Source organism: Pistacia vera, unplaced genomic scaffold (genome assembly GCF_008641045.1).
Source record: "Pistacia vera cultivar Batoury unplaced genomic scaffold, PisVer_v2 Contig100, whole genome shotgun sequence".
Taxonomy (NCBI): domain Eukaryota; kingdom Viridiplantae; phylum Streptophyta; class Magnoliopsida; order Sapindales; family Anacardiaceae; genus Pistacia; species Pistacia vera.
Genome location: NW_022195028.1, coordinates 1967776 through 2039864, shown reverse-complemented (window position 1 = coordinate 2039864; position 72089 = coordinate 1967776). Strand labels below are relative to the sequence as shown.

General features: G+C 35.3%; 3 protein-coding genes, 1 long non-coding RNA gene and 1 other non-coding gene across 8 annotated transcripts; all 5 read right to left on the bottom strand.

Annotated features, from left to right (window-relative positions):
- Positions 1-22861: 22861 nt before the first annotated feature.
- On the bottom strand, positions 22862-23986 carry LOC116129280. Its single transcript, XM_031415059.1, has 2 exons — positions 23970-23986; positions 22862-23281 (listed from the first exon to the last, which is right to left on the bottom strand). Exon 2 carries the CDS (start codon positions 23273-23275, stop codon positions 22862-22864), a length of 414 nt encoding a protein of 137 aa, XP_031270919.1. The 5' UTR covers positions 23276-23281; positions 23970-23986.
- A 19425-nt stretch (positions 23987-43411) lies between these two features.
- On the bottom strand, positions 43412-44096 carry LOC116130122. The gene is made up of 2 exons (XM_031415909.1): positions 43887-44096; positions 43412-43804 (listed from the first exon to the last, which is right to left on the bottom strand). The coding sequence occupies exons 1-2, from the start codon at positions 43977-43979 to the stop codon at positions 43496-43498; spliced, it is 402 nt and encodes a 133-aa protein (XP_031271769.1). The 5' UTR covers positions 43980-44096; the 3' UTR covers positions 43412-43495.
- A 1-nt stretch (position 44097) lies between these two features.
- Positions 44098-44969, bottom strand: LOC116129188 (F-box/LRR-repeat protein At4g14096-like). The gene has a single exon (XM_031414965.1). It carries the CDS (start codon positions 44902-44904, stop codon positions 44098-44100), a length of 807 nt encoding a protein of 268 aa, XP_031270825.1. The 5' UTR covers positions 44905-44969.
- A 17326-nt stretch (positions 44970-62295) lies between these two features.
- LOC116131124 lies at positions 62296-64584 on the bottom strand. Of its 4 annotated transcripts, none has more exons than XR_004128231.1 (5): positions 64561-64584; positions 63739-63840; positions 63518-63661; positions 62481-62646; positions 62296-62332 (listed from the first exon to the last, which is right to left on the bottom strand). It is a non-coding gene; the product is annotated as an uncharacterized LOC116131124 (long non-coding RNA). The 4 variants fall into 4 exon arrangements; XR_004128230.1 differs by lacking the exon at positions 64561-64584 and adding an exon at positions 64116-64172; XR_004128218.1 differs by lacking the exon at positions 64561-64584 and adding an exon at positions 63140-63417 and having other exon boundaries at positions 63739-63910.
- Positions 64585-66753: 2169 nt separating this feature from the next.
- Positions 66754-66855, bottom strand: LOC116132201. The gene has a single exon (XR_004128380.1). It is a non-coding gene; the product is annotated as a small nucleolar RNA R71 (small nucleolar RNA).
- Positions 66856-72089: the final 5234 nt, after the last annotated feature.

Genomic DNA, 72089 nt, shown 5'->3' with positions numbered 1-72089 from the left:
GTGCCTGTTGTCAATTCTGATAGTTGTAGTTGATGAACCCGCTTCCACTTCAGATGAAGTTGGACAAGGACGACGATTACAAGAACGACCTCTAGAACCACTGGAAGCTGTAGCAACATGGGGAGGAAGGGGAGAAATATTCTGAGGTGTATCAGATTCAAAGAATGGAAAAGCAGGACTGTTTGAATCTACTGCGTTTATGTTTGTAAATTCAGGGGGATTAGGATAATTTTCTTCATCATAGAAATTGATGGTGGGATGGAAATATCTATATCCATTCTAGTTAAAAAAAAAAAAAAATATTGGATATAAAATAATTAAAGGAGAATTGGAGTTTGGAAATATGAATTGAAAATTGCAAAAAGTAATAAAAATTAAAATGAGAGGCAAATTGACAACTGAGATTTGAGAGATTTTTAGAGCAAGAACAAATAAAGCAATTGAAGAAAATGAGATAATTTTGGATGTGAGGAAATATGAGAAGTTTAGGCCCTATTTATAGAGAAAAAGGGAAAAGAAAATGACTAAAAAGACCTCCCCAACCACGATATAACGACTATATTTGAAGGGTAAAATGGGTTTTTGAAAAAAAAAAATTAAGTTTTTTTTTTTTTTTTTTTTTGCCCAGCTTGTCTGGGTGCCAAATGCCAAACCCGCGGGTGGGTGGTTTTTTTTTTTTTTTTTTTTTTTTAAAAAAAAGGCCTATCAGGCCGCCAAGTTGGCCTATGCAGGCCCAACCTTTCGGGCTGGGGATAGCCGGGTTGGGTTGAACTCGACCCACCTTTAAGTTGGGTTAGGTTGAGCCCGAGTTTAGTCAGGTCAGGTTAGGGTTGACCCGCCTAAACTGACCCATTTTTTCCACCTCCAGCTACAACCTCAGTTATCACAAAAACTGAAGAAATTAAACAAGTTGGTTATGAAATGAAATGTACCTTAGATCATAGAAGAAGTGGGTTCATGTGTTGATGTAGTATTCTCTTTACTCTTTAGCTTCATGGGAATCACTTTTAGCTTTATTGAGTAGAGTTTATAAAAGAATGATTTAAGTAGAATTTATATGAGCAAAGCTTTTGTGAAAAAACCCAAATCAATCCAAAATAAATCCTGTCATTAGAGAATTTTTTATGAAAATCCGAAACCCTAAATTTGTGGAGGAAGGGTTAACCCTTCTTTAATATTTAATAACAAAATTACCCTTTTCCTCTCCAGCAATGTATGAAGTGGAGAACATAATGACAATTCTGTTATTAAATATTAAATATTTAAGAATACCAAGAAAATAAATAGACTTGAAACGTCATTTTTCTCTGTTCATATGAATGTAACTACTCAAGTAACTATTTAATTAAACTGAGGGAAAATTAAGAATAAATTAAATTGCTTTTAAATTTTAATTAATTGAATTGATATTTGATTGCGTTTAATTTATAAAACTTCATTGGCTTGGAATAAAACTAAACGCTGATTGATAAATATTAATGAACAATTACTCATGGAATAGCCTGTTTGAGAACTGGAAGTCATAGTCAGTCCATCCGAATGGCAAAGACAAAGTCCAAAATCATTTGCTACCAAAACCACAGAAGAGGCTGAAGAACATTTTATAGTTGATTTTAATGGAAAGAGAAAGGCTAACGATAACCAGTGCAACACTTGTTGATCTTCTTCACACCATGTGTATATTTTTAATAAAATAAAATATGTTATAATTATTTTGGACAAGTAAAATGAGAAGTCTGGCGATGCGACTCTGGTTAACACTTCTCTCACTGTAAATATGCAAATCTGAATCACTGTACAGGTATGGCAAATACAGCGTCTTGTTAAAACCACTTTTTTTCTTCAGGATGTAGCATTGCAAAGGTCTCAATTGGGTAAATTATAAATCAACGAGGCTGCTGGCTTTGTTGTTCATCATATAATTCTCGATAATGTTACATTATCGTATGATTGTCCATTATCAAAGAAACCCCATCGTGAAGCAAACTGTATGCTTTTAAGTAGAAAGAGTTATCAAGAAGGAATGGCAGTATATACCTAAATTGCCAATGAAAATCTTTGCAAAACACAAACAAAAACAAGCCATGCTTTGAGAAAATCATACTTAAAGATCTTTGCTAGTGAACGATCGAATTCTGAAAGCAACTGAAATACACGAAATGTAGTGCCTATGTGTCCTGTGTATTATAATTTTACATATAACACAAAATATTTGAGCTTTCTAGCACACTATAATCAGCAGAAATGTCAACTTCTCTAGAGCATTGCTTATGAAACTCAATTTCACAATTCCTTGGTACTCCGCAAAGTGCTTGCAACCGATTCGTAATCATCTTTTGCTTCTCGGAATCCGGTAGAGAAGGTATCTAAACAGATTATTGTTATCTTTTCTAGCACCATTGCTCTTTGCAGAAAACATATTAGCAAAAATTCTTCCATCACATTATCGTCAAAATCCGAGAAGATCAGAGTTTTCAAGCAAGTTGAAATGCACAAGGGTGCAACATAAAATAACCATCTATTGGTTTTGTCGAAACCCTATATGACAATAAAAACATTAAAATCAGCACAATATCATTTATAAACAGGGAGAATCGAAGTAAAGTTTAAAAACTTTGTTGACTATGAATATTTTAAAATGGTTCACATATTTTAAAATTAAATGGTGATGGTTTATAAATTAATGGTGCCTGTCATCGTGAACCGCAAAACGACGGCTATGGAAATCTATTAATTGACTTCTAGCTGATCGTAAAAGCAAAAAGCGAAGTGGTTTCTGCTTTAGTTTTGTTGGTGGCATCAGAGGAGCAGCTGAAGAAAATTGAACAACGGCCTTACTCGTTCTTCTTTTTTCACTAAGGTTCGGTTCATTTTTAATCTAACTTGGTTTCTTTTTTCAATTTTGTTAATATTTGATTTTCTTTCCCTGGTAAATATTTGTTTTTCTCGGTAAAATAATTATTGTTTAACATGTTTCAGTCATCAACAAATTTAGGGTTTCTGATTTAGATAGGACATTTGGATATTTTATATAGTGATAAATTTATGAAATAATATGTGCTAATTTATACCCAGTTAACGGTTAGTTTTTGAAGAACTCTAGTTAGAACCTTCTTCTTAATACAAAAAGTCTTTTTCAACTAGGCAGAGAGAATTGTGAACATGGACGCTCTAAATCCACTCAAAATCTCAAAAACCCAGAAAGTTTGATTGGAAAGGTGCAGTTAAGAGAGAAGATATATTCAGCAACTTACCTGACAATATCCTTCTTCACATTATTTCTTCTCTGCCAATTAAAGATGTTTTAAGAACTTCTGTGTTGTCAACAAGGGCTAGCTTCTTAAATTCTGTAGAAACACTACTCTGCTTTCATGAGCGTTCGGATATCCAAAAATTCCGTCTTGTGTTTTGTAGGAGTATTGGTCCATCGCCGGTTGGTTTATGGGTAGCAGCTGCAGTACATCGTAAGGTTCAAGAGCTTGATCTTTACCTGAGAGCTGAAACACACTTCCGTTGCCAGACAGCCTTTACACTTCTAAATAACTCAGCATATGGAAATTACTTCTGTTCTCACCTTTCAAAAGCAAGTTTATTGTATTGTGGTACATTATGTTGATACATATAATTTGTGTTGACATTTAGATGATGATATGCACAATCAGCGTCCAGATTATGTGGAGGATTTGCTGTGATCAAGATCGGAACATAAATAGCAACATTATATTGTTTCCTTCTGTATATTGATTAAGTAATTATTTCACTTATTTGTTTCCTTACTAGTTATATTCTACTTGTATAAATTAGGACAAATGATACATGAAATATATAACAAACACTTTACAGAAATTCTTCTTTACATTGCTTTATTTTTAATTTCTCTTGGGCATTCTCTACAACTTGTTGCTTCTCTTGCCTCGCCAACATCTTCCTGGCATTCTTCGGCAGTACAACTGCCTTTATTGCCACTTCCTTTCCAGATTGTTACATGGTATCAGAGCAGGCCTTTTGGCAAAACCTTTCCTTGCCGCTCAATCTCACTGATCCATTCCTGCCCAATCTCACTGATCCATTCCTGCCCTCTGTTATTGCTTCACCTGCAAAAAAGAAACGCAGATCAGTTTTCCTTCTCTGCCAACACACAAAACATGGGCCTTGACTCAACCAACCCAACAAACACTCAATCCAGCCCAAACACCCAAATAAACCCAAACACTGACTTAGGTCCAAACACACAAATGGATCCAAACACCCAACCAGAGCCTAACATCCAACTCAGCCCAAACACTCAATGCAATCAAAACAGCCGAACAAGCCCTCAAACCAAACTCATCAATCCAACCAAATAGGCCCACAAACACAAACTGGTCCACAAACCCAAATCGGCCCAAACCCATTTCCATTCAGGTATACGAGTTCTGGCCCAAACCCTTATCCCTTCCAACTCTAGATTGTGCAGTCAAATCATCGCCGACTGGAGCCTGGCGATGCTCTCTTCTCCTCACCATCCAATGGACTAGAACTTCTTTTGGTCAAGTAGGTTCTCACCGGATCTAATAACTACGCGATGTGGGCTCGCGATTTCCAAAGAACTCTCATAACCAAAGACAAGGATGGATTCCTTGATGGCATCGTCGTTCCACTGATAGAGCCTCATCTCCACAAGCACTAGACCAGGTGCAATATGTTAGTGTGCTCGTGGATCAGCAACTCCCTAACCTAGGAGGTTGCCTCCGACTTACCACCAACAGAGATCACAGAAGAGATGTATGGCCAACTGGATCCGGCCAAAATGTTTACTCTCTGGCAAAGCCTTGTTGAGATTAAACAAAACAACCATAGTGTAACCGTATACTACAATCGGCTGTCAGTCGTATGGAATGAACCAAATGTCGTTGCCGAACCACTCTAAGATCCATCGGAAGCACTCCAACAATTCCAGCGACTCAAATACTCGGAACATTTAATCCATTTCTTACTTGGATTAAACAAAAATTTTCTTCCCTTTCGCACACAGATGTTGGCCGAGATGTCGCCGCAGTCACTTCGCCATGTTTATCAACTGGCCATTCAAGATGAAAGCCAGAGAGTGGCTTCTATGGAATCATCCCACTGAGGAGATTCAGTTGCCTTCATCGCCAAGTAAGGGGAGAGTAAAACGGGAGAGCAAAAAAAGCGGCTAGGGTTCTTGGATGACAAAAATAACACTGGTTTTTTTTTATATAAAGGATCCAATGGCCAGGATTGCTTCAAGCCATCTAACGGCCAACAATTTGTCAACCTAGTCAATGGTCAACGGCACTAGGTCAACCAAATCAATGGTCCACCTCCAAGCTACTCACTCGATGTTCATATTTGGGGAATTTTCACAATGAATCCAATGGCTCAAGATCCTTCAAATCTGTTAAGAAAATGTATTGTTACTACTATAAAAGGAGAAATCATAATCAAGCCACATCTTGGAAACTTCACGGCCGACCTAAAGATAAGTTTGGTACTCCAACAACCAATAATGTGACTACCACCACGGGAAATGAAGCTCCATCAACCCTGATCAAACCTGAACACATCAACCAACTCATCCAGATGTTGAACCAACTTCCCACCACTAATCTTCTGCCAGTTATGCAAGTACTTCTTTTTGTCTAAGTAATTCAATTTCCCGTTATTTATAGATTATTGATTCAAGTGCCAGTGATCACAGCATCTGCGACCTGAAATATTTCCAGCCACACACACAAACCACATCATGTGTTTCTGTTAGGATGCCAAATGGCAATATTAACCCAACCACTCATATAGGGATAGTTAAACTTAACGACAAAATCATTCTTTGAAATTTCCTTTTTGTCCATACATTCAATTTCAACCTTATCTTAGTGTCAAAATTTTGCGCCGATAATAACTATACATTACAATTCTTTCCTAATCTATGTACTTTTCATGGCCCTTCAACTGGCAAACAGATGGGCTTGGGTAAAGCCTATCATGGCCTATACTATTGGGAGCCCTTTTCTGATGTTTTTGTTAGAGATTTCATTACAAAAAATAAAGACAATTATTGTAATGCCAATTTTAATAATGATTCTCTTATTTATCATCAAAGATTGGGTCACAGTGTTTCTATCCCTCAGCAAAATTGTCCAATTTGTCATATTGCTAAACAACCTAGCTAGGATACGTTTTCCTATAAGCACATCCTCTACAAAAATACTGTTTGCCCTAATTCATCTTGATATCTGGGGCCCATATTCTATTTCCAATCATGATGGATCCAGGTTTTTCCTCACCATAGTCGATGATTTTTCTCGGGGACCTTGGATATTTCTCATGCAATCAAAACCCCAAGCCTTCACTCACATCCGAAACTTCCTCTCCATGGTCCAAACACAATTCCACCAATGGGTCCAAAGGCTTAGAACTGACAATGCCGTTGATTTTTTTTTAATAAACAATGTTTCGCTTTATTCCTTTCTCATCGGATTCTCCATGAAAGTTCTTGCACTTATACCCTTCAACAAAATGGGATTGTTGAATGAAAACACTGTTATCTCCTTGAAGTAACCCGAGCCCTCAAACACCAAGCCTAAATCCCTATCAACTTTTGCGGTGAATGTGTGATCACTGCTACTTATCTCATTAATCGAATGCCTACACAGGTTCTTGGAGGTAAAACTCCTTTTGAATTGCTATTTGGAAAGAAACCTGATAACACTCATCTAAAAGTTTTTGGATGCTTTTATTACTCCACAACTGTAGGGCCACGCGATAAGTTTGCTGCTCATGCCACCAAATGTTTTTTTATGGGCTATCCCATGGTCTAGAAAGGGTACTGACTATATGATCCATAACTTAATAGGTTTTTTGTAAGCAGAGATGTTGTTTTCCACAAGGGGAGTTTTCCCTTCTGTGACGTGAACCTCCTCCTAGCACTACAACAACTATCCTATTGGATCCGTTCTCACCATCCAACACTCTTCTCATCATGGTTCCAGTTCCTGTTTACCAGTCATTTCCTACTCATTCTGACACTTCACAATCTCAAATCAACCAACATGCAGAATCTACGGTATCTAATAAAACTTCATAGTCACAATCCACCACAAATCATTCCCCTTTGAGTCCACCTCAGGATGATTGTCCATCATTGATTATCTCTCAGGATGATCCTTCTCTAAACCTAGCTCCTTGCATACCCTCATTAGACACCGTTCCACTATGACAGTCATCCCAGGTTTCCTGACCTCCTGTCTGGATGACTGACTACATACATATGTTCCACTATAGAAGGCATTCCTTACCCCATCTCTAATTATGTCAGCTTTGACATATTGACTCCTGAGCACAAATCTTGTATGGCCAATATATCTTCTAATCGGGAACCTTCCACCTTTTTTGATGCTATTCAACATGATTGTTAGTGCCAAGCCATGGAAGCTGAACTGCATGCCCTCATCAGTAATGACACCTGGGATCTAGTTTCTCGCCCCTCACACAGGAAACCCATTGGATGTAAGTGAGTTTACAAAATCAAGTATCGTGCTGATGGGTCCATCGAAAGATACAAAGCTCGCCTAGTTACAAAAGGCTTCACTCAACAAGAGGGTTTCGATTATCAGGAAAACTTCTCCCTAATAGCCAAACATGTCAGTGTTCAAGCCTTCCTTTCTATTGCCTCCCATCATGATTGGCAACTACATCAGATGGACGTCCATAATGCTTTCTTCCATAAGGACCTTGATAAGGAAATATAAATGGATTTGCCACCTAGAATTCACAATCAGGGGGAGAATCTTGTATGCAGATTGCGAAAATCCTTATATGGTTAAAATAGGCATCACGACAGTGGACCGCAAAGTTTACAAATGCTCTCACAGGCATTGGATTCCTCAATCCAAACATGACTGCACCCTATTCTGCAGACATCATGGTGAGTCCTTCCTTAGTCTTATAGTCTATGTTGATGACATCCTCATTATAGGAAACGATGAGAATGCAATAAAACAATTAAAGGAGTATCTTCACAAGACATTCCATATCAAAGACTTAGGAGCACCAAAGTATTTTCTTGGCATTGAGATTGCTCATTCCTTAGAAGGAATATCCCTTAGCCAGTGCAAAAATGTGCTTGAACTCATATTAGATTCTAGATTAGCAGCATGCAAGCCAAGTGTCATTCCTATGGAACAAAACAATAAGCTCACCACATAGGAGTACGATGAAAAATCCAAAATTTTGAGACAAATATGTTAATAGAAGACAACACTAGTTACCAGCGACTTGTTGGAAGACTCATATACCTCACAATGACCCGATCAGACATCAGCTACGCAGTACAAATCCTCAGCCAATTTATGCATGCCCTAAAGCAATCTCACATGGATGCAATAATAAAAGTACTTAAGTACTTAAAAGGTTGTCCAGGGTTGGGACTTCTCTTACTAAGAAAAGGAGACCTAAGCATCATTGCGTACTGTGACTTGGATTGGGGTTCATGTCCAATGACAAGAAGATCCCTCACCGATTTCTGCATTAAACTTGGAAAGTCTCTCATTTCGTGGAAAACCAAGAAATAAACCATAGTATCTCTCTCATCAATAGAGGCAGAATACAGAGCAATGGCTAAAACCACATGTGAGATCACTACGACAAAAAGGACTTTTTGCTAGCGATGATTTCAAAATTCGTCGCCAGAGGTAACTATTAGCGATGAAATATGAAATTGGTTGCCAATAGTTTCACGAACTTTCTATTCCTCACACAAGATGGTAGGAAGCAAATTGATGACAGACTTAACGACAACATAATTCGTCATATAATGTTTTTACTGATGAAAATACAAAAAACGACACCCAAGTTGTTTCGTGACTTAACTATATGTCGTCGTAGATACTTTTAAGAGACGAAAATAGTACAAAACATAGCCAAAAGTATTTAGCAATGCAAATGCACAGCGCCATAAAATGTTTTTGGTGACAAAAATATATAAAGCGACACCAACGAAGTTTAGCTACACAACAAAAGGCTAGTTGTAACACCTTTTCAATGATGAAAATATAAAAAACAACGCAAAATCCATCTGACTACGCAACAAATTGTGTGTCAGGAAACATTTTTGGTGATGAAAATATAAACGACAATGCAAAATCCATCTAGCTACAGAACAAATTATGCGTCGGGAAACGTTTTTGGTGACAAAAATATAAAGAACGATGCAAAATCCATCTGGTGAAGCAACAAATTGTGCATCAGGAAACGTTTTTTGCGACGAAAATATAAAAGCAATGCCAAAAACGTATTGCGATGCAATCTATGTTTGTCGTGAAAACATTTTGGTGTTGATTTTCTTAAAATCGTTGCCATTAGTATGTTAGAGTTTAATTTTTAATATAATTTATATTTATATGAAAATAACTAAAAGTGTAAAACCAATAAGTAATTAATAAAAGAAATCAAAGTTATTATTATTGTTTATTTTGTAAATACGAAAAGCATTAAGCGGTAAATTGTTTTTCAGGTTTCCACTATTGGTAGCTTAAGTTTGGTACTTGTTTGTTGCTGTTTAGATTCATTATTATTTATTATTGTTATTATTATTAGGTTATTGTTAGTATTATTTTTTATTTTAATATAATAAATTAATAATATTATTTAATATTTATATTTAAATGTTAAATTTAGTACATTAAATTAATAATATTTATTAATATTAAAGCAAACAAATTAAAATTAATGCACAAAGAAAAATCACATCACAATTATGCAAATTAAATTTGGATGACAATAATAAATATTATTAATTCTCAATATCATCTTCACTTTCAATGTTACAATTTCCATGTAACAACTGTTGTAAACTAGTATAATGCAAGCATAATAATAATAGAAAATGGGCCCAAAACTTTTCTTTTTATTATATGTAATAAGTCTTTTATACACAAAGAGCATTATTTACAAAATGCCATTTAAAAAGACGAAAAAAACAGGGGAAACATAGTAGCTATTGCTCCTCGCTTGCCGACGCCCCTCTGACTGCATCATCACCTAGATCCTGCATCCACAAAGGAAAATAACGGGGTGAGCACAAAATAATGCTCAGTAAGTAAACCCTCTATTTTTCTATCCACATATTTATTTCTCTTAATTCTTTCCTCACTCTTTCTTTCTATTGTTTTCTACTAAACGTCATGGCCTCATCTTACCGGAGGTACGGCCGGATGGCGTTCACACAGCACCATCTCACTCTTCATGATTGTCGGGTGGAGTTCACACAGCACCAACCCGCTCTTAGTGACTACCGAGTGGGGATCACAAAGCACATACCCGGTTTCATAACTATCGGGTGGAGATCACAAACCACCTACCCGTTTCTCATGACTTTCGGGTGACGATCACAAAGCATCAACCTGTTTCTGATAACTACCGGGTGACGATCACAAAGCATCAACCCATTTCTGATAACTACCGGGTGACGATCACAAAGCATCAACCCGTTTCTGATAACTATCGGGTGACGATCACAAAGCATCAACCCGTTTCTAATAACTACCGGGTGACGATCACAAAGCATCAACCCGTTTCTGATAACTACCGGGTGACGATCACAAAGCATCAACCCGTTTCTAATGCTCTTCTCATTCACTCTACTCTAGCACTTCTCATTCTCTCTACCGTTAGAGTAGTTGCATTCACAAAGTTCTCTACTCATAGAGCAAGTGCATACATAAAGTTTTCTACTCTTCTTAAGTCACTTCTCAATGCACAATTAATGCATATGGATGGTTCATCTCCACTAATGCACTTATGAAATGCCAAACATGCAATGTTGCAAGAATTAGGTTCACTACTCATACTCAAACCTCTATTAGACATTTCATCAAACACCTCAAGTGCATAACAAAGCTCTACTATAACATAATTCTATGTCTTTCTCTAACCATCCAAAATGGGAGAAAACTCCCTCACATAGCCATAATTCCTGCCATAGAATAACACTTCCAAAAAGGATTTTTCAATATCCTTCAATTCCATCTCAAACTACATTTCTACCCCACATCTCACTTCTCATAATTGAGTGTATGAACAACCACAAGCAATAATATCTCCATTTAAACTCATAACATACATATAACATGTATATAACATACATACATAATTGCTATTAAATCTCTAATCAAGAATTCTCAAATCTCAACTTGGGTTGGGATTTACTTACCTTGATGGAGAGATCTCACTAGCACTTCTTTCTCTTGGTTTGCTTGACTTTTCTCTACCCTTTAAACAATTCAACCAAAAGCTCTCAATATTCAAATATACTCAAAATCTCACAAAACTTCACATCCAAAGCAAGAATCCTTACCTTAGGATGCCTTAGATTGATTTTCTCACCCCAAAGCCTCCAAAAGCCCTCAAAAATCCTTGAACAAATGAAGAGAAATTGAGGAAGTAAGAAAGGAGAGTGGCGGTGGAGAAGAAGAATAAGGGTGTGCAATGATTTAATTCCTTTTAACATAATTTATGCACAGCATTCCCATTTTGCCCTTACTCTTCATTGGAATTCCATCTATATCCTTTGATTCATTACAAACACACCCCCATAATAACATATTCTCCATGAAAATTCTTTACATTTCACTCCCCACTTTTCCTACTATTAGGGGTAGAATGGTCAATTGCCCTATAAGAAGAAAATATCTAAAACTACAAACATTTTGGTCAGCGCGTCGCTGCGGCGAAGAAGCTTCTGTCGTCGAGCGAAATTGTCCACAGCTTCCTCGTGGGCTTCAACACCTCTTCGCCGCGGCGAAGATTCTTCTTCACCCCGGCGAAGCCTGGAACACTAAACTTCTTCTATTTCAACCTTTCAAGGCAGTGTTCAACATTCACTCATCAAGGCCAACCAACAATAATACTAATAAACCGACTCAAAAAGAGCAAAAGAAGAAGCATTATCATGTACCTCAGTGGGGCGTTACAATTCTCCCCCCCCCCCCCCAAAAGAATTTCGTTCCCCGAAATCTCAAAATAACTCTGGGAAGCGATTCTGCATGTCCCGTTCTACCTCCCAAGTGGCCTCTTCCACTTTGTGATTCCTCCAAAGGATCTTCACTACCGAACACTCTGTTCCGAAGCTCTTTAATCCTTCAATCTAAAATCTGAACGGGACGTTCTTCATATACTAGATTCTCTGTTAACTCACGTCCTCTATACTCAGGATGTGAAGGGATCACTTACATATTTCCGTAGCACGAGACATGGAAGATTCATGCCCCTGTCCATGCTAGGTTTAGTGCCAATCTGTAGGCCACCTTTCCCACTCGTTGCAATACCTCAAATGGACCTATATATCCGGGCTAACTTCCCTCTGCTCCGAAGCGCATTACTCGCTTGTAAGGGGAAACTTTCAAAAACACTTTGTCGCCCCCTTGGAATTCCACCTCTTTCCTCTTCAAGTTGGCATAACTCTTCTGTCGATCTTGGCTTGTTCCTTCTATTTCTGATTAACTTCACCTTCTACCAGTTTTTGAGTCACCTTTGGCCCAAGAGCGATATCAGCTCATCTTTTCGCTACTTCATCCCAATTAGCAGAGACCTACATCGTCTACCATATAAAGCCTCGTAAGGCCCATCTAATTGTAGACTGATAACTGTGTTGTGTAGCAAATTCCACTAAGGGTACATCTCTGCCAGGATACTCTATAATCCATGCAATAGGCTCTCAACATATCTTCAAGCACCTAATTCGTTCTCTCGATTTGGCCATCCTCTGAGGATGATAGGCAATACTGAATGCTAAACGGTACCCAATTCCTCTGTAAACTTGTCCAGAAGGTTGAAACAATCTGGAATCTCTATCTGACACTATAGTCTTGGGCACACCATGCACTACTACTCTCCTTGAGGTAATCTGACCCAACTGATCTGTAGTGGTGCTCTCCTTTACTAGAGGAAATGGCTGATTTGGTTAATCTATCTACAATCACCCATATAGAATACACCGTTTCTGTACTCTGGGGAGACCATATGATAAATCCATCGAAATACTCTCCCATTTCCACTCTAGAATACTCAGTGGTTGAAGCAACCCTGACGGCCGTGGGTTCTGCTTTCACCTGCTGACAAGTTAGACATTTGCTACAAACCTGCATGTCTTTCTTCATACCTGACCACCAATAGCCTTTCTTTACATCTTGATACTTTTGGTTGCTCCCAGATGAGCAGTGTAGGTGTGTCATGCCCTCCGTAAGAATTTTCTGTTTCAGCTCCTCATTCGGAGGAATCACAACCGATTCCTGAAATAGAGGACACCATCTCTCACAAAGAACTCGGGTGTCTTGCCCTCAAGCACTTGCTGAACTGTTTTCTGACACCACTCTGCGACCACTTGCTTTTCTCTGATTTCCTCAGTATAGTAAACTGTACCTCAGACTGGCAACTCTTCCCGAACCACTTCAATCTGTTCTTTAACACTTCTCTATTACCTCTTCTGCTTGGTAAGCCGGAATAAATAGGCTTTTCTACTCAAGGCATCGGCTACTACATTGGCTTTCCCCGTTGATACTTGATTTCGCATTCATAATCTTTAACCAGCTCTAGCCATCTTCTCTGTCTCATATTTAACTCTTTCTGAGTGAAGAAGTACTTTAAACTCTTATATAGGGGTAGATATTACTCTTTACACCATAAAGGTAATGCCTCTAAATCTTTAGGCAAAGATCATACTGCCAACTCTAGGTCTGCTACGGTATCTGGTCTCGTACTCTTTCAGTTGACGAGAAGCATAAGCTATAACCCTACCTAACTGCATCAGCACGGCGCCAAGTCCCTGCAAAGAGGCATCTGTATAAATGTCATAATCTACACCCTCCTGTGTAACACTAGTACAGGAGCTGTTGTTAACCCTCTTCTTCAACTCTTGGAAGCTTCTCACATGCTGCTGACCAGACAAAAGGAGTTTTCTGTTTGGTAAAAGCTGTCAACGGTTTAGCCAACTGGGCGATCCCGCTACAAATCGCCTGTAACCTGCTAAGCCTAAGAAACTCCTTATTTCTTTCACTGTTCTCGACTTCTGCCATTCCAAGATTGCCTGTACTTTACTCGGATGTACCGAAATCCCTTCCTTTGACATAGTATGGCCCAGATATCACCTGATTAAGCCAAACTCACACTTAGAAAATTTAGCACACAGCTTCTTTTCTCTCAGTCGCTACAATACTATCGCAAGTGTTCCTCATGTTCTTCCCTCGACTTACAATAAATCAGATTCGTCAATGAAAACAACAATAAACTGATCCAAATACTCATGGAATACCCTGTTCATCAAGTCCATAAAAACTGCTGGGCATTAGTCAAGCCAAAAGGCATCACTACAAATTCATAATGCCCATATCTTGTACGAAAGGCAGTTTTAGCCACTCTTGCTCAACCACTCTTACTGATGATACCCGGACCTCAAATCAATTTGGAGAACACTATCGCTCCTTTCAACTGATCAAAAAGGTCTTCTATCCGGGGTAGTGGTACTTATTCTCACTGTAACTTATTCAGCTCCTATATCAATACACATCCATATACCCATCTTTCTTTTTCACAAATAGGATTGGGGCTCCCCAGGGAGAATGACTCGGTCGGATAAGCCTTTATCTAAACTCTTGGAGTTGCTTCTTTAATTCTTAAGCTCAGCTGGGGCCATTCGATAAGGGGCTTTAGATATTGGTGTTGTCCCCGGTGCTAGTTCGATACTAAATTCTCCCTCTCTTTCTGGAGGCAAACCCGGTAACTTCTCTGAAACACATCTAGAAAGTCTCGAACTACTGGCACCCTCTGAATCTCTGGCTGTGGAACATCACCACTCTGCATTACATGGGCAATATACCCCGAACACCCCTTTCTCACATCTTCCTAGCTTTCACACTACAATCAGCATGCTCAACTGATGGCCCTCTCCAAAACTAAACTTATCTCCACTATCAAGATGAATCTCGCTTTTTTTGGATAGTCAATCTCTACTCCATATCTCCCAGGAAATCCATGCCCAATATCACATCAAAGTCGGGCATATCAAAAACTATTAAATCACTTTAACTCTCTACTCCTACCCTGGATCACCATGACTCTCCTAACAACATCTCTTGCGTCAGAGCACTAACCCCATCGGGTAACCTATCTAATGGGTTGAGTCACCTAATAGGTTTCAAACCTAATCTCTCAATCATCCCATACGATATACGAATGAGTGGCTCCTGAATCAATTAAAGCATATAAAAGAACTAATGAAATAATAACTTACCAGTAACGGCTATGACTGGCCTCTGCTTCACCCTGTGCCACAGTAAACACTCTGGCATTCGCATTACTCCTGAACTCAATGCGGTTGGTGGAAGAGGAGCTTTACAATCTCTCATCATGGCCCTGGTTGTCGGCACCTATAACACACTCTTTGGTCCTTTACACCATCTCCTGAATGGTTCCTCCCATATTTAGGGCAAAAGGAAACCCTTCCGTCTGGGGTTGCTTATTCTTCCACTCTCTTTTGTTCTGTCTATACTGAAATTTCTTCTTCTGTTTCTTCATTTCTTTACCTTTTACACCTTTCTGTTTCCTCTCTGCAGGGTAGAGGTGGCTCACTTGGTCCTCCTGTCGAGGAACCTACTGGGGAAATTTTATCTCAAAAATCTCGGCCTTCATTGCCCGCCTCAAACCTCACTATAATTTCGAGAGGATTGGAACTTGTCATTATATCCCGGGCTATCTCCGGCTTCAACCCGTGCACAAACTTATCCCTTCTCAATGCCGGAGTACTGACTATTCCGGGCGCAAACCTTGCAAGGAATTGAATTTCACCGAGTACTCCTTCACGGCACTAGACCCTTGCTGTAAGCTGATAAATTCTTGGACCTTCTCATGAACTTGGTCCTCTGTTCTATACTCGGCCTCAACTCTTGCCTGAACTCTTCCCAAGTCATTGCTGCCAATCATGAGTTTCTTCCATTAATTCCCACAATTCGGGCATCACCCCAAACAAGAAACTCACATACCGAATCTTCTCCCGTCTGTCATGGGAAATAACCTGTGGCTCGTTCTACGAACCTAAACCACTCTTCTGCTATTACTGGATCCGTGGTACCCTTAAATTCTGAGGGTTGATGCTGACTGAAAACCGTAAATCGGTTCAACTCTGTTTTGTACTGGGGAGGTACCGATTGTCCTCTTTCGACATTCGCAACTGGTGGTACCTGTACGGGTTTCAACTCTCCCTTGGGTTTCTGCCATGACTGCTGTATAATTCCCCGAATTCTAGCTTCATCCAAGGGAGGGGCTAGACTCTGTGGGTTAGAAGGTTCTCCTTCATTCACCACACCCTTACCACGTTTCTGATAACTACGCCCCATCTACAAAATAATCACACCAATCAACTCGAGAACCAATTACTGTAAGGAAAGAATTAACTCACACTCGTTATAGACGTCGTGCGATGAGAATAGTACACTGTTCAATCCCAAAATCTTTGCTCTGATACCAAAAATGTAACAACAGCTGTAAACTAGCACAATGCATGCATAATAATAAGAAAATGGGCCCAAAACTTTCTTTTTATTATATGTATACGTCTTTTATACACAAAGAGCATTATTTACACAATGCCATTTAAAAAGACAAAAATAGGGGAAACAGTGTAGCTATTGCTCCTCGCTTGCCGACGCCCTTCCGACTACATCATCACCTAGATCCTGCATCCACAAAGGAAAATAACGGGGTGAGCACAAAATAATGCTTAGCAAGTAAACCCTCTATTTGTCTATCCCCGTATTCCCTCTATTTGTCTATCCCCGTATTTATTTCTCTTAATTCTTTCCTCACTCTTTCTTTCTATTGTTTTCTACTAAACGTCATGGCCTCATCTTACCGGAGGTATGGCCGGATGGCATTCACACAGCACCATCTCACTCTTTATGACTGTCGGGTGGAGTTCAAACAGCATCAATCCGCTCTTAGTGACTACCGAGTAGGGATCACAAAGCACCTACCTGGTTTCATAACTATCGGGTAGAGATCACAAAGCACCTACTCGTTTCTCATGACTTTCAGGTGACGATCACAAAGCATCAACCCGTTTCTAATAACTATCGAGTGATGATCACAAAGCATCAACCCTTTTCTGATAACTACTGGGTGACGATCACAAAGCATCAACCCGTTTCTGATAACTACCGGGTGACAATCACAAAGCATCAACCCATTTCTGATAACTACCGGGTGACGATCACAAAGCATCAACCCGTTTCTATTGCTCTTCTCATTCACTCTACTCTAGCACTTCTCATTCTCTCTACCCTTAGAGTAGTTGCATTCACAAAGTTCTCTACTCATAGAGCAAGTGCATAAACAAAATTTTATACACTTTCTTAAGTCACTTCTCAATGCACAATTAATGCATATGGATGGTTCATCTCCATTAATGCACTTATGAAATGCCAACATGCAATGTTGCAAGAATTAAGGTTCACTACTCATACTCAAACCTCTATTAGGCATTTCATCAAACAACTCAAGTGCATAATAAAACTCTACTATAACAATGATTCTATGTCTTTCTCTAACCATCCAAAATGGGAGAAAACTCCCTCACATAGCCATAATTCCTGCCATAGAATAACACTTCCAAAAAGGATTTCTCAATATCCTTCAATTCCATCTCAAACTAAATTTCCAACCCATATCTCACTTCTCATAATTGAAGTGTATGAACAACCACAAGCAATAATAATCTCCATTTAAAACTCAATAACATAGCATAAAACATGTATAACATACATACATAATTGCTATTAAATCTCTAATCAAGAAAGTTCTCAAATCTCAACTTGGGTTGGGATTTACTTACCTTGTGATGGAGAGATCTCACTAGCACTTCCTTTCTCTTGGTTTGCTTGACTTTTTCTCTACCCTTTAAACAATTCAACCAAAAGCCCTCAATATTCAAATATACTCAAAATCTCACAAAACTTCACATCCAAAGCAAGAATCCTTACCTCAGGATGCCTTAGATTGATTTTCTACCCCAAAGCACTCCAAAAGCCCTCTAAAAATCCTTAAACAAATGAAAGAGAAATTGAGAGGAAGTAAGAAAGGAGAGTGGCGGTGGAGAAGAAGAATGAAGGGTGTGCAATGACTTAATTCCTTTTAACATAATTTATGCACAAGCATTCCCATTTTGCCTTTACTCTTTATTGAGAATTTCATCTATATCCTTTTATTCATTACAAACACACCCCCATAATAACATATTCTTCATGAAAATTCCTTACATTTTACTCCCCACTTTTCCTACTAATTAGGGGTAGAATGGTCAAATTGCCCTTAAGGAAGAAAATATCTAAAACTTAACAAACATTTTGGTCGGCACGTTGCCGCGGCGAAGAAGCTTCTGTCTTCGCAACAAAACTATCCAGCAGCTTCCCCGTGGGCTTCAACACCTCTTCACCGCGGCGAAGATTCTTCTTCGCCCCGGCGAAGCCTGGAACACTAAACTTCTTTTATTTTCAACCAATTTCAAGGCAAGTGTTCAACATATCACTCAATCAAAGGCCAATGAAACAATAATAGCAAAAGAAGAAGCATTAACTACGTACCTTAAGTGGGGTGTTACATTTCATCACTCATCCCATTTTCACTATTTTCATTTATGAAACCGGTATCATCATCACTAACTCTACTACTTGGCTCCACAAATTGAACAACCTCTGATTCCACATCCACCCTATGAAGTTCTTCTTGTTAATTAACTTCCGCATCAATATGAAAACTAAATTCATCTAAATTATTGGCTTGATATGCATCATGTGTTGTCGATTAATCTTCCTCAATTTTATCAGGAATGTCATACAAATGCCTATGTTGCACCTTCTATATAACTTTCCAATTTGCCCCTAACTTAGGATCATCAATGTAAAAAACTTGTTTAGCTTGATATGCTAACACATAAGGATCATCGGCATACCATTTGTGACTCACATTGATGCTTGTAATGTGAAAATCCCTTTGCACCCATTTCTTTTTAGGGCAGTGTCAAACCAAGTGCATTTAAACAAAATCACACTTCTGTCATAAATATAATTCACTTTAACAACTAAATCAAGTATCCAATAAAATTCCATCCTCTCATCACCACCACCACCATTATTATCATCTTCAAGTTCCTCATACACTAAAACACCACTATTTTGAGTTGTGAGTCGATCATCATGATCTTTCACAGTGAATCATACTCCATCAACAATACAAGCAGTATATTTAGACACTCGTCTATCAAGCTTACATGCTGATGAATACAAATCATCAGTAGCCTCAACTGCTCCTTGAGAACGTAACACTTTCATTTTACCAAAAAATATATATATAAAGATTAAAATATATGATCAATATAAAAATTGAAAACCATAAAAAAATTTAAAAAAAAATGACTCCAAAATATTCGATGACTTACCCGATGTTCAAGCTTGTTAGGAAAAAAATTTTGTTGCCTTGTTAATAATTCAACCTCTAAAGTATTAGTGCCTTCACTTTCTTTTTCTAATTTAAGCATGTGCTCACTAAACATTTTTTCATAAGATACAGCAAAAGATTAAATAAAGTTAAAACATATCATATAAAACGACAAAATCAAAACCTCACAAAATCAAAAAATTCATAAGGTTAGCAAAATATCGCTTACTCTAAATAATCACACAATTCCACACAATTATTAAGAATGTACCAATGTATTTTATCAATTTCTACTTGTGGTAACTGTATCGGTTGCCTCCCACCATATGGACCAACTCTATGATTGAAAATAGATGCATCACCAACTTTGTCATTTTCATCAAAATTATGCTTTGGTCGGTTGAATTTGGTCTCAATATCATAAAGATACATAGAATAGAATGTCAATGACTCATTAACAACGTATGCCTCGACAATAAAGTCTTTGGGTCTTGCTTTATTCGTTACATAAGATTTATAAGTTCCAAAAGCCCTTTCAATTGGATACATCCATTGAAATCTAACTGGTCCAACAAGTCTTGCCTCACATGGTAAATGAACAGCTACATGAACCATGATATCAAAAAAGGATGATGGAAAAATCATCTCTAATTTACAAAGTATTAACACGATATGTTCCTCCAACTTGTGCAACACATCTTTTGTAATTGACTTTGCACAAATTTGTTAAAAAAACAAGATAACTCCACCAATGCAATATAAACGTCACATGGCAAAAATTTCCGAATGCCAATGGGAAGAATTTGTTGAAGTAAAACATGACAATTGTGACTGTTAAGTGATCCAAGTTTACCATCTTTAACACTTACATTTTTTTATATGTTAGTTGCATAACCATCAGGAAATTTAATCATCTTAAGTTACAAAAGTCTTTTCTTTCCTGCAGTGTCAAAGTGTATGTTGCATGTGGTTTAATGTATCTATCACCATTTTTCCCCAAATGCAATCACCAAATGCAATTCCTTCCTCATGTTCATATCTTGCAAATCCATTCGAGCTTTATTAGTATCCTTCGATTTTCCATCAATGCACAAAATTGTCCCAACATTATCACTTCTCTACATGCATGACATCTATATTATGTCATACTTTTAAAGATGACTAATATTCCAATTTGAAGAAAATACTTTTTTTCGTTCAATTCAATTCTGCTGGTGTATGTTTTCGCTTTTTATCTTGATTACCTGGGTTCTTTCCCAATTTCACCATCTCAACACTTCTCAATTAATTTAGAATATCGACCCCTGATAACTCCCTCGGTGCAGCTCAAGTTTTTAGTTTATTATTATGTAGTTGACTCCGTCTCCATGCATGCCCAGAATGTAAGAATTGTCGATGATCTGTATAACATATCTTACTTCTCAACCACGTAAATGAAGTCTCCTTGTTACATACCAGACATACCATATAACCTTTAGTGCTCCAACCCGATAAATTTCCATATGCTATAAAGTTGTTAATTGTCCATAAGAGATCAGCATGCATTTGAGGGCAATTAGTGTTGATTCGTTTTGTTTAATTTTAATTTATGATAGAAGTAGGATAGGGCTTTGTTAGTAATACAATTTAAGGTTTTTTTGTTTGTGTGTGCTTTATAAGTTGAGATAATTTTTAGGCGGTGTAAGTTTTGTTATTCAAAACTAAAGAATATTTTGAGAAAATAAGATGCAATTTAGAAGTCATAATTATGTTCTCATCTCATTAGGTTTGTTTTTGTTTTTTGTTTTTTTAATCTGAAAGCTAGTTGGACAGATACAAAAAAAAAAAAAAACATTATGATGACCCTTTTCTGTTAAATATTTCATGAACACAATTTTTCAAGTACCACTACAAGAAAAATGTCTTTCGGCGTCTAACAAAATTAGACGCAGAAAAATAAAATTTATACGCTAAACCATATTTCACGTCTAAATTTCGTAGTTGCAGAATCGCTATCATAGATTGTTTGTGCGTCTAAATTTTTGTTTAGACGCAGAAATTTTTTTTTAGTGACTAGCAAATTAGTCGCTAATTGCTGGTCAAAATAGTCCCCCTGCTTAGACACTAATAGTTCAAGGGTAATTTGGTAAAATGGTATAGCGACTAATCAATTAGTTGCAAAATGTACCTTTTAGTGTCTAATAATTTGTCACGAATGCCACAAAAATTAGGCGCTAAAGGTGTAAGGGTAATTTCATAAAAGGTTTCACAACTATTTTATTAGTCGACGAATGTATCTTTTGGTGACCAAAATTTGGTGGTTAATTGTAATACTTTTAGACGCTGAATGTAAAATCCAAAAGGTTTTCGCAACTATTTTATTAGTGGCCGAATGTATCTTTTGGTGACCAAAATTTAGTGGTTAATTTAGTCATTTTAGACGCTGAATGTGGAATCCAATAGGTGTTCGCGACTATTTTATTAGTGGCCAAATGTATCTTTTGGTGACCAAAATTTAGTGGTTAATTATAGTCATTTTCAACGCTGAATGTGGAATCCAATAGGTTTTCACGACTATTTTATTAGTGGCCAAATGTATCTTTTGGTGACCAAAATTTATTGGTTAATTATAGTCATTTTAGACGTTGAATGTGGAATCCAATAGGTTTTCTCGACTATTTTATTAATGGACGAATGTATCTTTTAGTGACCAAAATTTAGTAGTTAATTCTAATCATTTTAGACGCTGAATGTGAAATCCAAAAGGTTTTCGCAACTATTTTATTAGTAGACGAATGTATCTTTTGGTAACCAAAATTTGATGGTTAATTCTAATCACTTTAGATGCTGAATGTGGAAGCAATTATGCTAAATTACTTTTTGCTACTAAGCTACTAAAACATTAGTTGCAAAATGTGTTTTTTTTAAAGCATTTCGTATTGACCTTAAGCGGAATGTAATTATGCTAAATTACTTTTTGCTACTAAAATATTAGTTGCAGAATGTGTTTTTTTTAGAGCATTTCGTATTGACCTAGTTTATATATTCAACATCAACAAAATAATTGACACAATATAAAAATCTGATCACTAACATCAAATATCATATTTTCATACATATATATATTTATATATATAGTCCATACATGGATTTTTATGCATGATGAGCAATAAAAATCCAAAATGCACTATCACATGTGCATAACCCAAAAAAAAAAAAAGCATGCACCCACATTTTCCCCACTAGCTATCTATCTGTGCATAACTAACAAAAAAATGCCCACCTCATGTACACCATCTAACAGATATATGCAAACAATCCTAAAAAGATGGTTCTACCCCTATGTCAAAATATCTACTGCCCATACAACAAAAAACTAACCATCAATACTGTTAGCATGTCAAGTGTCACTAGTTTTGATTTTTGAAATAGCTGTAGCTGATGAGGACGAGTCTTCATCAGTTGGAGATGGCAATGGCTGTCGAGTTGGAGCTTTACCAGATTGCTGTAGTTCAAGGGCTATAGTTAGCTGCTTCATCATCTCCAACAAGACAAATTGTTGTTGTTCAAGGCTTTTTATTTTCTCTTTTTGTTGATCAAATAAGATGAGTTGCTCCTCCAACTGTTTAATCTCATTTTCTTGTTGTTGCACAATGCACCTTAACTCTACTTTTGCTGCAGTGGAATGATGCTCAGTCTGTGAAAATGCAAAATTTTGGTTAAATCCGGAAGCTTTACCCAAAACTTCCTCACATATTTCAGCTTCTGTTTTTTCACTTTCCCCTGCTTGTGTTTCATCTTGCAGCTCTATCATTTTTTCCTACCATCAATTCAATGCATAATCAATAAGTCAACCAAGAAACTAAATAGTGACATAAAAGAATACTGCAGCACCAAACAAAAATAAAATTGATGGAGTAGAGAAGCAAGTATCTCAAACATTATCAATCTAAACTTCAATTCCCTAGTTTTAAATTTTAAAGTTACATATTTACTAATCAATTAACAACATGCTAACATAAATAAAATCAATCCATGAAAATAAAAATGCTCTTAAAAGGCTCCTAAAATTGCACTTTTAGTTATAGCATGTCCCTAGGATGGATGACAACTGACGCAAAAATGCTTAGAAGAAAATTTGAAATATCTACATAAACCATGAAACAAGTTTTTCCTACTAGAAGAAACTCTAACTTTCTACTTTAAAAAATACAAACTGTAAAGTTCAATCAAGAGAAACAGTATAACACAAGTTAAATTTAAGCCTTATCCTGCAATGTTTGTAACATATCAATAGCAAACCACAGCATAGTTATAAAAGTTTGGTAACACTCAGGAAAACTAAATGCCAATATCAAACAAATGCACAAGCACCAACATAATTACAGGTCAAAAGATGACAGAGAAATGCAATGATGATCAACTTCCATTCCGTATCACCATACATTTATACCCAATTCAATGGTAAGACATTTCATATATCGATAATTGAAAGATGATCAACTTACATATAGCTCTCTTGCTTGTTCATTAATCCACCCTTTCTCGGCGCTCCAATGAGTGTCATGAAATAATTGTATAGGATAGACAGATTCCCCAAGTTGGTGCGCCTTAATAGTTCATATCGTCATTGACCATAAATTAAAATAAAATTAGTAAACAGGAAAACAAAGTTGTATATTTGTATAGGTGAATAATATTAAATACCTTTTCTTTTTTATGCTGGATAAAGTTCTTGGAACCACCGCGGTGTTACACCTCATCTTCGACCGATTCTCAGAATAAGTTTTTGATCGTGCCTAACACCACAAAATTTAATATTAAAATACAATACATATATAATAACATTAAAAGCCATGTTGACCTTACCTAAAACTTTTCACTAGAAAAAAGGTCATAAAGATATATCCAATCATCGGGATCTTTAATTTCTTCAAGTCTATTCTGTAATGCTTACTCCTTAGTAGCATATGCTTTGAATTTCTTGTGTAGGGCACTTCGAAAGTTGTTGAATCTCTTACACAGTTTGTGCTTCAGCCATTTGAGTACATGGGGCTCCGTGACATCAATGTCAAACTTGGTCTAAATTCATCAATAATGTATATGCATTAAACTTATATGGGTATTATATATTATTTTCATAAGGAAGTATGACAATATGGATAATGATATTAAACTACATTACCGTGATATGAGCAATCATTTGTTTTTTGACATTGTAAGGAACTTTCTTCCAAGTAAGCACTCTAACGGGGGCATAGTTTCTCGCAACTATTCCTACCTCAGTACTCAACTTTGATGCATTTACTCCAATAGGTACTCCATCTTCTTTTTGAAAGTCTACATGCAACTTCGACTGCGCTGTTTGTACGAGTCTTTCACATCCAACTCCTCTAGTCTTCCCTCTCACGTTCTTTGCCACAATATTGTCTACAAAATCAAAATAATGCATCATTAGTAAATAATATGTTATCACAAGGACGGTTTAGATGTTGGTAAAGTAAAATGTATTCTTAAATTTTAAACAAACATTGCAGACAATATCTAAAATCCAAGTATATATTTCAGTATGCTTATATTAACCAATATCATATCTTTACCAGTGTTTGCAAAAATTTCAGGAGTCGGTACAGGACTATGATTCTGTCGAAAAACATTTGCACATCTAGCTAGGGTCCTTCTTGTACCAGGAGCCATCTTCGGAATCTATGTTCCACTCAAAAAAATTTGATCTAATATTTCATCAATACGATTGAAAGGCCCAAAACATTGAGAAACCAGGTTGGTACTTTCTACATATGCTTTAATCTATTTGCATTTTTGAAGTTATAAGTCAACAAGGATTGAAATTAAATACATATTCGTCTGTAACAACCTGTACCCAAATACATAAGTCATGATTGCGCTCATGATTTAATTCGAGTTCACCAGCAACAACCTACAGCCAAGTTGGTCAATAGTTTAAAAAATAAATACATATAAGAAAAAACTGGCAAAAGAATTTGATCAAAACAAAAATTGAAATGGACGAATGTAAAACAGTCAAGCGGCCATTGCTCATATGCCCCACCTTCAACTGAAAAATATGTGCGGCCTATTCTTATAGGGCTACGTAATAGCATACTTTGGAATAATTCTGCAGAGATTCATCCATAGTTAGCCTTACTAATTAATGGTTTTGGAATGTATCTTCTTTCATTCATATCTGTAGTTAGCCGCATTCTAAAACAAAAATGTGTTCTTAAGCATGGCATCCTGACAATCAATGAAACTGTGGTGCAGAGCCTCTATTTGGTGACAATTAAGCATGTCCAAAAGAACCCTATCATGTCACAAAGTACTTAAAAATTAAACATTGATCATTATCAAAAGGGCAAGCTGTTAATACAGAAAAAGTCTCAAAACCTATCGAGTCAATCATCACTATAATTATGTCATTAAACACCATAATTAATCAAACTCTTGATAACTATTTTAACCAAATTAAAAGCATAAACAAATATTTCATGGTGGCATAGATACTCAAAAGGCACATTAAGATTCATATGCCTCATAGAAGTAAAGAACAAACCCTTCTAGCATCAGCAGCCATGGCAAGAGCAATGAGAACATTAGCTTTTCTCATAATAGAAATACCTTCAGTTAGCTTTTGTTGCTGAACCCTAGGGGAGCATGCCAACGTTTTCCCTTAAGTAGCTTAAAAAGCAAATGGGTGCAAAATTGTCAAACTATAATTAAAATGAGAACCACAAAAATTCCAGTTTAAGTCACCCTATTCATTAAACTATTTGCAAGTACAGTGCTCCAATGGACATACTTTCTCACTTCTGTTACAAACAAAAAGAAATGCCAACAGAACCATACTGCAAGAAAATGTAATGAATAAATCACCTTAATCTGATCATTTTTTCCATCTTCCAGTATATAATAAAATAATTTTCCCTTTCCCATATACACTCAAAAATTCTGTTAATGTTAACCGAAACTATTTGCATGCATCTCCATTTGCATGTATGTGGAACCTTTCAAACCTAAAGAGGAAGAACTAAAAATAATGAAACCAATACCATTCTTCAAATTTGGCAACCTGCCTAAACTATATCATCCCAACTATGCAATTCGTGGAAACAAACAGAAATTTAAGATGCTCGTAAGTATAACCTGTGATGAGATATGACAACTTTCAATTACAAACTGCAACAAACCACAAAGAAATGATTTCCTGAATGGATAAACCTTGTTTTAACTCTATGAGCTTATCAACCTTACAGCCAGAGCAGTTCTCACAGAAACATTCATCTACATACAATTTTGAGGACTGAACAGTAATTGGAACAAATGGAACAATATGATCAATAGGATGAAAGAAAGTACGCGGCTTTGGGAACATATAATGGCTTGCCCAAGAAGGAAAACAAAGTCTTAGGTTGTCAATATTGCTTGACCTTTGCAGCAATACCAGATGGGGCAAGATGGCAACTGCTTCAAGATAGATTGAGAAGCTCCAAATATTTTATCAAAACATGATGGGTTTTCCATCAGAAATCAAATCTATTTACTAAATAAAAACGTAATTTACTAATCAACAACACAAATTACTGTAAACAAGAAAACGATATGAGGAGAAACATCATCTTTCTCAAAATCACCTATAATTGTACATTATCAGTTTCCTAACACAATACGTACCAAGTCTAACGTGGTCCATCAATCCATCAAATGAGCACCAACTCAAACTTCTTCTATTGGGGAAATCGCCAGGGATTTGTGTGGAGAAGAAATTGGGAATTTTGGGAAACAGGTAGGGATTTGCGTGGAGAAGAGAAGAGCTAGGTAAGGTTATGAGATTGGGAATTTAGGGAAATAGCTAGGGATTTGCGTGGAGAAGAGAAGAGTTAGGTTATGAGATTGGGAATTTGGGGAAATAGCTAGGGATTTGCATGGAGAAGATTAGGAATTTGGGGAAAGGCTTACTTTATATAGGTTAAGGTTTTTTTGTAAATAACTTTAAAAAGTAAGGCTTTTAATTAGTTGTTTAATTTTTAAATATAATTATATTTTGCAAACAAATCAATTTGTAACTAAATTTTTAGTCAGGAAAGAATTAGTTATAGTTGCCTATAATTGAAGTCTGGCGAAAACTAATAATTTGGGGGAAACATGAATTTTTCAACTTAAATTGGCAACTAAACCGAATTTAGTTGCTATTTATAATTTTTTGCAACTATTGTTAATATGAACACAAACATTTGTTGCTAAAAATACCTTGGGACCCTTGTAATTATTGTCCAAATATGGGATATTTTGGTAATTTAATTTTTCTATAACTAATCATAATAGTTACTAATAAATTCCTAATTAACCGTAACTAATTTAGCTATTAAGGGGTAGTTGCAAAAAAATGTTTTTTGTAACCAATAATGTAGATGCAAATTGTCAAATTATGGAGGGAAAAATCGCCCACCAAAAATTGCAACTAAATTTATTAGTCACTAAGGCAACCTATTATGCAACTAACAAAATAGTCGCAGAACATTAACTTTAGAAGCCAAAAGTTGGAACATGTGGACCCCGAAATTGAGTTGCTCTTTGCTCGACCAATGGCAATTTAGTTGGTAAATGTAGCCTTTTTGCAACTAATTCTGGTTATTTGCTAAAAAATTGGTTGCAGAATGTAGTTTTTCTTGTAGTTATACTAGACTAACCAGTTCAATAATATAAAACTATCCATGCATGATTAGCCAAAACTTTGATATTAATTATTTTATCTAGGTTAGATGTTTAATAAGAACAGGAACAAGGGTAAAAAAAATCAACACCGAGCAAGAATATTTCTCATAGCACTCATATTTCGTCAACTCCTATGGCATCTGCTTCTCCGACATGGACTCTTTTGACATTGAGTCCTTATTCGACTCTTCCGGCTTCAATACATATTTCATCTATCAGTCCTGGTGGAGATGATAGTATATTAGGCAGTATTTGTATATGTTAATGTTTGAAATTATTTTATTTTATTCATTATTAATATTTAATGTAAATTTTTAAATATTGCAAGAGCCTCCTCCTTCAAAGAAAAAAGTACGTATGACGACACGTGGAGTAGGCATCGAAGATATTGTCAAGGTCTCTGGGAAGATTAGGATCGTGATGGATCCTGAAACTAGTAGACCCAAGTGCGAATTAGCTTCAAAGTGACTATCAAGTGAATGTAGGTTTTTGGTATGAACCATGGCTCCACATCAGGCTAAAAAGTGGAAGAAGATTGATCTCGATGTTAAAAAGTTGATTATGACTCCTTTATTGGTAAATTTGTTATTAATTTTATTAGTCCTTGAGTACCTTAATTGTCTTATGGATAGGGCTTATCGCGATAATCTTTATGATCATGCCCAATATTTTCGAAGCTTTGAGGATCCTGAAGAAGCGCAGCGACACCTTTATAAAGATGTGTGACCAGAAGATTGGGATTGGTTATGCATACATTTTGCTAGTGAAGATTATCAAGTAATAATTTTTAATATTTATGATTTTTACTAGTAATGTTACGTGGATGATTTGTACTCATTTGCTTATTATTTAATGCTTATTATTGAAATATTATCTAATATTTATTTTGGCCTAACTAAGATATTATTATATATTTCATTATGCATCATTATTCAATTTTCAAAAACTTTCGAAAGTAAACAAGGCCAATCGTGCTAAGTTGCCATACAATCGTCATGGTGGGTCAAAACCCTTTGTTTTTCACTGAACAGATAATTCACAAGTTTGAAATATTTATTTTTGAATAGTTTTTTTTTTTATTTAAAGTGTATATTGTAATTGTTATTTTTTTTTTTTTTGAATATTAATTGTCTTTTATTTGTTTATTTTTTTAATATTAGGATCTTCCTAAAGGCCAACTCCAAAGGGAGGTGCATTTATTCCATTACACTCATTTCAGTAGTAAAAGAAATACTTGGATAAATGATGAAGCCAAGGTTCGATATGTAAGTATTATGTAGTGTATTTCATTTTTATTTTTTTTGTATAAAAGTTTATTATATTTTTATATTATATTGATATTATAATCTAATACCTTTTAGTTTTTAATTTATAAAATTATATTGTTTTAATTTATATAGATGTACAGCATATGTACATATATATTATTCTTGTAGGAACAAATGGAGAACATTCTCAATTATGAGCCTAAAGAAGGTTCTCAGCCATCAACTCAATTAGAGATCACTCAACAGGTTTAAGGAAAAAAACCTTCTTGTTATTGTGGATTTATGGTCCAAAACCACATGCATCTTCTAAGACTTCAAGGCAAGCTAATTAAGAAGTTTTAGAGGAACTCGCACACTTGTGTGAGGAAGTGCAAGAATTACGAGGCATAAAGGAAGAATTTCGCCAATAGGCAAACGATGGAGAAGATGCAACAATTCATCTCAATTAATATGGGTTCTTGATCTAATGGCTCACAGACATTTCCGGGCCAATTTCCAGCAGATCTTGCACCACCTGCAACAATTTGAGTTTTTATTTGTCACTTTTTGTTGAATATTAACAATTTAGTCAACTTTATATATTTTTAACTTTTTATTTGAAAACAAACACATATAGTTCTATAATATTTGGTTTGATATATTTGTGTGATTTCAATTAATTACATTTACAAATTAATATTTACGTTTTAGAATTAAATTTTAAATGTCTAAGATAAATTAAATATTATTTAATCATATATTAAAATGGGTGGCGACAATTATATTTCAATGTTGTAGACTTTTAGCTATGAAATACATTCATCATTGAAAAGTTTTGCTGATGACTTTTACGTTTCATTGCTAATAGTTTCAAGTGATGAAATATAAAGAACTGTCATGCTATACTTTAAACGACACATACATAGATTACGTTGCTATTAACTTTAGGCTACATCAACTCATATTTTATCGCGCTACATGTTAGGCGACAAAACGTCACATTTAGTTGCCATATACTTTAGGCGACTCACACAATCACTACAAGAAAACTGACATTTTGCAACCAATTTTTTAGCAACTAACCAGAATTAGTTGCAAAAATGCTACATTTACCAACTAAATTGACATTAGTCGAGCAAAGATGATTAAAATTTTGGGGCCCACATGTTTCAACATTTGGCATCTAAAGTTAATTTTTTACGACTATTTTGTTAGTCACAAAACCGGTTACTTTAGTGACTAATAAATTTAGTTACAATTTTTTCCGGGTGATTTTTTCCTCCAAAATTTGATAATTTGCATCTAAAATATTATATTTTGCATCTACATTTTTTGTTACAAAAAACAATTTTTTTCAACTACTAATTTAGTTGCTAAATTAGCTGCCAATAATTAGGGATTTATTAGTAACTATTATGATTAGTTGTAGAAAAATGAAATTACCAAAATATCCCATATTTGGACAGTAATTACAAGGGCCCCAAAGTATATACAGCAACTAAATTTGATTTAGTTGCTAATTTAACTTAAAAAATTCATATTCCCCCTAAAATTATTTGTTGCCGCTAGACCTCAATTATGGGCAACTAATACTAATTCTTTATTGACTAAATTTTTAGTTACAAATTGACTTATTTCCATAATAGAATTATATTTCAAAATTAAATAACTAATTAGAACCCTTACTTTTTAAGTTATTTACAGAATACCCTAACCTATATAAAGCAAGCATTTTTGTCAATTTCATCTCTTCTCCACGCATGTTTGCCCTAGCTTTTCCCCAAATTTCCCAAATGCACAACCCAAATTTCATCTGTTCTCCATGCATGTTTGCCCTCGCTGTTTCCCGAATTTTCAAACTGCAGAACCTGACTTCATCTTTTCCCCGCGCATCTTCATCTCTTCGATCTGACGCGCCTTCATCTTAATCGCTGTTGCCCAAATTTCTGAACTGCAGAATCTGACTTTTTTACTAAGACAAAAGTTTCCCACCCATCAAAATTTTCGCTTAGACAAAATTTCCACCCATTTTTCATTCTCTCTGCCCTTAACTCTTTCTTTCTCACTTAAATGTTTGTTTCTGTCCACTTTTCTTTCAACAGAATCTCCAACTTGTGATTCAACTAAACAACAAGAAGGAATCAATGCCACAAAAGAAAGAGAAAGCCAAGATACCCGTCTAGGTTTGCAGTAAGTTTTTATATCTTTTTCTTATTATGAAGGTGAAAAAACAGAGTTCAAGAAATGGGGATATTGTATGAAGATGTTGTAGTAATAAGTCAAGTCGAGAAGCCAGGTGACTCCATTGTTATCATAGTTAACTGTCCCGACATGATTGGTTTGGGGTGTAATTTGTGGAGGATTATCTTGCGTTTTGGGTTGAGCACCTGTAGAGAAGGTATACTTTTTTTCTTCATTTTTAGGGTGGCTGATTGGTAACGTTATCGGAACAATACCGTAGTGTTTTTTGGTTCGAATTTTCTTCATATTTGCTGATTTTTCCTCTTGTTTATTTCTTTCATTTGGATTGTTTGATGTTCCTTCCTGCATCATGTTGTTTTTTTACTATTTGACTGTTGATGTCTTGATGATATGATTTTTTAATGTGTATTTGTTATACTTTAGTTTGATGAATTCCTTTCTTTAATAGCCTTTTGCCATTTTGTGATTTGTGGTCCTTTATATAATAATATACTAAAAGCAAAAATCCTTTTGCCATGCTTCTCCTTTTTGCCTATCACATGTTTGCGGAAATTCTTCTATGAATTTTTACCATACTTCTTATCTTTTAATTCTTCCTTTATTAATTCTGCAACTTCTTTCTTTTCAGGACGATATAAATAGGAACGAATGCTGGCTTGTGAAGCTTTTCTTCTTTCACTGGCCAAGGATGCCAAGAAATATTCTTGCACTGTTACTCGCGCATATGATTTAATCCTCATTAGGTGTAACATTGCATATGATTTAATCATGGGTTAAAATGTTTTTCAATTTAGCTATTACATTATTGCGAACAATGAAATTTCTAGCAATTTTAAAAACATAGTGGCACCTGACTACTGCATTTTGAGTATATATCTAATTAGCTGATGCTTTTTTCATCATGTGGTGCTTACTTGTAAATAATGTTAAGGAGTTTTTGTGTTATAAAATTATTTCAGACACAACAACAGATTGGTGATCTGTGGGTGTCATTATATTTCCTGTCAATTATTTTGGTATTCATTGATGCTGAATTGTTATAACTGTTTTAGGGAATGTTTGTTAGTTGATCCCAAAGAGCATCCAATGCTACTTGCCGAACCATCTTCAAACACTTAACAACAGAGGGAAAGGTGATCTGCCACTCTGAAGTTTTCTGTTACTGGTTTATGGTAAAAGCATAATTTTCTACTATTTCAACATCCTTGCATGTTTGCCAGAAATTGTTACCTATATGGCTCACAAGTTGTCTATGATGGCACTATATAGGATTCAGGTGTTAGAGATGTAGCCAAATTTATAGATAGAGATGCTACCTTCTTGGCAGCTTATGCTACTATATTAATAGTAGTTTTTAGTTTTTCTTTATATGTTGTATTTTATTGTTTTTAACGGTAAATAATTTGAAGTGACTCAGATAATGGTAGTGTTCGTTTCTTCGAGGATTGTTGTTTGGGGGCTACTTTTGGAATTAGATTTCAAGCCTTCAGTTAGGCCTTTTTTGTACCTACATTCTTTGTTAGATTACAAGTATTCTCGTTTATCCTATACCTGGATTTGTGGAGGAAAAAAAAAAAAAGGATTGAAAAGTTGATTTAGCCAGGTTTTAGTTATAGGGTATATATCTTATTTAAAAAGAATGTCCTACTTATCTATTTCACTATTTTGATGTCCACCCCACTCAATACTTGCAAACTGATAGAAAAACTTTTTTCTTTTGTTATTTACCTGTTTCAGCGGCTGTTTACAATGTTGATGATTCTTTTAGGAAGTTTAAAATTATTTTACTATTTATAGGGATAAAGATTCAGTTTCTTTATAGGGCTGCTTCTGCTAATCAGTATCCAATATTTGGTTTGCGAAATTCCATGAATTCATTGTACTTTGAATGTTGCTTTTAAAATAGTTCTTTAATGATATAGCCGCAAGGTATGCTATATTAAGTTTTGCAGTATTTCATCTACTTGCCATCTTTATTTTTCCTCTTACAACTACATTTATTTTAACATGAATGTATTTTTTCATAATCCAAAATTTTTCAGTAGTGGAGGATCAACTATAGTGGCCGCAGTACATGATGGTTATGTTCTTCAAAAGGTAATTTTTCTTATAGCTACAATTAAACTATATGCTAAACTTTTGTCTTGATATAGAATAGACTCCTGGTGATCTACGTGAATCCCTAAAGTACATTTACAACTTATTGTTGAATATGTTTTCAAGAATCCTTTGTATACAAGGGAACTCAATCAGGTAACTTTTAAATTGTTTTTTAATGGGATTAAATATATCAATAATGGATTTTGATATGTCTTTTTACCAATACCGATCAACTCTCTTGATAATGATGCAAACCTACTCAAAATCCTATCTGTGTATTTAGAAGTTCTACTCAAAATCCTTTTAATTTTCAATACATAATATTCTACCATAGTCACTTTGTTCTAGTGATGCAACTGTCTTTGGTGTTACCACTGATTGTTTAAATTAGTTGTTATCATGGTTAAAGATAGAGATTACATGTACTGTTGCCCTCTTCTTAATGAATTTCTTGACCTTTGTTTTCTACTGCATTTTTAAGAAAAGGAATAACAATGTTTCAGGAAATATTGGTTGATAGAGCTGTTCTGCTGCTGTTGGCCTTTTCTGCCTTCCGATTCTGGTGGTGAAAAGAACATTCATCCCACATTAGTTGGATGACTTTACTAAGCTATGCATGATTTCCTTCCATTGCTATGCGAGACATTAGTAAACCTTCTCCTGAAGGTGGTCGCTCTGGTTGGGATGATGTTGGTGGTCTTAATGACATTGAATGCGATCAAAGAGGTATTATTTCTTTACTTCTGATCTTCTTAGAAATGCAAGGCTAATAGAACTCTTTGAACTCATAACATTTGATATTTTATTGCTTCCTTGAGTTGATAGCTTATTGGACCTTTTGAAGTATGAACCCTATTGGAGTGTACATTTACGCTTTAGATTTTAAGCTTGAAAAATCAGTTCATCAAAGTGAATATGTTAGTAAACGGTCCCGTATCGCAGCGGAACACAAAATAATAAAACTCAGGAATCGTTTACATGAGCCAAGATCAAGAGTATAATTTTACAATATATTAAAGCAAGAATCTGTAGAAATTAATAATCTGGTGTTAGAAACCATACGCACGTTTGGAGGCCACCACGATTGTCTTTGAACATTTTGCTACCGATCCAAGTGTAGGATCGAACCTGTGTAGTCCACACGAAGACAACTCAAAAGAACCAAATAGGGATTTGCTAGATCCTCTTTGGCTTCAAGATTAGAAGAAAAACAATCAATTGAAATTGTTTTAGGCTAAGAGTGTTCTGCAGTGGGAGTGAAAAGAGAGGGCTGCTGTGTGTGTTATTTTCAAAGAAAAATCAATTCATTTTATTAAATAACACACATTTTTCTTTTTATAGTAAAATAATCAAGTTGCCCTAATCCCATACGGAATAGGCTTGGGCTCCAACCCAAACGCCCCATGTTGCCAAACACTCCCAATTTGATTTATTTTATTTCCATCATTATCTCAATTAAAATCAATTAATATATATTTAAATATATATTAACATTTAACAATAATGATATATTTAATATGTGCAAACACACATTTAAACGTAATTTCACTTATTTAATTTTTTTAACAAATTAAATAAAGGCTACGACCTCAGCAAATTTAATGCACTGTGAAATTACCAAAATACCCTTTCGCCTAAAAGACGAAAACGCCTTCTTTCTCTGGATATTAAATTATCTTCTAGTGGGTTGACCCATAGGCTCCTCCTCATATCGGCAGTGTAAGTATCGTGATTAACACCAATTAATCTCTCACTAATACAGACCAAGATTGGCCCCTAGCAAGGCATCATGGCCACCGATAGATTCAGATTCAGCAAGTAGTACCTGTCAACATATGGTTACCGGCAATTCGATCCTTTCATCATACATTATCTCGACGAGACGAAGACATAGAAATAGTGTCAACCTTCGGTTACTCTCGATATTATTTATTCAGTTTTGGACCAATACCATATTATAAACTGGATAGAGCAGCAACTCAATCCCACTGTGGCCACAGTTTTAGTGTCATTGCCATATACTGAATTGCGACGTGAGATAACTTTCTCCATACCGGGAGTGATGAATCCTCTGTCAATCCACCATAGTCTTGATACCTCTTGATGCAGCCAATCAAACCGTATTGACAGCTCTGAAAAGAACTGCGTTAGGCTAGTGTCAAAAACACCAATCGGTGCACAAGGCGCTTCGGTGACTCAAGTCTAAGGATCAAATGCACACCATTTGTTAGAGGATTGTTCCATAGACACTAGGGTTACCATCCATATGGAATCCTCTGGTGGATCAGTCCAGTAACTTGCTATAGTGTAATCGCCTGCAGCAAGCACCCATGTGTGCACCAGGTTGTCACGAAACAACCTTGACAAGTGAGATCAGTCACCCTCAACAGGTCGTTCAACACATGATAGTCTTACCGTATATCTGTGCCCTTACTTCAGAATAATACTGGGGCTACGGACGTTTCTAGAATGGCCACCCTATGTGCTCATAGGGTCCATACAGATTTGAAACACTTGATACCCTCGTCACGGTTCTACCATTCAGGACATATATCAATCATATTGCAATATAAGATTTACGCGTATAGAATAAAATGCTTTATTGATTAATGAACATCATTACAAAGAGTCAATTACAATAATTGATTGGCTCTAGGGCATCTCCTCTAACAGAATACTCATTGAAAAATCTTTGATGATAAACAGTGCATTCATCTCTTCTAACATCTAACAGTTTAACTAAAAAGTTCCTTTTTGGAGTTAATTTTTTAGTGTGTCTGTGTAATGTCAAAATGTCAAGAGCTAGATGCTTCTAGCTTCCCAGTTGAATGAGCAACTATTCTGAAAAGTTTTGCTAGAGCAAGGGTTGGTTCAATAGTCCTACTTTTTATCTAAAGATGTCACTGGTTTAAATCCTCTTGGAACCACATATTTAAGATATTATATCTGTTAGGTTTTCTAACAACTAAAGGTTGTGTAAATAGTTTGGGTTCTGAACTTGGTGCTCATGCCGAGGGGTTTTGGATTATAAAAGGAAAAAACAAAATCCGGCATTTTCTATTGTATCATATATCTGTTGCTAATTCTATATTTAATTGTCAGATGATTGAATTGCCTTCAAAGTTTCCAATATCTTGCCAAAGCTCCTTTACGTTTAAGGTCAAATGTTCTCTATATGGTCCTCCTGGTTGCGGCAAAACTCACATTGTTGGTGCTGCTGTGTTCTTTACGATTTATATCGGTGAAAGGGCCTGAGCTGTTGAACAAATACATTGGTGCTTCTGAGCAAGCTGTAAGATGGCATAAGCCTTTTCTTTTATCTATATTTCCATTAAATCCTGCAATTGTATATATTCTTGACATTTGATGATACATAGTAACTAATAAGGGTCTTATGAAATTCAGAAATTTCAATCCATTGTTCTCTCTAATGAATTGAGTAAATATGAAAGCCTTTATAGTGTTATTTTCTTATATATTCTATGATTTGTTCTTGTTTACTTGTGAAAGTTATTTCCAGAATTGATGTTCAGGTCTAAAATGATTAGAATTAACCACTAAATTTTGGTCACCAAAAGATATACGTCCACTAATAAAATAGTCACAAAAAACTATTGGATTTAATTCAGCTCTAAAATGATTAATTAAATATAATTTTGGTCACTAAAAGATAATTGGCCACTAATAAAATAGTCGCGAAAACTTATGGATTCCACATTCAGTCTAAAATGACTACAATTAATTACTAAATTTTGGTCACAAAAGATACGTCGGTCACTAATAAAATAGTCGCAAAACCAGTGGATTTCTAATTAGTCTAAAAGTATTACAATTAACACTAAATTTTGTCACCAAAGATAATTTGTCTACTAATAAAATAGTTGGAAAACTTTTACGAAATTACCCTTACACTTTGGGTCTAATTTTTGGGATTCGCGACAAATTATTAGACACTAAAACGTACATTTTGCAACTAATTGATTAGTCGCTATACAATTTACCAAATTACCCTTGAACTTTTAGCGTCTAAGTTGGGGGACTAATTTGCAGCATACGACTATTTTGCTAGTCGCAAAAAAAAAACTTTTGCGTCTAAACCAAAATTTAGACGCGCTATGAATCTGCGACCAGCCTACTGCAACTAAGGGGCACACCAAATTTAGACGCTAAAAATGGCTTAGCGTCTAAATGTGACTTTCTGTGTCTAATTTTGCTAGACGCAGAATACAGTTTCTTGTAGGGAATTATGACTGGGCCATGCAAAATATCCGCAACCCAAACTGAACATGCTAACCGACCGAATTTTTCGAGTACCAAAAAATTCGAGTCGGTTTGAATAGTAATTCATGAGATACCCGAATTTTAGGTTCTGGTACGGGTCTTATAAAAATACAACCGAGTACCCAATACCTAGTTTATTAAAAAAATAAAAAATAAAAAGTAAAACAATTTTTCTTTTTTGTTTGACTCATAAGAAAAGCCCCAATTAATTTACCCTAAAAGAAAATTTTCTCCAGTGGAGTCTTCTTCTTCAATTCTTCTTGCAGGTTCTGTCTTTGCTCTTTTGTGTGGGTAGCAGATATTGTATATTGTTGTTTCTAATAGTCTTGTCACTACTTTTGTGAAGGTTTTGGTGTTTTGTAAAGTGTGACTCTGTGTTATGTTGAGTCAAGTTGAGTTAAAAAGAAATGAGTTCAATTAGTGATGTTGTCTCATGCATGTGGGTTTACAAACTGGATATTAAGATTACGTTTCTTGGTCTTGAATATTATTAACATCTGGAAGAGAAGACGATGAAAAAGAAAGAGAAAAGTAGTGAAGGAGAAGAAATGGAGAAGACTGGAAAGAATAAGAAAAGCAAAGGGAGAAGAAGAAATGGAGAAGACGAAAAAGAATGAGAAAAGCAAAGGGAGAAGAAGAAGAGAAAGAAAAGGGTCAGTGGAAAAATTAGATGATGAAAGAGAAATGGTCAAATGGAGAAGAATAAGACGAAGAAGAAATAGAAGATTGGAGAAGAAAAAAATTACGATTCTACCCTTTGAAAGTTTAATTAGGTATTAACCATTTAAAATTCGGGTTATAAATCGGGTAACCAAAAATCAACCCAAATATTCGGGTATCCGGATTTTCGGGTGTCATAAAAACCGATTCGGTTTTCAGGTACCCCGAATATTTGGGTACCTAATTAAACTGGCAAAACCGGTTCAGATACCCGGTTTTGCATAGCCCTAATTATGACGTCGCTATTTACTTTATGCAATAAAAATGAACATTTTGTTGCGGTATATCATAGGCGAGCAAAATTCACATTTCGTCATAGTGTACATTAGACGACACAAACACACATCTCGTCGCGTTATAGTGTCGGCGACATAATAGATAGTATGTCACTATTGACATTAGGTGATGACAACTAATATTTCACCGATAAATAGTTTTAGTGATGAAAATGGTGTAGGCGACAATGCTTTGGTTTGTCGCCCGATTCAGCGACAAATTTTAACAAATCGTCGCCTAAAATAAAGTGCGACACACCTACCACGATGATCTTGGCAATGATTTTCATTCATCACTAAACGTATACCGCAACAATTTCCAGATTTTTAGCAATGAAAAAATTCGTAGCTAAAAACCCTTTTTGTTGTAGTGGATCACATCGATTCTTGGTTTATTGAAGGATCTGAATTTGCAAGTGGAAACACCAATCAAGCTATATTGTGACAACAAGGCAGCAAATGACATTGCAGCCAATCCAATTTTTCATGAAAGAATGAAACACATAGAGATATTGACTACCACTTTGTTAGAGATAAAATACAAGAAGGTATGATCAAAACAAAGCATATCCGAACCACAGATTAACCTGTATATATCTTCACAAAGTCGTTATGTCAACATTCACATCTATTAGCCAAGCTCATAGTTTATGACATTTATAAATCATGAGCTTGAGAGGGAGTGTTGACATTTAGATGATGATACACACAATAAGCGTCGAGATTATATGGAGGATTTGTTGTAATCAAGATCATAACATAAATAGCAACATTATATTATTTCCTTTTGTATATTGATTATGTAATTATTTCACTTATTTGTTTCCTTACTAGTTACATTCTATTTGTATAAATTAGGACAAATGATACATGAAATATATAACAAGCACTTTACCTTATTTACATTGCTTTATTTTCTATTTCTCTTAGGCACTCTCTGCAACTTGTTGCTTCTCTTGCCTCTCCAGCATCTTCCTAGCATTCTTCGACAGCACAACTGCCTTTATTGCCACTTCCTTTCCAGATTGTTAAAATTTGTATTCAAACACTTCACTTAGATGTTTAATATCTTTGGTATTTTGTTTTTGATATGTTCATATATGTACTGTATTTATGTAAGTCACTTGCTATTCTCATATTGAAATTTGAGTCTTAGTTATTATATTTTTAAAGTTTGATAATCTTATTTTCAGGGAGAGAATAGTGAGGATGAATACGAATTTCACTTCACTCAGCATATTGAAATTAGTGACGTATTCAAAGCTGGAGGTTCCTAGTTTCATACACTTCCCCAACCCCAACCCCAACCTTAAGACCTTGCACCTTGCGGTCGATTTTCCCGATGATCGACCCGCCCAACAACTCTTCTCTAGTTGTCCAGTTCTACAAGAGTTGGTTTTAATCAATTGTAACTGGAAGCATACAAAGAGAGTCACCATTTCTATTCCCACTCTAAGGCAATTAAGTATTTATGAAAATGGCTGTCCAGAAGATTACCCTTCTACAGATCAATTTGATACTCCCCTTGGTTGTGTGGTCTTGATTTATGCAGAAAATCTTCAGTATTTTGATAGCTCGAGTTATTTGACTGTTGAAGTATCATTGTGTAACATATATTCGATAGCCAGTGCTAGGGGCGGAATATATTTTATATACAGATATAAAGTTTCTATGTTTATATATAGGATAATATTACATGTATAAAAAAACTTACAAAGATTTCTTATATAAAATGATGTGACAAGAGATGAACGAAAAAGTGAATATAATGAGTTTAATTTTTTGTATTCATTCTTTCATTAATCTCTTATCACATCACTTTATACAAAAAAAAATTCGTGCATCTAATATTATTGTTATATATAATAAGTTCTATAATTACTCATTAAACATTTACCTTGTGGATTACAACTTTTAAGTTATGTATTGTTACAATATATATTTAAAGTATCATGGTAGAAACTTCTATTAAACAAATACAAATTAACTTTGAGAGAAAAGATTAAAAAAAAAAATTGTTATTAAATTTTTATTATTTTTGTATTTCAGGCAGTTAAAATTTAATCTAATTTGCATAATTAATTACATTATTGATGACACACTAATTAATTTATTGTTAATTATTTCAAGTGTTTTACTAATCAAAAGGATATATCAAAAAGAAAAAAATAAAGAGAGACAAAAAATGGTAAGACATTTTATAAAATATAAAAAACTTATAAAGAATACAAGAATTAAATCAATAAAATATAAAAATATAAAATAAATAAGAACCTAACTTAATATTTTTACACTAATTTTTAGAACATATTTCATTAGGTGTTAATATGGTGGGGTGGCCAATAAAATTATTCTTTTACTTATTATATATAATACTTTTACTCAAAATAAGGAATTATTCTTTGGTCAGGACTAAGGGGTGGTCATGGCCATCTCAGGCCAAAGAATAGCTCTGCCCATGGCCGATGCACATATTAACGTTCAAGACTTTTACGATATGATAGAGGACCGCATCCCAAGAGTCCTGAAACTAATTAATGGAATTCACAGAGTTAAATCTCTTATTTTATATCGTGATACTCTCCAGGTTTCGTAAATTATTTTTCTTTATCAATTATTCGTAGATGGGATGGCCTTTTGTTATCTATTATATTTAATTCTATGGGGAGACATAATTGTGAGATTGAATTTTTCTTTCTTATTTTCAAAGTTTTTCTCAAAAAGAAGATAATCTAGAAACTCGTCTGCCTATCTTTCACAACTTGATTTATTTGGAGGTGGAACAGACATTGAGTTGTGATGAAAGTTTAGTGTTGACATATTTTCTTCATAAATCGTCTAATCTGGAATCTCTTGATGTATCAAGGTAACAAAAATTAAATTTGAATGAATGAGCGCATAAAATATCCTCAATACAAAGTACACCTGCTCTTGAAAGGTAAGAACGAAGTAATTATTTTATGCTGAGTGATTTAGAGGGGAAAAAGCTAATAAGTTCTTATGATGTACTGCAGCAGCTACCCATAAACTAACACTCATCTTCGAATATATGAACGCTCGTGAAAGCAGAGTAATCTTTCCACATAATTGAAGAAGCCCTTGTTCACAATACACAAGTTGGCAGAGAAGAAATAATGTGAAGGAGGATATTGTAAGGTAAGTTGCTGATTATATCTTCTGTGTTAACTGCATTTTCTCCAATCAAAATACCCAAGTGTCATATCTAAATCAGAAACCCTATATTTATTGGAAAATAAACCCTTTTAAAATCCCTTTTATCTCATATGACCCTCTCGCTTTGTTGAAGGATGGAATGGAATTACATTACTATATAAAAGAAAAAATAAACTTTTATTTCAAACTATTATATGCTTAAATACAAAACCTAACCCTAAATCTATTTCTAATTTGTTTAACGGGTTAAAAATTGAAGAAAATAGCTTACCTCTTATATAGCTTATAATGAATCCCAAAATAAAGAAATGAAAAATAAAGATCTCATTTCTAAAATTGTATGAAGACTATAAAGTATAAAGACTTTTAGAAGATGTCACTTATCAAATGTCTTTCCCTCTACCATTATACATGAAATATAAAAGAGTTTCAAAAAATAAACCCAGAAGAAATCACTATAATTTTACTTTATAGTCTTTATACATTATAGTCTTCATACAATTTTACCTGCAATTTCTATGAATCAATCTCTTCATGCATGTTGACCAAATTCTCCATTACAGATTTAAACATCAGTAGCATTGCCATCGACTTCGTCGTCTCTATAATCACTACCCAAATCATCCAATATCCAGGTGGAAGAAAACCCAGAAAAATTCAAATTAATTAGGCCAACTGCAACCCGCCACATGATCAACATATAATCTATACCGAATCACATGAGTCAACCTTTTGGGCTCCCTAGGTCTTGTCCTCGGATCATACAAGCTAGGAGCAAGGGACATTCTACAGTTGCCACATTCTCCTGAAACTTGGAGTGAATGGTAAGCTTCGGTGACACACTTTGGTAGATAAACCAGAAGTCCAAGGTGAGTCGAACTTGTTAATGAACCGGGTAACAGATCTCAGCATCCATGTAGAGGGCATGACCCGATAGGTCCTAACCATACCATTTAGTCAAAGTACTCGTGGAACAAAGACAAATATATTTACAACTCATTCTAGTAAATAAAGAAATCAAAGGTACTTTCTAAACTAGTTGACTCAGCAAATCTTCAATTTTCATTTAATATTTTGTTTTGGTTGATCCATTTGAATAAATCAACAATTCTATATTTCAGCATGCTTCAGGGGTTTAGTCTATGAAAGATTTAAAATGATTAACTAATAGCTTTAACCAACAGAAGAAAATTTGCAAAAACACAAATATATTAATTCCAAGAACCATGCAACTAAGATACACCAAATGTAGTCTATCAATTGCCTTAAACATAACAAAATATTAAATCCCTGATCATATTATAATCAAATTATAATACTAACAACTTCTGAATTACCATCCCACCCCTCACGAAACTCAATTTCAACATTCCTTGTTCCTTTGCCAATTACTTGTAATTGATAGTTGATCTCCTTCTTCATCTTCAAATATTCCTCCAACTCATTAGGACAAAAGATTGTAACCCTCTCCATTGAGTCCGCATTCTCAAATAAATATCTTAAATTTTTCAAGTCTCCGTCCACCCAACATTTAATACTGGCAGTTTTGAGGAAACGTTTCAAATACAATGGTGCAACATGCATTACCCAGTCATTCACAGCAAAGTAAAATTCCTTCAAAAAAATCAATTATTATTTATTTAAGGTAAGAGAAAACCAATATAAAAAGACCACGTATTGGAAAATTCATACTTACCTGCCAAACATCAAGAAATTCTACATTAGGTGATTTTTGAAGAAAATATTTAAACATATAACTTCCATCTTCACACAAGAACTCTGCATTCATCTTCAAATGAGTCAAGTTGTGAAAAACAGGCAGACCAGCTTGAAGTTTTAGATCATTTCTATCAGCCAAAAACTTCAGAACAAATGAAAAGAAAAGAATTAATCTCAAGAATGAAAGGTCAGATTAAAGAATTGAACATAATAAACAACAAAAGGTTCAACAAATAGTTGTTCAAGAAATGGTGATTTACCTCAATAGTAACACCCGACAAAGCAAGAGATTTTACATTGCGAATTCCATTTATTAATTTGAAAGCTCGTTGAGTACCATTGTCTTTCTCCATGCCACAGTCTAACACATTAATACGCGCATTGACTAGTGAAGCTAAGTTACACAGAGAGACTTCCACAGTCAAATAACCCTTGACATCAAGTGACATAAGATTTTCAGCATAAATCATGACCACACAATCAAGGACAAGATTATAGTCCGAGTAATAGCTATCTTCCAAAAACTTAAATTCCCTTAGAGTGGGAATTGAAAGGGTGACTCTCTTAGAATGCTTCCATGCACAGTTCAATAAAACCAGCTCTTGTAAAACTGTACAACCAGCGAAAAATTGATTGGTGGATTCATCAACCGGAAATGCTAGTTCTCTAAGGTGTAAGGTCTTAAGGTTGGAAAAGTGTACGAAACTAGGAACATTGAAAATTGAATATATCCGTAATTTCAGTATTCTAAGTGATTCAGCAGTGAAAAGACCATTGGGCCACACAAAGGGTGTTTCAGAAGATATATCGAGATGGAGCTCTTGAACCTCACGACTTAATGCTAAAGATACCCAAGAATTAATACGAGATGAACTGATACCCATACACCTTGCCACCAAACTAAGTTTTCGTATACATGTGGGATCATGATCCTTAAGTACTCGTTCCATGGAATCCAAGAAGCTAGTCTCAATGTTTTCCTTCATCCCCGACATGTACCCAGCACTATACTGATCAAAATCAATGTTAGAAATAGAGGTCCAAAGGTATCTCCATCTCGTTGACAACACAGAAGTTATTAAAACATCTTTGATTGGCAGAAAGAATGTAAAGGAGGATATGGTCAGGTAATTTGCTGATTAGATCTTCTCCAATGAAAACTTTCTGGGTTTTGGAAATAGATGGTGGATTTAGAGCGCCCATCTGCACAATTTTCTCACCCTGAATTAAATAATTCATTAAGAAGATGGTACTAATTAGAGTTCTTCTACTACTAACAGTAACATATTATTTCACAATTTCATCACTATATAAAATACCCAAGTCTTTGATCTAAATTACAAAGAATTTAAATTCGATAACCCTCAATTTGTTATTGCTGAAGCATATCTAAAAGAGAAAACCAAATATCCACCAAACATAACTCAGATATTAACAAATGTGAATAAGAATGAAGCGTACCTTAGTGGAAGAAGAAGAAATGTCAAGCTATTCCCTTCGATTCCCCCAACAAAACTTAAATAGAAACCACGTCGCTTGTAGAAGCCTTGTAAAAGCAATTCAAAAGTTACAATCACCAACAGACTCCAAACTGTGGCAATTCACACCTTCACTTTTCAATAAATGACATTTTGTTCCTTTCATCATATGAATAATATTAGATGTGTAAATCGATGTGTCAATTAATTTTGATATAAAATATTAGATTAAGAAAACCTAAATTATAATTCTCTTCACATAAAAATAGTAAAGAAAAATAATTATTGATTGAGAATCAAATTAAGCCAACATAATATACACCACTAAAATGTTGCAAAAGTTTATTTAAATGTGTTCATTAAACATTTGCGGAATTAGTTGATTGTGTTTGTTAATGTTTGGAGGAATGGTCATTCAACATCAACACACTATCAAGCATAAAAGATAGCCTGTTTGGTAGATTTTTTGAAAACTGTAATTTTAAAAAACTATTTAAGTTGAGTTGAGTTGAATTAAATTGAATATGATAAGATTCTCAAAATGCGGTTGATATAATATCTTAAAATTATATTAGTGTTTGAAAATATTTTATAAAAATATTTAGATTATTTTAGCTCCCTCCATTTGTTAATTTAGCTAAACACCCCCACAATAAAAATTTAAAAATTAACAAAAACACCTCTATCCACCCAAACTAACGACAGCCGACATTCGTCAAAATGGGGCACAATCGATTGAATTTGGTCGGTCGTGCATCAATCTGGCCTTTTCCAACCAAATCCACCATGGATCTGGCTAGAAACGACCAAATCTACGGTCAAAATCTGGTAATTAACGATGGCAAAAATTTGGCCGTTGTTAACGATTGGATTTGGCCAAAATCTGACTAACAATGATCAGATCTCTAGTAAGAAACAGCTAAATCAACGCATGATCAGCAAGATCTAGTCGGTCATGTGTCGTTTTGGCGGCGGCGACGACGACTGGTGGTTGCTGGCAGTCGGCAGTGGTCTTGGGTGGATGAATTTTCAGATTGGGAGGAGTGAAAGGTAATTGTTTTTAGTTGAATAGAGTTGGAAAAATGATTTGAGTTGAATAGAATATGATAATAGAAAACAAATACCCCCTATTTTTATTTTCAATAGAAAAAATCTTATTTCATTCGGATTAATTTTCAAAATAATAATCTCAATAAGTAAACAAACACATATTATGTTTTTTAATCCAAATAGGATAACAAAAAAAAAAAAAAAAAAATGATTCAAAAGAGTGAAACAAACCGGGGCATAATGTAAAGCACATGAGAGATTTTTACAAGCTAAAAATCATTTTAGCCTACATCCATGAGACTAAGTCTAAATTAAGCAAATTCACTATAGCAAACACGTTCTAAGTCAATACATAGTCGAAATTAAGTACAACAATTGCAAACAACTCCCTGTTCCACAGAACTTTGTGCATTAAACATTTGAAGAATAGGCTAATTGTGTTCGTTAATGCTTGGAGGAATGGTTATTCAACATTAACACAATATCAAGCATAAAAGATTATAAAGTAAAGCACACCAAAGATTTTTACATGGTTAAGCTAAAAGCCATTTTAGCCTATATCCATAGGTTCAAGTCCAAATTAAGCAAATCCACTGCAACAAACACGTTCCAAGTCAATACAAAGTTGAAATTAAGTACAACAATTGTAAACAACTCACTGTTTTACAAGACTCTAATTCCACCTTTTGATTACTCTAACGTTCTGCTACAGATTGCCTAAGTCCAAGAATTCATTTGAACAGCTCGAGCTTCAATGGCCGAAATTTACTTTCAACACCACAACTTAAACTTCCTTCAAGCTTTCAACAAAAGAACCACGTTCTAACAAACACTCCACAACAAGATAAGTTCATCAAAATGTTGAGCAGTAAACAATATAAGGAACCTGACCAAATGAACAAACTCTGTAAGAAATTTCAAAGAACAAATAATGGAATATTCAGGTTCAATAAATGCAAGGAAGAAGATGATGAACATATATAATCCTTCGTTAACTAATCTCATCAATACACGTCCAGACAAACTCAACCAACCTTCATTGGACCACTAACATATTCTAACAACCTTGTTGGACCACTTTAGGACAAACAGACACTTGTAAAGTGACTTTTACCACAAGTTTCAAGGACAAAAATATATCAACAAGGCAAATAAAAATGTCACCTGTATTTTGAAATTTGATTCATAAAATGTTTACACAACTGATGAAAATGTGCACACATATTTGCAATATGTTCAGACAAAGGAGATGTATACACATAACTTTATAAGTTGACAAAAAACTTTACAATTATCTTATCATTGATTTATTTACTGACAAATCTATGATTCTTATTTACTAATTTTTTCCTCTCCAGAGTTACTAGCCAAATGATCCAATATCTCAGTTGTAGAAAACCCAAAAAAATTCAAACCAACTTGCCACGTGATAAGTCATAATTTGAGACCAAATCATATGGCTTAAGCTTTTGAGTTCCCTTGGAGTTACAAGTGGGTGCAAATGACATTCCATTCCACACACTGTGGCTAGCCACACATTCCAGGGGTTAACTATAAATTGTATTCTGACCTGAATAAAATGAGTAATTGCCGTTCTGGGTCTCTCTATATAGGGAGTTGCTTTGGTAATTGGTTAGGCGGAGAAGCCTTGGGAAGCAAGAGAGTTGTTTCACTTTAAAATCTCCTTGAAGTTAATTATGTCCATCAATTCATCAGTGCTGCATTTCAGATTTGAGATTTTGATTTTGAATGTAAGATCATTATTCATTAGTTTGAAAAACACAAATAAATCAATTCCAAGAGCCATTCAACTGAGATACATCAAATGCAGTCACCAATTGCATCAATTTGCATTAAATTATACCAAAAAAAACGTACGAAACTTAACTATAACGTCTGTTGTTCCCTGGCGAATTAACTGTAACTGATGCTTAATCTCCTTCTGCTTCTCTAAATCTACTGCTAAGTCCTTTGGAAAAAAGATTTTAACCTTCTCCAGCATGACCGCATTCTCAAATAAATATTTTAAAAACTTCAAGTCTTCATCCTCCACACCAGAACATGAGATGATGGCAGTTTTCAGGAAATGCTTCAAATACGGTAGTGCAATATACCAATACCCAACCTTTTATTGTTATTTAAAATGTCTGCATATAACATCTCCAAATAACTCTTTATATAACCTAAACTTTTTATTATAAACTCTATCCATAAAAATAAGAGTCCAACAGACTCTTTATTCTTTAAATATAAATTAAAAAGTGAGTTTGACTTTTCACAATTAAATAGTCAAATTTCACTCTCTATCATAATTTTAAATAATAAATTGCAAGTCTCTATGCATTTTATTTATAATTTATCTTTCATATTAAGTTTCTTTCTTATAAAAACATATTCTCTCTCTTAAAATTTTAAGAGTCTATTAAATTTGAATAAAAAATTTACTCTTAATATTTAAAAATCAATAAAGAAACTCTTTATTTATATGAAAGATGCTCTTTAAAATAAAAAAACACCATTAAAGATGCTCTAAGAACATATAATTTATGGTAAAAGGCAACTAATCTCATAAATTTTTGCACAATTTAGAACACTAAATTACAGTTATAGAAAGTACAGTAAAAATTTAATTGGGCATTGAATATAGTTACCTTTGGTACATCTAGAGATTCCAGATTAGGTGATTTATGAAGAAAATATGTCAACGCTAAACTTTTATCACAAATCCGTTCCACCTTCAAATGAGACAAGTTGTGAAAGCCAGATAGACGAGCTTCTAGATAATCTTCTTCTCTGAAAAACTTTGAACGCAGGAAAGAAAAGATAAAAAAAAAATCAATCTCACAATTACACGTCTCTTCAAAGAATTGAATATAATAAATTGCGAAAGGCCATCTACGAATAATTCATAAATAAATATAATTTACAATACCTCAAGAGTAGCAACATACAAAGTAAGAAATTTAACTCAGATAATTCTATCAATTATTTTTAAGGCTCGTGGCATGCAATCCTCTAGCATTTCGTAATAGTCTTGAACATAAATATGTGCATTGGCTTTTGAAGATATGTTACACAAAGATACGTCAACAGTCAAATAACTCGAGCAATCAAAATACTCAAGATTTTCTGCATAAATAAGGACCTCACAATCATGGAGAGTCTCTGTTCGATCTGTGTAAGGGTAATCATCTGGATAGCCATTTTCATAAATATATAATTGTCTTACATAGGGTATATAAATGGTGTCTCTCTCAGTATGCTTCCAGTAGCAGTCGATTAAACCCAACTCTTGTAGAACTGGACAACCAGAAAAGAGTTTCTGGCCTGTATGATCTTCTGGAAATTCAACCGCAAGGTGCAAGGTCTTAAGGTTGGGCAAGTGTATGAAACTTGGAACCACCAGCTTTGAATACGTGAGTAATTTCAGTATGTTGAGTGACTCAGCACTTAAAAGACTATTAGGGAACATGAAGAGTGTTTCAGCAGGTAGGGTAAGGTCAAGCTCTTGTAAAAGGTTTTGTCAGAGAGAAAAAATGTAGAAAGAAGAAAAAGAAGAATTCCTCAGATTCAATTAATTCGCTCAGTTCTGTACAATTACTTTTAGTAAAGTAAGTCAACTAATTCAACTAACCAACTCCACTAACTAACTCCACTAGTTCAGTTAACTCTGGTTACATTTAACTATAACAATATTTAACTAAAACAATATTAATGAAAGGCTGTAAGCTGAGCTAAAGCAGAGCTGATGTGTATTCTTCAATACCCCCCCCTCAAGGTGGTGAGTGATAAAGATTCAACACTCCCAACTTGAATAAGAGGTGATGATGGAGCTGACTGCCAAGGGCTTTAGTAAAGATATCTGCCCTTTGATCACCACTAGGAACATAGTGAGTTTGAATAAGACCAGCCTGCAGTTTCTCTCGGACAATATGGCAGTCTATATCAATATGCTTAGTGCGTTCATGAAATATGGGGTTTGAAGCAATGTGCAAGGCTGATTGGTTATCACAAAACAAGGAAACTGGAGACAAAGGAGGATAACCAAGTTCTGTCAACAATTGTACCAACCAAACAATTTCACAAACTGCAGAAGCCATGGCCCTATACTCAGCTTTAGAAGATGATCGAGAAACCGTCACTTGTTTTTTAGATTTCCAGGAGATAAGAGAGGACCCCAAAAAAACACAAAATCTAGTGATGGATCTTCTTGTAAGCAAACAAGAAGCCCAATCGGAATCATAGTAGGTAGAAAGCAGCAATGAACCAGTTGATGGAAAAAATAACCCCAAACCAGGAGCAGATTTAACATATTTCACAATCTTTAAAGCAACCTGCATATGTGAATCCTTAGGAGCATGCATAAACCGACTCAACAAGTGGACTGAATAGCTTAAATCAAGGCGAGTCATGCATAAGTACAGCAGTTTACCAATTAATTTCTGATAAGCAGAAACATCTTTGAGTAAGGGGTCTCCAGGAACATTGAACTGCTTATCATATTCCAAAGAGGTGAACTTAATGTGCTGATCAATGGGAATAACAGCAGGTTTGCTACTTGATAAACCAGTAGTAAAAATTAATTCTAAAGCATACTTGCGTTGGCAAATGGAAATCCCTTTATCAGACCTAGCCACCTCCAAACCAAGGAAATATCTAAGTAGTCCAAGATCCTTAAGCTTAAAATTCGACTGAAGTAACCTTTTTGTATCATGAATCAGATCTAAATTACTCCCAGTGATGACTATGTCATCAACATAAACTAGAATCACCACAATGTGAGTTTTATGTCATTTGATAAAGAGAGAATAATCTGATTTTGCTTAGGAAAATCCTCCCTAAAGCAAGGCTAAAGTGAGTTTAAAATTCCAGGCTCGAGAAGCCTGTTTAAGTCCATATAAGGACTTGTGAAGTCTGCAAACCAAATGCTGTCCAAAAGGTTTATGAAAACCTTGAGGCAAAGACATATAAATCTCCTCTGATAAATCACCTTGTAAGAATGCATTATCCACATGAAGGTGATATAAGGGCCAATCATAAAGTGAAGCTAAAGAAAGAATGGTCCTGACAGTTACCATTTTAACAACAGGGGAGAATGTTTCCTCATAATCAATTCTAGCCTGTTGTCTGTAACCTTTAGCCACTAACCTGGCTTTATACCTCTCCAAGGTGCCATCAGCATTAAACTTCAATTTGTATACCCATTTACATCCTATGGGACTTTTATCAGGGGGCAATGGAACCAATGACCAAGTATGATTGTTCTCTAGAGCTTTAATTTCCTTAGACATAGCTTCTACCCAGTTAGGATCTTTGGATGCTTGGGAAAAACTAACTGGTTCAGTAAAGGAAGAAATATTACTAAGGCAGGCTTGGTAAGTGGGTGAAAGGTGACTGTAATTTACAGATTTGGAAATTGGATATTTGACTAAGTGAGTTTGTGAGGAAGAGGGAAGTGTAGGACAGTGGTAGTCTGTAGTCCAGATTGGAGGTTTTGTAATTCTGGTGGATTTCCTTAAAGTTATGGAAGAGGGCTAAACTGAAGTATCAGCTGTAGAATCTATATTTGGGAGAGAAGAATCTGTTGTAGAAGGTATATGTGAGTGAGGAGACACAACTGGATCTAATGTATGACCTGGAAAACCATCTACATGTATGCAAGGTTGTGAAAGAGGTGTATTGGAACAATCGACTTCTAGAAAAGAATCAAATGGAAAAACTAAAAATTCTGTTTTGGACAAGCTGAAAGGAAAAATATGTTCATAAAAAGTCACATCTCGGGTGGTATGAACTGTATGGGTGTCTAAGTTGTACAGCAAATATCCCTTTTTATTTAAGGAGTATCCTACAAAAACGCATGGAATGGACCTAAGGGTAAATTTGTCTTTGGGAGTAAGGATTGTGGAATAAGCTAAGCAACCAAAGACTCTCAAATGTGTCAAGGAATGAGGTTTGCCAAATAATTTTTCAAAAGGAGAGAGACCTTTGAGGACAGGGGTTAGACACCTATTAATTAGATAGACTGCTGTTTGAATACAGTAGCCCCAAAGTGTGTGTGGTAATTTTGAGTGAAACTTTAAGGCTCTAGCAACCTGTAAAATGTGTGTGTTTTCTCTCCACAATACCATTTTGTTGTGGAGAGTAAATGCATGAACTTTGGTGCTGAATACCTAGGTTTGCTAACAAATCATGACAATTTCTATTAAAAAACTCTAGGCCATTATCAAAACGAATGCATTTAGGTGTTACATGAAACTGATTTTGAACCATGAGTAAGAAATTTTTAAGCAATTGAAAAACATCAGATTTAAATTGCATTAAGAAAATCTATGTCACTCTAGTACAATCATCCACAATTGTAAAGAAATATCTTGCATTTCCAAAAGCAGGTACTTTACAGGGACCCCATACATCTATATGCAAAAGATCAAAAACTGAATTTGAAATACTTTGGCTTAAGGGAAAAGGTGTTCTGGTTTGTTTTGCCAAGGGACAGATTGGACAATGTGTAGAATTGTCAATTGACAAATCATTAACCATTTGTTTTAGAATAGGATTTGGGACATGCCCCAATCTTTTATGCCAAACATTGAAATCAGAAACTACCCTAGAACTAGGAATTGAAATCTTGTTTATTACTGTGTTGCAAACATTCGATGTAGAAAGTATTTTGGCAATGGTTTTGATGTCAGAGTTGTGCAGTGATGATTGTATGAAGGCCACATGCAAATATAAACCTTGAAATTTTTTACCAATCCCCTTCAACCTGCCACTCTAGAGGTCCTGGATTAAGCAAAAATCAAGGTAAAAGGTAATTGCATAAAAGGTTTTGACAGAGAGAAAAAACGTAGAAAGAAGAATTCCTCATATTCAATTAATTCGCTCAGTTCTGTACAATTACTTTTAGTAAAGTAAGTCAACTAATTCAACTAACCAACTCCACTAACTAACTCCACTAGTTCAGTTAACTGTGGTTACATTTAACTGTAACAATATTTAACTAAAACAATATTTATGAAAGGCTGTAAGCTGAGCTGAAGTAGAGCTGATGTGTATTCTTCAATATCTTGAACCTTAAGACTTGTTGCAGTAGATATCCATGAATGAATACGTGATATACTGATATTTATCCACCTGGCCACAAGACGAAATTTTTGTATACATGCGGGATCATGATGGTTAAGTACTCTATCCACAGAATTCAAGAATCCAGCCTGGACCTTTTCCGGCTTCTCATCCAACTACCCAGGCCAAGTACCAAAGAAATAATCATCCTCGTCGAAATTAATGATATATATGGAGGTCGTACATCCATCTTTTTGACAATACTGAACTTCTAAGAACATATTTGGTAGGAAGGAAGGAAAGAATGTAATGAAGAATATTGTCTGGCAGTTTGCTGATAATGTCCTCGCCTACACAACCGTCCTTTACTGTTTTTTTTCTTCCGGGATTTTGATTTTGGCGCTGGAATGATGTTACTCATCCTCACTATTCTTCTCACCCTGAAAATAAGATGAGGGAAATTTAATTATGAAGAATAGTTAGTGCCGTATATATGAGCATTAGATAAACAAAACACAGAAGATATTAAATGTCTTAGTTAAATGTTTGAATATGAAATGTATCAGCAAATGTACCCACAATACAACTGCTCTGAAACGATTGTTAATTTTTAAACAAAACTCAGTACATGATACTCTTCAATGAACATAGAAAACTTGATAGTAGTAAAGAATACAAATCAAATACAACAAAAGAATTGCAGCTAAAACGATTGTTAATTCTCAAACAAAACTCGGTACATAATATCCTTCAATGAACATAGAAAACTTTATAGTCATAAAGAATAAAAATCAGATACCCACAAAGCATTGTAGCTAAAACTTAAGTGAAAGTAATGAAATCAATAAATTTCAAGGTCAAATCAGATGCACCTTAATCAAAGAACAATTGGGGTTCACACAAATCTTCAGTCTTCAGTTTCTAATTGACACAGTGAGAATACTAAGGGGCTTGTGGCGCCTCGTTTACTTAAGAATTTTGTATAAATTTTAAAAATAAATCTTAAAATTCATTAATTAAACGGGTTGCTTTTCATTTCCCAAGGAAGTGAGACTTTATAACTTCTCAATCTTGAATTAATTTACTCATCAGATGGTGGCGCATGCATCTATTAATTTATTTATTTACTAGTTCAAGGCTTATGAAATTGGTTATATCAAGTTGGGCTGGTTGTTTATGAAAGTGACTTTCTTTGATACCATGTTTGTTTGAACAATGTAACAATCTGGATAAAACCAAATGAAAGAGAAGGGTGCGGAACCTGCCCAGGTATGTACCAGAAATCAAAGCACCTGGTATCGCTATCAAATTGGAAGTTCCAGACCAAATACTAACCACATTAACCAAAAGTACCATCCATATTATATTTGGTATATAGATAAACAGTAATGTTACAAAAATATCACAGATAAAACAACTGATCCAGTGATTCTGAGACTACAGGGTGCTATTGCCAATGCCATTCATTAAACTAATCTCATCAGAACCTCTATCTTTTGTAATGAGATACATCAAATAAATGCTACATAAATATGAAACAAACACCCAGTTGGGGAGTTTAAGGGTGAAAATACATACACTCTGGAATAAATAAATGCATCAAACTTTATCAACCTAAGTAAATAACCTCAATAGCAAAGTCGTTTTGATTATAAGCAGACTTCAGAATATAGTTGCATGCCCGTAGAACATCTAGGTGCTTTCTTAATTGGTTGTTATTGGAGTTGAGTTATGTTTGCCTGTTTAACTCATCACAAATATGATTCCACGTTTTCTTGTCGACAACATCAAGAACCAGAGCAGAGAGTGCTTCATTTAAATAATAAACCATTAGAACTTCAACAATATATATAAATTATAATTGCTACTTTTAATGCAGTTTTGGAGACTCAATCCGTCTCCAAAACTTCATTAAAAGTAGCAATTATGAGTATGAAATTATGAATTAACAAAATTAAGAGCAAAAAAGAGAGACTTTACCTTTCCTTGTGGGGCTCGTTCGGTTACTAAATTTCCAATATCTTGAAGAACCCTCCTGCTCCTGACATCTCCTAATGCATTCTTTTGCTTCACTTCCCCCAAATGATTTCCAAGAAATTCAATTTCCAAAAATCTCTGTTACAAAACGGATGAACAACAATATCACCCAGAAAACTAATAAAAGAAATTCCAACCAAATGTTTGCAACATCCAAAGAAAAAACAGTATAAACAATCCTAAATTAACATTTCTCAGCAAACACAGTCACGAAAACCATAAACACAAAAGATGGTAAAGCTGGGACGGAATGTGGTTAAAGATTCAGTGAAAAAAATGGTACCTTTAAGTTGATGTTGAGGAAGAATTATTTTTGAAGCGATGTCCATGTCTGGTTCTTCTTGAAATGGGGCAAAGGCTCCTCCAATGCCTGTGAACAAAGAAGAAATGAAGTTTTGGAGACGGATTGAGTCTGGACTCTGGATCCTGATAATTTATCAAGCGTTTTAATTTGAGCGAATGCGAAGAGATTAAGCCTTTGGGATGCCCAAAAAGTGTAATTGCTAATTTATTAATATGTTTCATAAATACTAGAACATATTAACACCAATTATATTAAGCCATGTTAAGCGAATGTGAAGAGATTAAACCTTTGGGATGCTAAAAAAGTGCAATTGCTAATTTATTAATATGTTTCATAAATTCTAAAACGTATCAAAACCAATTATATTTAGCCATGTGTAACAAAGAATCTTATTCACCCAAATATTCCACATCATCACCAATAACATCCACCCAAATGTATAGAATCAACATCATCACCAATCAAATGCAGTGTTTATATTTAGTCAATTTAGAGCATTTGTATGTAAATGTGAATGTAGAGCTTCAATGTTTATGTGAAAATTAACCAAGTTTTAATTAGACCTTTCGAATGTCTCAATTACATTCTCATAAACATCTCTAACCGTTTATATTAAACAGCAACACAGAACACATTCAATGTAACAAAATAAAAACTTATGAAACTATTCATATTCACAAATCTTTCAAATTTACATAAATGTATTGTAAATGACATACAATATATAAGACTCATTAGATTCACATAAAATTATCTCTATATTAATGACAATATTTATAACAAACAATGATCAATACAATTATTAATATCTGTCATTAATAACAAACAATATCGAACACTAATTATACGAAGCCACATATACCATCAAATCCAACTCATTAATGTATGTCATATCATGACCAATATCATCTAGCCAAATATCAAGAATCCAAATTAACACCAATCAAATGCAGCCAAGTCTTGAACAATTTCTCTATGTGGCCAAATGAAGGAATTCTACCTCTTCAAAATGACAATCATATAGTTTATACCTTCAAATTTTATATATATTATATTACCTCTAAAATTGGGAGTTTATCAACAGTTAAGTGCTAATGCAGAAACATAAACGGAGAAATCAATAAGGATAGCCATTTTCAGGGCAAACGACATTTTCCCACCCAAGGTTTGGTGAAACAAAATTTTACCACCGATAAAGTTTCAAAACGACACTTTTTCACCTACCGTTATATTCTGTTAGAAAAATCTATTACTATTTGACTGTTTGATGAAAATACCCTTACGATTAAACTGAATAATTTTATTATTATTTTATGTCATATCAACAAGGTCAATTACCAATATACCCACTCTTTAAATATGAAATTATTGATATACTCTCAATTTATATATAAATGTAAATTACCAATTTACCCTCAACTATCTGGGTTTTAGAGTTTTCGAAGTAGATGGTGGATTTAGAGCGTCCACGTTCGCAAATCTGTCTAAATGAAAAAGACTCAAACTCTGTATTAAGAGAAAGGTTCTAAGTAGAGTTTTTCAACAACATTCAATAACTGGGTATAAATTAGCACATATTATTTAATATTTTCATCACTATATAATATACCCAAATGTCATTATGTAAATCAAAAACCCTAAATTTGTTGATGACTGAAGTTGTCTTGTAAGTTTAATGCACTAAGAGATTTCGTGCACAATCTTGTAAGTTTATTAATGCTAGAACATATCTTCTAGAGAAGAATTTATGAATGGTAAAAGATGGGGCAGATGACAAGGTACTTATGTGTCAATGCTAGAACATATCTTCTATACATACTAGGGTTCATCATTCTCCCATCAGATCATGGGGAAATTCATGTATCATATTTACCCTTTATGGAAAACATAAGAAAGGTGGACAGCAACAATCATTTATTCTCGGGTTCCATGGAGATGGTATGACCTTATAGGTCCTCACCATTCCATGTTGGCGACCTTCTCTCTTCATTTTGTACAAAAATGTGTTGTTGGCTTAAATGAAATGAAGAAGGATGAGGAATAGTGTTCCTATGGGTGTCTTTTATATGAAGTTATTAAACAGAGAAGACTTGGGAATGGTTTATTCAATGTACTTGTGGAAGGAAGGAAGGAAAGAATGTAATGAAGAATATTGTCTGGCAGTTTGCTGATAATGTCCTGGCTTTCACAACCGTCCTTTACTATTTTTTTCTTCCGGAATTTTGATTTTGGCGCTGGAATGATGTTACTCATCCTCACTATTCTTCTCTCCCAGAAAATAAGATGAGGGAAATTTAATTATGAAGAATAGTTAGTGCCGTATATATGAGCATTTGATAAACAAAATACAGAAGATATTAAATATCTTAGTTAAATGTTCTAATATGAAATGTATCAGCATAATGTACCCACAATTTAACTGGTCCGAAACTATTGTTAATACATGAAAAAAAGTCAGTACATAATATTCTTCAGTGAACATAGAGAAGAGAACTTCATAGTAGTAAAGAATAAAAATCAAATACCCACAAAGCATTGTAGCTAAAACTTAAGTGAAAGTAATGAAATCAATAAATTTCAAGGTCAAATCAGATGCACCTTAATCAAAGAACAATTGGGGTTCACACAAATCTTCAGTCTTCAGTTTCTACTTATCTAAGAAAATTAGAGTCAAGGCGTTGTTCAGTTATATATTAACACAGTGAGAATACGAAGGGGCTTGTGGCGCCTCGTTTACTTAAGAATTTTGTATAAATTTTAAAAATAAATATTAAGTTTCATTAAAAACAGGTTGCTTTTCATTTCCCAAGGAAAGTGAGACTTTATAACTTTTCAATCTTGAATTAATTGGTGGCGCATGGGTCTCTTAATTTATTTATTTATTTTAACTGGGAGTTTATCAACAGTTAAGTGATAGATGCAGAAACGAAAATCATCGGGGTGCGTTTTTGTAGATGCGGAAGGGCCGAATGAAGGCGTCCCATTAGTCCTACCACATTATCTTAAATATTCCCCATAAGTTTATGTGACACCATTAAAAGCATTTCAAATTATACCAAAAGCAGAATACATCACAGAAACAAATAAATCAACATTACAACCAAGCTTTATCTCCTTCAGATTCCCACTTCATAACATTATGCCTTTCATCATCAACATGATCTTCATCTCCAACATTTATCATCTCATCTCTTTATGCTTCAAAATATTGACCAAATTAACCATTATAGCTTCAAACATCACTGCCATTATCATCAACTTCCTCATCTCCATAATCACTACCCAAATGATCCAATAGCCCCGTGGCTGAAAACCCGGAATAATTCAAACCGGGTCGGCCATCTGTAACCCGCCACGTGATGGACTTATAATTTGAGACCAAATCACGTGAGTTAAACTTCTGAGTTCCCTTGGTCTTGTCTTTGGATTTACAAGCCGGGTGCATATGACATTCTACACACCGTGGCTTGCCACACTTTCCTGTAAACTTGGAGTGATTGGTGGGCTTTGATGGCACTTTGGTAAATAACCTGGAAGTCGGGGGCGAATCGAACTTGTTGACGAACCGGGTGTCTGGTGTNAACAGAAATAAACAAGTTAAACATAATGAAACTGAGATGAAAGATAAGAAATCTTCCCAAAAGATGAATCTTCTAGTCAAAATCTAAACCTTCTTCCTTAACAATCCGAAAAACTCAAGCTTTACTCTAAGAAAAGTGTAAAAACGGCTAAACCTAAAAAGCTCAAGATCCCCTTGGCAAAAGGTTAAGTTTTTCTTTTATACTTAGTCCAAAAACCCAGCCAAAAACACGCATGACACAAAACTGTGCGTTTACAAAATTGAATAAGTTGACTGTCGCCGCGGCGAAGAAGAATTCTTCGCCGCGGCGAAGAATGAAGAAATCCCACATCGTCTCTGGCTTACTTCGCCGCGGCGAAGACAATTTCTTCGGCGGGGCGAAGCTCCTTCAAAAGTTCTGAAATTTACAGAACTGCCATTCTGCTTGATTCTTCATTCGATTCTTCGATTTTTGGCTCTCTTCCTTGGAAACAAGCTTCATCGTACTTTGTCCTGTCTGGAACTCTCCTATCTTCCGAGATCCGCTAATTTCTGAGTCAAAACTATCCGGTTTTGTCTTTATTTGCTTTAAAAGTCCATTTTAACCTGAAACACGAAAAGTAAAGAATTAAGCACCAATTCAGGTAAAAATGCACTAGAAAGTACCTGAAATCCGACAAAAAGATCAAATAAAAACTGTATAATTTATGGATTATCAACTGCAGAAGCCATGGCCTTATACTCAGCTTCAGAAGATGATCGAGAAACCATCACTCGTTTTTTAGATTTCCAGGAGATAAGAGAGGACCCCAAAAAACACAAAATCCAGTTATGGATCTTCTGGTAAGCAAACAAGAAGCCCAATCGAAATTACAGTAGGTAGAAAGCTGCAATGAACCAGTTGATGGAAAAAAATAACCCCAAACCAGGAGCAGATTTAACATATTTCACAATTTTTAAAGCAGCCTGCATATGTGAATCCTTACGAGCATGCATAAACTGACTAAACAAGTGGACTGAATAGCTTAAATTAGGGCGAGTCATGCATAAGTACAGCAGTTTACCAATTAATTTCTGATAACCAGAAGCATCTTTGAGTAAGGGATCTCTAGGAACATTGAACTGCTTATCATATTCCAAAGAAGTGAACTTAATGTGCTGATCAATAGGAATAACAGCAGGTTTGCTACTTTATAAACCAGTAGCAGAAATTAATTCAAAAGCATACTTGCGTTGGCAAATGGAAATCCCTTTATCAGACCTAGCCACCTCCAAACCAAGGAAATATCTAAGTAGTCCAAGATCCTTAAGCTTAAAATTTGACTGAAGTAACCTTTTTGTATCATGAATCAGATTTGAATTACTTCCAGTGATGACTATGTCATCAACATAAACTAGAATCACCACAATGTGAGTTTTATGTCGTTTGATAAAGAGAGAATAATCTGATTTTGCTTGGGAAAATCCTCCCTGAAGCAAGGCTGAAGTGAGTTTAAAATTCCAGGGCTCGAGAAGCCTGTTTAAGTCCATATAAGGACTTGTGAAGTCTACAAACCAAATGTTGTCTAGAAGGTTTATGAAAACCTTGAGGCAAAGACATATAAATCTCCTCTGATAAATCACCTTGTAAGAATGCATTATCCACATCAAGGTGATATAAGGGCCAATCATAAAGTGAAGCTAAAGAAAGAATGGTCCTAACAATTACCATTTTAACAACAGGGGAGAATGTTTCCTCATAATCAATTCCATCCTGTTGTGTGTAACCTTTAGCCACCAACCTGGCTTTATACCTCTCCAAGGTGCCATCAGCATTAAACTTCAATTTGTATACCCTTTTACATCCTATGGGACTTTTACCAAGGGGCAATGGAACCAATGACCAAGTATGATTGTTCTCTAGAGCTTTAATTTCCTTTGACATAGCTTCTACCCAGTTAGGATCTTTGGATGCTTGGGAAAAACTAACTGGTTCAGTAAGGGAAGAAATTTTACTAAGGCAGGCTTGGTAAGTGGGTGAAAGGTGATTGTAATTTACAGAATTGGAAATTGGATATTTGACTAAGTGAGTTTGTGAGGAAGATAGAAGTATAGGACAATGGTTGTCTATAGTCTAGATTGGAGGTTTTGTAATTCTGGAGGATTTCCTTAACGGTATGGAAGAGGGTTGAACTGAAGTATCAGCTGTAGAATCTGTATTCGGGAGAGGAGAATCTGTTGTAGAAGGTATATGTGAGTGAGGAGACACAATTGGATCTGATGTATGACCTGGAAAACCATTTACATGTATGCAAGGTTGTGAAAGAGGTGTATTGGAACAATCGACTTCTAGAAAAGAATCAGATGGAAAAACTGAAAATTCTGTTTTGGACAAGCTTAAAGGAAAAATATGTTCATAAAAAGTCACATCTCGGGTGGTATGAACTATATGGGTGTCTAAGTTGTACAGCAAATATCCCTTTTTATTTAAGGAGTATCTTACAAAAACACATGGAATGGACCTAGGGGTAAATTTGTCTTTGGGAGTAAGGATTGTGGAATAAGCTAAGCAACCAAAGTCTCTCAAATGTGTCAAGGAAGGAGGTTTGCCAAATAATTTTTCAAGGAGAGAGACCTTTGAGGATAGGGGTTGGACACCTATTAATTAGATAGACTGCTGTTTGAATACAGTAGCCCCAAAGTGTGTGTGGTAATTTTGAGTGAAACTTTAAGGCTCTAGCAACCTGTAAAATGTGTCTATGTTTTCTCTCCACAATACCATTTTGTTGTGGAGAGTAAATGCATGAACTTTGATGCTGAATACCTAGGTTTGCTAACAAATCATGACAATTTCTATTAAAAAACTCTAAGCCATTATCAGAACAAATGCATTTAGGTGTTACATTAAACTGNATCATCACCACTTCCATTTTGTTTTCTATCAGCTTTCCCTGTGACAAGTTCACCCAGACTATCAATACTTGCTACTTAAAAGGCTAAAAGTAAAACAACTTCAGATAGTGTACAACTGCTAGACCAGAACAAAAGAAGTTTAAGTAAATAACTTTGAGATGTTCATGCCAAGAACAGGGAGCTTACAAAGTGACTTGAGTTGTCATTTCTCGATGTTTTGGCATTACCAAATGCTTCTAAGATTGAATTAGTCTTCAATATTTCATATTCTATCCCACTGCCACCACCAAGAGCAGCTAAATATTGCATCGCTATTTTTGCTGTCTCAGTTTTTCCTGCTCCACTTTCACCGCTGGACAAGCAGGTGAATATTAGAATCAATACATGAATATAGGTATACATTTTGAAACAGCAACAGAATTTTAAAATTTGACAGATATAGGGGAGCATCTCATGCCTATAAGTCAGATTCTGCAAAGGATACGAAAGGGATAACTTGAACAAAACTACCATGTTCCATTCCATATCACAGTATGGGGAAAACTAGAGTAAAGTAGGGCATCTAGCCAGCCACCAAAATGAAAAAGCACAAAGGGAGGAAATAGGTTATAAACTTTCATTTTACTTGATGAGAAATGACTTGGAATGAAATGCGCTCAAACCAGCTCAGATGCAATACAAACATGAGTAAAGCAATATATCCATAATCCAAAAGCAAATACAATGAACTGCAATATTCAGGTTGACTCATCTAGGCATACAATACAAACAGAATGATAAATGGAAAATATAACAAAAGGTTGAAAAGACAAAATCAAGTTAGTTATTAGTTACAGTCTACAAACCTTATGATGATCGATTGATTTACTTTCATCAGGGAAAAGAAAACAAGACAGAATTAGTATACCAGAGAGAGAGAACAATTGCTAATACAGGACCGCTCAATCCAATACTATTCAACACAAAATGCACCTCGTGTCATTTCTCGGATGGCTGTATCTGTAATAGCATACACATGCGGGCTCTCAATAGATTTGTTCTTATATGCCCCCATATAGTCATTTCCATATAAAGGAACTTACTTGAAGGGATTGCTAGCAACCAACACAGGTCCTGCTTGGGTCTATATTGCACACAATTATACCCAGTAAAAGAATTAAAAAAAGCTTGCAACATACTACCAGAATTAAAATTAAATATAACATCAATATGAAAACACTTACATAAATTGTATCTTGCTTGTATCTATACTGGAGATTGTACAATACTGCCGGTTCATTCAAATAGCTAAGTTGCATGAGATCATCGACACCATCAAGGATATCGGGATTTGCCGAAATCAAACTTTCAGATTTCACCTTTTGAACCTACAATATATGAATTAAAAAGAAGGGTCAACTATCAATTGATACAACATTTTCAATGTTACTGAAATCTCACTTACTTTTCCCTCAGGCAGTGAAACAATTGATTCTTTCCCTGAAGTTGACACTATCTTCACAAGCTCCCAGTTTCCATTTGGAAGTTGAAGCCAAGATTGAAGTTTCTGAAACAATTAACTTCAACAAGTAGGTAAAAAAAATCAATGAATTGTAAGTTAAGGATGTCTATTTGAGGTGACTGCCGTGATTTGAAATCCATCACTGTTATGTCAAGCCAGTGATCGGAAACTATATACACATTTGATGTGAAAAAGTGTGGCTTTCCTTGGCACACAAAGCCAAGACTGGTCGCCCACCCACAGCAAACCCAACAAACAGCACCCAAAGCAACATGGCACTGCCTCCCTAAGCAAACACTAGCACAAGCCAAAACAAGCACCTGCAGAATAAACCAAGTCACCCCCCAGCCCACCCAAAAGCCAAACTAAAAGTTTTTGACAGAGAAGAAAAACGTAGAAAAGGAGAAAAAGAAGAATTCCTCAGATTCAATTAATTCGCACAATTTTGTACAATTACTTTAGTAAAGTAAGTCAACTAATTCAACTATTAGCTCCACTGACTAACTCCATTAGTTCAGTTAACTGTAGTTACTTTAGCTATAACAATATTTAACTAAAACAATATTATGAGGCTGTAGGCTAGACTGCAGTAAGCTGATGTGTATTCTCAATTACACCACCCCATCCCCCCCAAAAGGTGGTGAGTGATAAAGATTCACACTCCCACTTGGATAAGAGGTGATGATGGAGCTAACTGCCAGGGCTTTAGAAAGATATCTGCCCTTTGTCCACACTAGGAACCATAGTGAGTTTGATAAGACCAACCTGCAGTTTCTCTTGGACAATATGGCAGTCTATATCAATATGTTTAGTGCGTTCATGAATATGGTTTTGAAGCATGTGCAGGCTGACTGGTTATCACAAAACAAGAAACTGGAGACAAAGGATAACCAAGTTTTGTCAACAATTGTACCAACCAAACAATTTCACAAACTGCTGATAATCCGTAATTATACAGTTTTTATTTGTTTTTGTCGGATTTCAGGTACTTTCTAGTGCTTTTTTTACCTGAATTGGTGCTTAATCTTACTTTCGTGTTTCAGGTTAAAATGGACTTTTTAGCAAATAAAGACGAAATTGGATAGTTTTGACTCAGAATTAGCGGATCTCGAAGATGAGAGTCCAGAGCAGGACAAGCACGATGAAGCTGTTTTTTCCAAGAAGAGAGCCAAAATCGAAGAATCGAATGAAGAAGCAAGCAGAGTGCAGTTCTGTAAATTTCAGAACTTTTGAAGGAGCTCGCCCCGCCGAAGAAATTGTCTTCGCCGCGGCGAAGTAAGCCAGACGATGTGGGATTTCTTCATTCTTTGCGCGGCGGCGAAGAATTCTTCTTCGCCGCGGCGACAGTCAACTTATTCAGTTTGTAAACGCACAGTTTCGTGTTTGGCGTGTTTTTGGCTGGGTTTTTGGACTAAGTATAAAAGAAAACTTAACCTTTTGCCAAGGGGATCTTGAGCTTTTTAGGTTTAGCTGTTTTTACATTTTTCTTAAAGTAAAGCTTGAGTTTTTCGGATTGTTAAGAGAAGGTTCAGATTTTGACTAGAAGATTCATCTTTTGGGGAGATTTCTTATCTTTCATCTCAGTTTCATTATGTTTAACTTGTTTATTTCTGTTTTTCGTTTTTGTAGTATTATTTAGCTATGAACTAATCTCTTAGGTTAGGGTTTTGAGTGTAGTTTGGATTTTAAATGGGTTAAGTTTTGTGATTGTGTTATTTCCATGTGAATAAGCTTCGGTTGTGTGTTACTCTGAAATTAAATGCTGTATGTGTGTACATGATGAGATTGAGAAATATTCATGTTAGGCTTCTTGGGTACACCATTATAGTATTAGATCTAGAGATGATTCAAGAATTAATGAAATCAATTTAGGATCTTGTGCTTAATGATTTAGAATTATTAACCTTCAATTTGTTGGGTGCGGAATGTTAAAAGATGAATAGGAAAACATAGCCTGAGAGGGTATGTTAACATATTAGTGAATCCATTTACAACCATGCGCATGAATGTGAAAATAGTGTAACTTTTAGGTTAACCCTAAAAGTCCAAACGAAGTCAAAACCCTACCCGTTTTTGCTTGAATTGATATTTTGTGTTTCACTTTGCTTTTTTAATTAAGATTTAATTCTTCGTTTAATTTTCATTTTGTTTCTTTTTCATTACATTTTGCTCCCACCAATCCAAGAATTCGATTACTTCAACTTGATAACGTAGGAAACTTAGTGCTTTGCTAACAGTCCTCGTGGGAACATATCCTACCCATCACTTTATTACTTGAGCGCGAGTGCACTTGCTAGTTTTGAATGTTGAAGAACACGCACAAGTTTTTGGCGCCGTTGCCGGTGACTGTTTTTTTAGTAACATTAATTTTTCCTTAGTTTAGCTAATTGAAGTTTAATTTTTGTTTTAATTTTCATTAGAGTTATGATCTCACTTTCTTTCACTTGTGTTCGTTCAGTTATGCGAAGAGCAAGATGTCAACCAGTGGTTCCTGTTGACCTTGGCTTGAGAGGACTGTAAAAGACTTAACAGAGACAGAAGAGAAAGAGATAATCCTACCGAATCGGAAGAAGTTGTTGTTGAAATGGCTGAACAAGAAAATAGGACACTGAGAATTTCAGTTCCCACAGTGAACGGAAGTCTGTCAAGTATTACAGACCTACAGTACAAGCAAACAACTTCGAATCAAGCCGGCAATCATCCAGAGATGCAGCAGTCGGTTAGATTCAACGGTGATTTGAAGGGGATCCGAATCAGCACATTGCAAATTTCCTGGAAATTTGCGACACCTTCAGCATCAAATGGAGTGTCGGATGATGCTATTAGGCTGCGTTTATTCCCATTCTCATGGGAATAAAGCAAAAGGGTGGTTAATGGCATTACCACCGGGAACAATAACACATGGAAGGATCTGCACAAAAATTCTTGACCAAGTTCTTTCCTCCAGCGAAGTCAGCGAAATTAAGAAATGATATCACATCATTTCTACAGATGTGCCGACGTTGTACGAGCTTGGGAGAGATACAAGGAATTGATGAGGAAGTGCCCACATCATGGTTTGCCAGTTTGGCGCAAGTCCAAACATTCTATAATGGTTTGAGGGGTAATGTGCAAACCATGGTGGATGCAGCTTCAGGAGGGGCTTTGCAGAATAGAACACCTGAGGAGGCGTATGAGTTTGCTTGAGGTTTTGGCAAGCAACAATTATCAAATACCGAATGAGAGAGTTACAACGAGAAATCTTCGAGTCTTCATGAAGTTGATGCTTTCACAGCCATCTCAGCCCAACTCACGGCACTCAAAAACAGTTGGGAACTATGCAGGTAAATTCTATACAAGCACCTCAACTAACATTGAATTTGTGCAGGAAACCATGTGAGCAGCGAGTGCCAATTTGGAAACACATTGCACTGTCATCTTCATCAACGGAGCAAGTGAACTACTTGGCAGGAAATCAAAGACAACCGACAACCATTCTCCAACACATATAATCCGGGTTGGAGAAATCACCAAATCTGGCTTGGGAAATCAAACACAACAAATACCAATGGAACCAAAGGCAAGTTCCAAATAACCCGCCAGGGGTGACCATCAACCAGGAGATCAAAAAGTGTCGAAGTTGAGGATATTTTCGGTAAATTCATGCAAGAGACACAGGGTTCATGATGAGCGAGGACAAACTTTAGAAACTAAGGGGCATCCATTCGGAATCTTGAGGTACAGATGGGCCAATTGGCCGAGAACTGAATGATAGACCGCAGGTTCTCTACCAAGCAACACAGTGACCAACCCACGTGAACAGCAATGCCATAATTTTGAGAAGTGGGACAGTTTTGGAAGAGGTAGGCCACACTACCAAAAGGTGAGCAACCCGGAAAGGAAGAGTTTAGAGAGAATTGATAAAGAGATTAATTGTGAAGAGAATTCAGGTTACTTAGGGGAAGAGAAAAAAGAAAGAGATGAAGGCAAAAGAAAAGGAGAAATGGCCATTCCCCGAGATACCCCCCAGAATTAGCACATCACACCCCACCCGTGCCTTTTCCTCAGAGATTGAAGAAAAAGAATCAGGATAAGCAATTTTCAAAGTTCATTGAAATTTTCAAAAATTGCATATTATTCCTTTTGCAGATGCATTGCAGCAAATGCCGAGTTATGCGAAGTTTCTGAAGGAATCCTTTCGAACAAAGGAAATTAGAAGATGAGAAACGGTGATGCTCACGGAGATGCAGTGCAATCCCCAGAAGAAATTGCAAAAACTTGATGCGTGTTTCTTACAACATTCAAAACTAGCAAGTGCACTAGTCGCTCAATAATAAAGTGATGGGTAGGATATCGTTCCCACGGACTGTTAGCAAGCCCTAAGTTTCCTAACGTTATCAAGTTGAAGTATCGAATTCTTGTTGGTGGGGAGCAAATTGATATGAAAAAGAAACAAAAATGAAATTAACAAAGAATTAATCTTTAAGAAAGCAAGTGAAACAGAATATCAATTCAAGCAAAAAGGGGTAGGTTTTGACTTCGTTTGGACTTTTATGTTTAAACCTAAAAGTTACAGTATTTTCACATTCATGCGCAATGGTTGTAAATTGGATTCACTAATATGTTAACATACCCTCGTCGGCTATGTTTTCCTATTCATCCTTATTAACATCCGCACCCAACAAATTGAGGTTAATAATTCTAAATTCATTAAGCACAAGAATCCTAAATTGATTTCATTAATTCTTGAATCTATCTCTAGCATCCAATACTTAATGGTGATTACCCAAGAAGCCTAACATGAATTATTTCTCAATCTCATCATGTTCATCACATACGGCATTTAATTTCAGTAACACACACCGAACTTATTCACATGGAAATAACACAATCACAAAACTTAACCCTTAAATCCAAACTACACTCAAAACCCTAACCATAAGAGATTAGTTCATAGCTATAAAATACTACAAAAACGAAAAACAGAAATAAACAAGTTAAACATAATGAAACTGAGATGAAAGATAAGAAATCTTCCCAAAAGATGAATCTTCTAGTCAAAATCTAAACCTTCTTCCTTAACAATCCGAAAAACTCAAGCTTTACTCGAAAAGTGTAAAACCGGCTAAACCTAAAAGCTCAGATCCCCTTGGCAAAAGGTTAGTTTTTCTTTTATACTTAGTCCAAAACCCCCAAAAACACCATGACACAAAACTGTGCGTTTACAAAATTGAATAAGTTGACTGTCCCCGCGGCGAAGAAGAATTCTTCGCCGCGGCGAAGAATGAAGAAATCCCCACTCGCTCTGGTTACTTCGCCGCGGCGAAGACAATTTCTTCGGCGGGGCGAAGCTCCTTCAAAAGTTCTAAATTTACAGAACTGCCATTCTGCTTGATTCTTCATTCATTCTTCGTTTTTTTGGCTCTCTTCCTTGGAAACAAGCTTCATCGTACTTTGTCCTGTCTGGAACTCTCCTATCTTCCGAGATCCGCTAATTTCTGAGTCAAAACTACCGGTTTTGTCTTTATTTGCTTTAAAAGTCCATTTTAACCTGAAACACGAAAAGTAAAGAATTAAGCACCTTCAGGTAAAAATGCACTAGAAAGTACCTGAAATCCGACAAAAAGATCAAATAAAACTGTATAATTTATGGATTATCAACTGCAGAACCCATGGCCTTTACTCAGCTTCAGAAGATGATCGGAAACCATCACTCGTTTTTTAGATTTCCAGGAGTAAGAGAGACCCCAAAAAACACAAAATCCAGTTATGGATCTTCTGGTAAGCAAACAAGAAGCCCAATCGAAATTACAGTAGTAGAAAGCTGCAATGAACCAGTTGATAGAAAAAAACCCCAAACCAGGAGCAATTTAACAATTTCACAATTTTTAAAGCAGCCGTCATATGTAAATCCTTACAGCATGCATAACTGACTAAACAAGTGGACTGAATAGCTAATTAGGGCGAGTCTGCATAAGTACAGCAGTTTACCAATTAATTTCGATAACCAGAAGCATCTTTGAGTAAGGGATCTCTAGGAACATTGACTGCTTATCATATTCCAAAGAAGTGACCTTAATGTGCTGATCAATAATACAGCAGGTTTGCTACTTATAAACCAGTAGCAGAAATTAATTCAAAGCATACTTGCTTGGCAATGGAAACCCTTATCAGACCTAGCCACCTCCAACACAGGAAATTCTAAGTGTCCAAGATCCTTAAGCTTAAATTTGACTGAAGTAACCTTTTGTATCATGAATCAGATTTGATTACTTCCAGTGATGACTATGTCATCAACATAAACTAGAATCACCACAATGTGAGTTTTATGTCGTTTGATAAAGAGAGAATAATCGATTTTGCTTGGGAAAATCCTCCCTGAAGCAAGGCTGAAGTGAGTTTAAAATTCCACTCGAGAGCCTGTTTAAGTCCATATAAGGACTTGTGATCTACAAACCAAATGTTGTTAGAAGGTTTATGAAAACCTTGAGGCAAAGACATATAAATCTCCTCTGATATCACCTTGTAAGAATGCATTATCCACATCAAGGTGAATAAGGGCCAATCATAAGTGAAGCTAAAGAGAATGGTCCTAACATTACCATTTTAACAACAGGGGAGATGTTTCCTCATAATCAATTCCATCCTGTTGTGTGTAACCTTTAGCCACCAACCTGGCTTTATACCTCCCCAGTGCCATCAGCATTAAACTTCATTGTATACCCTTTTACATCCTATGGGACTTTTACCAAGGGGCAATGGAACCAATGACCAGTATGATTGTTCTCTAGAGCTTTAATTTCCTTTGACATAGCTCTACCCAGTTAGGATCTTTGGATGCTTGGAAAAACTAACTGGTTCAGTAAGGGAAGAAATTTTACTAAGGCAGGCTTGGTAATGGGTGAGGGGATTGTAATTTACAGAATTGGAAATGGATATTTGACTAAGTGAGTTTGTGAGGAGATAGAAGTATAGGACAATGGTTGTCTATAGTCTAGATTGGAGGTTTTGTATTCTGGAGGATTTCCTTAACGTATGGAAGAGGGTTGAACTGAAGTATCAGCTGTAGAATCTGTATTCGGGGAGGAAATCTGTTGTAGAAGGTATATGTGAGTGAGGAACACAATGGATCTGATGTATGACCTGGAAAACCATTTACATGTATGCAGGTTGTGAAAGAGGTGTATTGGAACAATCGACTTCTAGAAAAGAATCAATGAAAAACTGAAAATTCTGTTTTGGACAAGCTTAAAGGAAAAAATAGGTTCTAAAAAGTCACATCTCGGGTGGTATGAACTATATGGGTGTCTAAGTTGTACAGCAATATCCCTTTTATTTAGAGTATCTTACAAAACACATGAATGGACCTAGGGGTAAATTTGTCTTTGGGATTAAGGATTGGGAATACGTAAGCAACACAGTCTCTCAAATGTGTCAAGGAAGGAGGTTTGCCAAATAATTTTTCAAGGAAAGACCTTTGAGGATAGGGTTGGACCACTATTAATTAATAGACTGCTGTTTGAATACAGTAGCCCCAAAGTGTGTGTGGTAATTTTGAGTGAAACTTTAAGGCTCTCACACCGTAAATGTGTCTATGTTTTCTCTCCACAATACCATTTTGTTGTGGAGAGTAAATGCAGTACTTTGATGCTGAATACCTAGGTTTGCTAACAAATCATGACAATTTCTATTAAAAAACTCAAGCCATTATCAAACAAATGCATTTAGGTGTTACATTAAACATTTTGAACCATGAGTAAGAAATTTTTAAGCAATTGAAAAACACAGATTTAAACTGCATTAAGAGAATCCATGTCACTCTGTACAATCATCCACAATTGTAAAGAATACTTGCATTTCCAATAGTAGGTACTTTATAGGGACCCCATACATCCATATGCAAAAGATCAAAAACTGAATTTGAAATACTTTGGCTTAAGGGAAAAAAGTGTTCTGGTTTGTTTTGCCAAGGGACAGATTGGACAATGTGTAGAATTGTCAATTGACAAATCATTAACCATTTGTTTTAGAATAGGATTTGGGACATGCCCCAATCTTTTATGCCAAACATTGAAATCAGAAACTACCCTAGAACTAGGAATTGAAATCTTGTTTACTGCTGTGTTGCAAACATTCGGTGTAGAAAGTATTTTGGCAATGGTTTTGATGTTAGAGTTGTGCAGTGATGATTGTGTGAAGGCCACATGAAAATATAAACCTTGAAATTTTTTACCAATCCCCTTCAACCTACCACTCTAGAGGTCCTGGATTAAGCAAAAATCAGGGTAAAATGTAATTGCACAATTATTAGCTGA

Excerpts from the sequence above, each read along its gene's own strand:
- LOC116130122 (XM_031415909.1), bottom strand. The coding sequence starts at position 43,979 with ATGAATGCAGAGTTCTTGTGTGAAGATGGAAGTTATATGTTTAAATAT. Across the intron at positions 43,805-43,886 it reads AATTTCTTGATGTTTGGCAG|GAATTTTACTTTGCTGTGAA; the intron begins GTAAGTATGAAT and ends ATTTTTTTGAAG.
- LOC116129280 (XM_031415059.1), bottom strand. The coding sequence starts at position 23,275 with ATGATAGAGCTGCAAGATGAAACACAAGCAGGGGAAAGTGAAAAAACA.
- LOC116129188 (XM_031414965.1), bottom strand. The coding sequence starts at position 44,904 with ATGTCGGGGATGAAGGAAAACATTGAGACTAGCTTCTTGGATTCCATG.